This window comes from Styela clava, chromosome 11, assembly GCF_964204865.1.
Source record: "Styela clava chromosome 11, kaStyClav1.hap1.2, whole genome shotgun sequence".
Lineage (NCBI taxonomy): Eukaryota > Metazoa > Chordata > Ascidiacea > Stolidobranchia > Styelidae > Styela > Styela clava.
This window is the reverse complement of record NC_135260.1, coordinates 12576820-12648908: the sequence shown is the minus strand read 5'-3', so window position 1 is coordinate 12648908 and position 72089 is coordinate 12576820. Positions and strand designations below refer to the sequence as shown.

Genomic DNA, 72089 nt, shown 5'->3' with positions numbered 1-72089 from the left:
TTTTTTGCAACACAAACCGATTAGCAAGGCTCTTTTCTGGTGACTACAGCCGAAGATGGCCGAAAGGGAATAGAGCCTGTACCCAAATTTAATTGTTTAGCATAGTCAAATATTGGGACGGGTTTATCATTCAACCTATCTGAGCTTTTTCTAGACTTTCACTTCTTTTCTCTTCTTCACTTCACTTCCTTTTTTCTAAACTTCTAATTTTCTCTCGTTTTATTTCACATAGCATCGGCCATGCGAAGTTTGACACGCTATGATTATCTGGTCAAAAATCACATGACGCACATATGCTTTTACTTGCATGTGGAAATTTTTATGTTTTTTCCTGGATCAACTAGAAATGTTTCAGCTTTTTTTTAAATTCACGCACAACGTTTTTCAGTTCGACTGGTAGTTGTTAGTTACCACTATATGACTATACTATACTCATACTATATTATGCATCAGATTCTGATAAACTTAAGAATATTACATAAAATGGCATATCTAAAGTGACTTTATTCATAGCATGGTCATAAAATCGGTGTAAAAATTATGCATATCTGTGTTTAATGTAATTAAAAGTAAATTCACACCCGTTTTTTTTGTAATAAGTGACATCAATGTTAGAAAGCGACCTGATATAGCCTTCCAGGAGCTGGAGTAGTCACATTTCCAGGAATAGAAATACCTGGAATCGGGACTTTACTCTTAGTAGTTTCCTGCCTTGAAGTATGAATAGCACAAATTGCAGCGACATGAATATTCCAAAGTCTTTAAAGTAATCTTTCGAAAATTGTGCGACGCTCGGAAAATCTATTGAATTTTTACTGAGCACGATATTTCCGCTGCAATACTGTATTCTGCACACAGAATTGCAACTCAGAGATGATAACCGCGTCTGTTGTCTGCTGCAACCGTAAGCACCAATTTGTCGTATTCGTCTATTTCGGGGATCTGACAATATTATAAATAAAAGTAACACGGAAAGTTGGCCGTGGTGGAGAAAGAGAATCTTCACCTCGGAGACGCTGTAAATTGCATTTTGGCATACCCCCGTTTGATTAACGTGAAAACAATACTTAATAAGGGTTACAATAAACCCACACTTAATCACACACTTGCGTCAAATGAAATGAATAAAATTAAACAAACTTGTAATTCCTCGCATATCGGCCTTTAAACGGGTCACATGGGATCAATGACACGTTTTTATAAATATATATAATTCAATTCATCACGAACCGTGATGGCGTTACTATCAAACAGACAATTAAAATTTAAGTAAACGGATATAAGATAATGATTACTGAAACAGAACAGTATCCTATTTGAACGATGACTACGATTCTGTATATGTACAATAGGTTCTTAAATACATCAGAAAATGGTCTAGAATGCATTTGTTATTGGTCATTTTTGACACCAATAGCCCCAACAGAAGATGGAATTAGATTACTGGGATATATAATACTGAAACAAACAAACTCTCATCTGATGAAGTGGATAAATTTGGGTTAAGCACATACTCCACTTGCAAAACGCCAACACTGTTTGCACTACCCCAATTTGGAAACCAATCCAAGCGTAAAATATTATACGCAAATTCGCATCGTATTAGAAACCTTATCAGTCATTTAAAATCGAAAATTTTGCCGCAATCACCGAAGTGTATATATGTATATATACCCAAACACCTGACGTGGATTGTAGAACATCGCATAGATTAATTTTATGCTGTTTAAAAATCAGAAAATTCGACAATATCTCATGGAAAGACATAGATCATTAAACGTAGAATATGTTGACGATACTTTTGAACCGAACAATAAATAATACAACAAAAACCTGGTTTAAGATTTTAAATATATTTTTTATTTTCCGTTTAAATTTGAACATTGTCAAAATTAGGCTGGTTACAGATTGTTCAATTTTGTACGCAATTTTTTTGCAATAATACAAAACGTATTGTGCTGTTTCGACGGTAGCTTGCTTGCAGTGCGCGTGTGTGCTGAGCATTATTCTGAATATACGCGTGGTGACACCGGATGTGATGACACACAGGCAGATGACAGAGCGTGTTATGATAAGCATAGCTGCTTCTCTGCTCAGAGCAATAATAAAATATGCATATGCATCCCACTATGCATAAAATAAAAATAATATTATGCATCATTGCCACGCCAGGTGAATTGCGTTCTTCAAATTAGATATATTCTGCAAAGCTATCGTATAATATATAATTTGTCCTAGCCTGCCAAAGCCATAAAGATTTAACATTCACCATATTTCCCCATCACTTGAATTGATCAAAAATTAAAATATTCGACCCCATTCTGAGGATATCTGAAGCTTGCAAGGCGTGAATTCGACCAGTGTGCTACGTTGGGTGGTTTATATTTCATGTTTTAATCCGATAACGAGGCACTCGCTCATTTCTTGATATACAACCTATTTGAGGTCCGGTTGCCAAAAAAAATCAAAAAGATGGCTTACATTGAATCCGAGTAAGTGCTAAGTTTTAATGCCTTTTCTACTCAATTTGCATTATAAAAACTGAGGAGGAAAGTGCAGTCAATATCTTACCACTCAAAATAAGAAGTTGAAATCGAAGTTTCAAGCAAAAAAATATTTTTCGTGTAAAATCTTAAAATCGCTGCGGAATACGCTGTCAACGATATTTAAGACCTATGTAATTGATTCGGTGTTCTCGTATTTTAAGTATATATAGTAGTCCAAAGTTTTAGTAAAAAGTAAAAAATGGTTTATTCCGGGGTTCGGGATAAAGTTTCGAAAGTTGAAATTTATACATCCAGTTATCTGACGTAAAATATTCATTCGTTATCCCAAGGGTGACGGATATAATTGTGCTTACATATACGCAACGAGAAAAAATGTTATCCTCGGCATTCGATACCATAACTGAGGGTCTAAAATGAGTGAGGTCAACTCGGGCCACTTTCAGCTACGATTAATTCTTGGCGAAAAATAACGGTATGGAGTCAAATTCCGAACATGTCAGAAATCGACACAGGAGGCTATACTTTTGATCGTTTGTGATAACTTTGATTAATGATTCCTGGTAGCCTGGTAACCTGACGCCTTGTTAATTTTATGAAAATGTATTTCACATTAAGATAAATCTACTATATTCTATCAATGCCTAACTTAATCCTCATAGTTTGCGATAAATTCTGCTATTATTTAATTTATATTTATCAGAAGAAATTGTGATTATCATTACTACTAAATTCATATATTCACAATAAGACACAACGAAAATTAAACACAAAGATTGTCTTTGGAACAATTATTCCACTGTTTTACTGAACGCACGCGAGTATCAAGTGCAAATTGAGGCTTACAACTATATAATTACTATTTTTGCTGTGATTAAATGATTTTCTTGTCGCCGAGTGAGGAAAGCGCTAATGAATTTTTCATGAGGTTATTGGTTTCTGCGAAAGCCTGGGTAAATGAAAAGCTTTACACATCAAAGCTTTAATACTTGCTGTGCAAACTTATTTGCTTTTATTACAATATAACAATGATAGCAGTATTTAAATTTATGCAGTTGCAACTCCGTCAATACTGAACATTTTTATTCAAATCAACCACAAATTTGAACTACGAAAATAGTAAAATATTTTTGTTAGTTTAAAACAATTTTTGACGGAGTTCATCAGTCGTCTATTTACCTATTGATCAAGGCACTTTTATAAATCATTTTGTTCTAACGCTAGCATATCCCGTTTGCAGTGTCAAAAAGTTCACTGTAAACCTCTTCGAACTTTGCCATACCGAAAACTTTTATTCTCGTTGATGTTCGATTTTACGATACGATTTTTTGAACGGTTAGAATATGAAATATGTGGGGAAAGATTATTGTCATTGCCAGCCAAAATTTTAAAAGAGCACTCCGAGGCTGTACCTTCACATTGGGAAACTTTGCGTTAAATATATAGGATCTTTATATCACAATTTTTCTACTAGAGGCTTATGTGGATTCTTGGGAAAGGACATTTGTAAGTCTTTCAACGAGATATGTCGAGTTTTGCTAAATTACATTTAGGTTTCCTGCTTAGGAAGCTATAGAGTTTGCACGCGACATCACTGCACACCACGATTCCCTTGAAACCCCTGTTTTATGATGCTATATCTTCTAAATCACATTTGTATAATTTTTCCGTATTTTTCGTTTATTTTCTTAAAGAATTCGGGAATAAATACATAAAAGGCCATGGAAATATGAAGAAAAGATAATAAAGGAAATAAAAAAAGTAAAGCAATAAATAGAGATAATGAAATTGTAAATAATAATAATACGAAGAATAACAATAGAGATCACCAAAATAATTTGCACTTTATGTAGAAAAAGCGACAAAAAAGCAAGAAACGCGCAGAAAATAAAGATCAACGGCACAAACATACTTGATTAAGTATGAACAATAATAAATAGCATTCATTGGTTCATGCCTAACGAGTTTAAATCGGGCTCAAACGTTCTTTTTACATAGCGGAACAGTCGTAAATAAAAATTGATAGAATAACAAGGAAATTCGACTTGATTTACTGGACGTTTCTATCAGTGTAAAGATGATGTTTTTTGTTTGCAGCTTCAAATTTAAAAATGGAAAATAAAAATTTGTTGACAATGGTTGTAATCTTGGGAACAGCAGTACAAATCAAGAAATTCATGTGACATGTGACGCCGAATAGGAGAATATATTTTAGTGTGGCGCCAGTGTTACTTTTATTTGTGTTGTTCAAATTTCTACTATGGTGTTTTGCCAATATTAGGAAAAAAAAAAAACGTACTTTATTGGGCAAGTATCTTTCCATAATATACAGAAAAAATTGAGCGAACTTTTGCTCATTGTGCGTGCGATGCCAAAAATAAACAATAAATAAATTTACAAAAGTTAAGATTTTCAACGTTTGGTAGTAAATTGTGGCAAAAATCAGTGTGCATATAGGGGGAATTTAACACAAAAATGGCTACGATTTCCAAAATTTAATCTTATTCAACAAATATGTAACAGTGAGTCTATTGTTGAAGTATTCTGAGACCAATAATCCACATTTGTCATTATTCATATTAAAATTCAAAACTGATATCGAACAAGCAGATATTATCATTTATTGTAATATATATCTGGATGGCTTCAAAGGCATTTAATATCAGATAGCATATCGAGGCAGTTTGAGCTTACTATAGCAATTTAACCCGTTAGGAAAAATATAACGAAACAATATTCATAGCCAGATAAACAACAATATTGCACAAAACAATTTTCAAGATATTTCCTTTACGGAAAACTACGTTGGAATATACAATATTGTAGTGACGTGCTTTAGCGTATAGATCAGAATAACGATGTGAACACAACGAGGAACTACTGCTTAACGTTTCTGGGTTAAACTGAGTTAGAAGGAACTGCGGTTGCGCTTCCTGTATGTGCTACTCTATGCCTCGATAGACCAACAGCAGCCGCTTAGCGGCTGTTGTATAGTGTATAATATTTCACAAACGTGACTGCCCGCCAAACTCTTTTGAAGCCATATGCTTGGATTAATTTAATCAAGTTTCTAGATTTTGTATGCCCCAATATACTTGTGGAAGTTAAAATAAAATTATTAAATTGAATAACACATTGCATCGGGGTACGTCTCAAAATAGCGAATTGTAGAAAAGACTAAAAGTACATAATATAGCAATAGCACAGTAACCGTCACAGTAAATATTCATCCGTTTTTAGTATTCACTATTCTCTGCTCGCCGCAGCCTTCAACCAACTGAAACATTTTATCACAGCCAATTGTTGAAATTTGGGTAAGCGATACAAATTTATGTAAGTGTATTTTCTTGGATACCATGTGTGTAATATAGTGTTTTCAACTCACTGGTCCAACCTCCCACACCAGCATCCACCACTGGTCGCGCGATATCAGTTCGGCGACGTGGCATCCTCTGAAACCGACAAATCTTCACATGTCGCGATTCATGTTTCAATTTTTGAAATAAAATCAAAAATTGACTTGCTGTTGGCTCATCATAAGCTGACACCCAGAGTTAACATGAGCCATAACTTTTGACTTGAGATCGGCCACTTGTTGTCGCAAGATATTCGCATTTGTTGAAAGTTCCATGTTTTGGGTTTTAAGACTTTTTACTTTGTCTTCGAGTCTGGATATTCTTTCAAGCTTACGCTTTCTGCATTTGCTGGCAGCTACACGATTTCTCTGGCGTTTTCTTTCTGATTTCATCACTTCTTGGTTTACGAGGTCTATTGGTGACATAGGCGGTGTGTTTGACATGACAGGCACGATTTGAGAAGGCTCTTCTTTTAAATGGGCGAGAGCTGGATTGCTCATATGATGTATTGTTCCTCCAAGCACCTGATTTATTGCCATACCCGACGTTGCTGATGGATGTTGATAATACTGTTCTGACACGTATGGCTGAAGTTGCCTGACCATTTGCTGTTGACTTGCGCCGGTTGTTATCACAGAGCAAGGCGACGATTCAGCGCCTATACTGGCGGCAGACTGAATGCCCGAAGCCGGTATATCAGGATTACTGCCGCTTCGAGATTTGAGCCTTTCTAATTCTCTTTCAAATCCCTGAGCATACATTTCTTGTTCCTGAGTCACGCCCGACGTAATATGCTGTTTCTGCTGCATGTACTGCCCGTTGTTGTGAATGTGCGGGTTGTGTCCCATCAGCCGCTCAAGATCCGGTGAGCCGAGCTTTAACATATTAACGTCGGGCGATGCGAGAGTATAAGCCGATCCGAGAGTTCCGTATGCGTTGGTGATTACGCCGTGGTGTTGAGCAGCTTGTCCGTTGATTACGCTGCCGTTATTCAGCCTGTGATGCGTATTTCCGTTTTGATGATGAGTATTGTTCTGTTGAACAACACTAGAATGTGAAGCTATAACGGTATTTTCTATCGGCTTCAAATGTTGTTTCAGCTGTGTGTGTGGCCCGTCTAAATTTAAGTTCATATTCTTCAAAACTACGTCTTTATTAAATTCAACCCCTCCGTAGGGTGGACAAATAGCGGACACTACCCCGATGTCTGTACTGCCTGCGCTGCCGACCGAGCTTGGTGATGACTGTTGGTCGTAATTAACCAAGTTATCTTCGTGGTAGAACGAAGCAACTTCCATCGCTATAGAAGAACGCGGGAGAAGGTGTGGGATAATAGCAAGAGAATAAAATCACTCGACTGTAGAGAGGTACTAGTTGCTCTCACGCCTATGTCGGTCTATGACTCAGAGTCTGACTGACGATAGCAACTTTGTGGGCGATTGGGACGTTTGTGTGTGTCCACTCGGTAGTTTCAGTGATGTTCAACTTTCTCCTAACTGGATTGGTTGCTTCCGCTGTCTTAAGAAGCACTCCCTTCTATTGATCTTTTTTAAGATGACACGAGTCTGTTCTTATTGTAACAGCCGGAAGTAAAACGATTGATGCAATATAGCAGCTTCTGTACACGAACAAGTCTTTGTTCTATAATGTTAAAACTATTTTCAGATCCACTGGGTATATATCTTTGTAATACAAATCCTCGCAATCGTATTTAGACTTTGTAATATTATATCTATAAAAGAGATAAATAAACTATTAGTATTTCATACAATCCGAACGAATTTTGCAACATAGTTCACTGATCGCTCACATATCTGAAACATCACAGCTCGCTAACCTGAGTATATACCAAATTGTATAAAAATATTTAACGTTCGGAATAATCCACTCTTGAATACCTGCCACAGACCAAGCCCGTATTTTAAGCTGTTTCCAGCTCCTTACGAGACCATGGACAGCTACAGAATAACAACCGTGGATATGTGCCGATGGCTTTTAGCGCAGCTTAAGCAGATATATTTAACCCTGACGTATTTTCTTAGCTTTTCCATTGGCTTGCCATGACGTAAGGCTGTCAGTCGAATGAAGGCAAGAAAACGAGAGAAAATTTGGAAACTCTCGAAAGCCTTTTTTCCGTGCGTCAGCGCTTGCGTTTGTTTTGCGCAGGAGAAAGGGATATATTTGCCTCAGGTACTCCCTGTTTGCTTACGCGGCGCTCAGCCATAAACCAGTACCGATTGCAGTGACGAGATAATAAAAGTGTCTAAAGAACAAAGTCTCGTGATTTGGTTGGTAGGGAAAATACAAAGGCTAAACGAAAGACCAAGGTCCACTTATATAAGCAAAACGTTGAGAACGGATAGTTTGGGTTTGCGTGTTTTCTGGGATTACTACGATTGGGAAACTATTAATTTTATCACAAATCCTAATTCATGAACTCCAAACTTTCCGCACTTTCACAGTTTAATTGAAAAAAACAATTTCTGATTTAAAATATGATTCTAATTTATCGAATATAATAATGCGAGCTCATACAAAACATATTTTTCATACAAATTATAAAAAAAAATTTAAAACATCTAACTTCAAGCCCTTGCGAACGAAAACAAAGTAGCCAAAGACCACTGAAAGCGAAACATAAAATCGTGTATTGCAGTTTCATGTCCAGTTCACAGGAACCCGAAAAGGCCGAAAACTAAGAATCAATCGGACTCATTTGACTCGAAATTTTAATTTCTTAAAACGCGGAAGTAAAATCAATAAAATGTTAGACAGGAAAGGTAAATATTTTGATTTTTACTACTGTATTCAGTTACAAATTATGTAATGGAAACATGAAACTAATCATGGCCACCACACGCAGTTATTAATTATTATGCTTTTTTCAAATGGGTGGCATTAGTTCCACAGCTAATGCTGAATTTTTTACATTTTCAGCAATTTCCTCGGAATCAAGCCTGCATTGAATTTCAGCTATATAGCTTTGAGCAGCTACTGGCAAATTTTCTCTCACTAAAAGGCACTTTATAGTTGATGCAGGGAACCCCGGATGGAGAGTCAGGAATGGGGATGGATCAATTGTGGCCAGAGTTAGTATTTTTACTTTTTTATTCTGCTACACTGTCTCAATCAATCTTTCGTAGATATTCGGCCTAAACGTGACCTGATGGTTGCTTCTACAATCCAATATAAATCGCGGTTGAATGCGAGAAACATTGCTGCAAAGTTGTATGGTGTATTGATCTCCGTTCGACTTATTCAAAAAATTTTACCCCAAATTTACCCCCACAGTAAAGTACCGGAAAGGTCGTTTACTCGCTATTCTCATTGGCCTCGGTTATCCTTTTTTCTTCAAAATACCATAGTTGCCCCTCATCTTAGCTATCTAGGAAGATGTCGCTATGTTTGAATATAGTAGTACAGCACAATGTACATTTTAACGCATCTCTTTCACTGTTGAAAGGTTATACCACTCTGTGCCTGCTACATCAAACCACGTGCAACGCCATATCAGTCAGTCATATTAAATAAACTTAATGTTCGAGACATCTCTTCAGATCGCAAAAATTGTTTGACTGATACTTGTAAACACCATGAAACCATTCATATTAACAAAGTTTGCTGATAGCTGTGATAGACAGTGGAAATAGATTTTGGTGTCAATCTCATACAAAGTGACATATCGATTAAACAATGGACTGAATACACGGCATCAAATCTGTTCTATCGCCAGCATTGTTGTTATTATTCAAGCAAGTCAAATTCATAAGACTATATTTCCGCTTTAGGCTGCTTGCATTCTGCATGGAAGTCTACAGACCAATACCAAACAAAGACGAAAACTAACAGGCTGAAACCCGACTGCGTTGTTGTTTCGCAATCTAATTGAGACACTGGCGGGAATACAGTGTGCACTCATGAAATTATATTTTTTTTATAAATGTAGTAAACAAGTTCTATAAAACAGACGAAAGCGTACCATTCCTACATTTGCTGTAAGCGCATATTTTTCAAACGGTACGCGTAAATATTTATTTCTACAATTGTGACATAGAAAGGAAAATGATAACAAAGAGAACATTGGTTAACTTGTTTTTGCTGAAGCGCGGGGAATTCCAGTCTATCTTGCCGTGTGAAAAACAACCTCGTTTAACCGTCCGTCGAACAACGTGGACGATTTGTTTTTCACAATCGGTAGGCCGAAGTAGGAGGAAATTAGCCTTGCGTTGATCATGCTTGGGTTGACAATACCTGGCGAACTTGAGAACGAAGTTAGCTGTGGATCATGCATGAAAGAAAAACTATTTCGTACGTGTTCTTGAAGAGTATCAACTTGCGTGGTAACTTAGTAACTAAGAAATTGCTGTAAACAAACATACGATTTTTTGATATGCCGCTTTTTTTAATTACATTTGTAGGTGATCTTCCCGACAAGGATCAGTTCGAATGTGGATTGATCTAATTCTAGTCGGACACTGTAGTATGCATTAAAATATGTATGTTATATTCAATCAACAAAACGTCCACTCCTTTCCATAAAATCATTTTGATACCCTATTGAGGAGCGGAGAGATTTTAGAGTTGCTAATTCTTACCAATCAATAACAATTAGTAATGTACTTTAATCCTATCTATGCAGCATTTTAGGGAAGTTGAAATGACTCATTTGTCCTAATCCAAACATGGAATTTGTCATTTCGCCGCTCAAGTACAATGTCGAATGATTGAAATGTCATATCTAATTACATATCGCATTAAGTCCTTATGGATCGGTTAAATTTGCGACAATATCAGGAAATGTCCTAAACCAGGGCTACTCAGCTATTTTTACCGGATATCCACATACAAAACTTCAAAAATATTTGGGTCCGGTCTTTCCAAAAATTATATTTCGGCACCCCTAAACACGCACTTCCTCAGCCGCCTAATGATTATTAGCCAATCAAGATTGTTTATTATGGCATTATAGTTGTTTTCATATATATTTAAATCTATGGAATTGATTTTATTGAAGGAACTTCAAAAGTGGGGCTAATGATCCAAATTAACGAATTAGACGCGGTCCGTATCGAATACCTGAAAGGTTCGGACCGCGGTCCGCCAGTTGAGTATCAGTGTCCTAAACTTTGAAAACAGAACGCTATTGTGAAATAATTACACCGATCTGTCTTGGTTTATCCATTTTGTATTAAAATGATGATTATGGTGAGATGGAGCGGTATATAATCTAGCTAGGTGACTTAATATAATTTGAATCGATATTTATTTAATGCCACGAAAATTCTTTATTTCAAAATAGCCTATAGGCCGTTCAATGCATTTCCAATTATGTATTAATTACCTAATTTTATCGCTTTCAACAAATTTTATTGTAACAATCCATGACAATTGGTACCGAATTTCTGTTTAACTAATACGAGGGTAGGATTTTACAAGACTTTTAAGTGACTTTTAACCCAGATTGGAGCGAGGACGCCGATGTTAGCAACAAATACAATGGATACACAGTCGGTGGGGCAGTCATGGAATGGATTCTTTGTATGCTCGCGTATGGAGAATTTTCCTACTCTTGGAAGTTACCCATGTATTTATTGTACGTACCATTGATTCATGCTTGGTTGTCAATATGTTCTGATAGCTGTTTATAAGTTTTCGCGACAAAACTGTGATCCATTGTGAATACTGTTACAATACTACAGCAAACAATATACGGTAAACTATCATTGTCACAAAGTGGCTTTATATCTGAGCTCTGTTGTTTCAATTTCTCCCGAGTAGTATATTTCACACCAGTGTTGATTTGCAATGGGAACAGGGCTTTACAAAGAAATGTTGTAAGGAGAATCATTTGAGGAACCGGAACCCGACATCGGGGTCGCGACAGGAATGACACTCGGTATGTAATGGCATTGTCGTTCATAAAAAATGAAAAGTGGTTATAGTCAACTGATACAGTTCAAAAAATATTACAATTTAGCATCTAAAATATAACTGTGATGTCATACTACCGGTTTGTTGTTCATGGGATACGTCTGAAATATTTTCATTCTAATTCCAAACGACCCTAAATGCCACGTGACATGCTATAAATAACCTTCCTGGCCATCAAGTGATTGTAAATCGCTGTACACGGTGTTATAAAATTTGCACAAATAAGCCAACCAATTTTCATGTTGCAAACAGCACGTAAACGTGCTTATTCATACACGGAGGCAATAACCAATTTACAACCATAAACTCTGCGAGTGTTGACTTGGAATAATCTCAAAATATATTTCACTAGATGTGTTATATAAGTATGTCTCATTTGTACTATTCCAAATGACAGATCCCAAATAATTTGAAATATTATTACTTATGTTTTCAGGGTGTCCTTTTGGAGTTCTAATGGGTTCAACTTGTCAGGTTTGAGTTTGGCTCTGACACGAAATTTCAACCCCATACCGGTTCTAGGTCGAATTTTAAATAATCAAGAATTCTGAAAGGGCTCAATGGTGTAATACCGTTAAACCAGCTTTGACTGCACGTAATTATTCCTGCTCTATAAAATAAAAGATCTGTTTGCAAATACAAGATTTTGTGAAGAAGGTTTGTAGGTATTTTGATCCTTTTCCCGATAGGACAGTTTTCGAATAGTCTGTAAATTAGCTTTTGTTCATACCACGTTTGTTAGCCACGACTTGTTTATGCAAGTCATGTTTGATTTATACTGCTAGTTTATAAAAGCTTAAAATCGTGTCAACCTCAATCTATCCGGTCTATCCTATTTAAATCTATTTAAAGATCTTCGCCGTCACACGTGCCCCGATCGAGTTGAAAACATTGCTGATAAATGTTTCTGTCTTTAAATCTCGTACAATTATTACGTTCGTTCTGTTTATTTTTGGAATATTTTATAGCATTCACGTTTCTATTTGCCTATATATAAATAAATGTTATTTTCGACACCTGAGTTTTAGAATTCAATCTTTCAAATCATTAATTGGATATCCAGAGGAATCATTCGTATGAACTTTTACACTCTGTACTGTGACATTATTTCCGTCATAAATCGTATACTTTTTATGTTTTGTCCTCTAATATGCTTCTATGTTTGCTTAAACGCTTTTCTGCTGGAATAAGTTCAAATAGAACAAAGTTCTATCAGTTCTAATTAAACGAGACAAGATGGTAAAATCAAACGGGTCTGCTTGTATAATGTTACTTCTGCACCTGCACCCAAAGACATAGGAATCAGACCTAGTAATTCTATGTTCTTATAGCTTAACACAATTTTTGAGGAATACAATTTATCAATAAAAGCCCCAATCACCTTTGACAACGTATATGACATTTGTTTTCGAAACAATGGTGTGTGATAACGTTTTTTTCTCTTACAAATGCTTGGAATTGGTTCTGGTCACAATGCTAAAAATTCTTTGAAAATAATATTCGCCCCCGTATATTTCGTAAGAATACAAAAAGGTTAGTCGAGTTTACAACAATGGGGCATTTCACATGGTATTACATTTTACCGCATATTTATAGTTGTGCATTAAAATCACAAAACGTTCGGAATCAAAAAACTTTGCACCCGCGGCCTAGTATATTACCCAGAACAAATCCTTTATATTATAAAATCATAAAAGACCACGACATGCCTTGCCCGTGACCTATTTCTAGTAGAGATTTCACAATCGGAAAATCCCTTCCACGCCGTATCTTGCCACATATTATTACTATAAGTTGAGCAAAACACAATTATAACACGAATGGAATTCATTTGTAATGAAATCATCACTAGTTGTTTGTTTGATTTTCAAACGATCGAAATTTACTTCAATAAAATATGTAAAACTCACCAGTGATTTGCTAGTATTTTATCTTGATATTGGTGTGACCCACTGATAAATTGATATCAATTTGATGTTGGGTGGTCTTTGACTGAACATGTTGTGAGGTGATATATGGCCAAATTTGAACCAGCAATTCGTCGGTAGTATCCAGTTAAACTAAATATTTTTTTCAAAAACGGTACTTTTATTGGATCTCACAAACGAAGGCAATAAATAAACTTAAACCTAGAACCTCATTCATGCATGTTCCGAGGTAAATTACTAAGGTATGAAGAGCGTTCCGAAAATTCCGCGTCGCCACATTTTTCGGAACGTGAAAAGAGTATCACCAGTGTGGTTTAGATTGATGTCTATTCACTTGACAAGAAGATTGTCAATAATCGCACGCACGTAATCTATATATAATAAATACATTGCGTCTAATGGTACACATGGCCTTGTAAAAATACTTTTTATTCATAACAGCACAATTAGGACGATAGATATCGTGATAACAACATGCTTGAAATTGCTACTTTTGAGGTTTGCGAGTTCTAAGTTCATCCATGCCGACACGACTTCGACAAGAGTATTTACGTTCCACATTCTTTGGGTGTTAGATTATGCATGAAATAGAAAGGCCGGCATTGAAATAAATGAGCTTAGAGTTACGTAATGTTACCGGTGCCTGTAGGCTGTAGAGTTGTTCACAAACAACATCTTTAATTTTAGCATAAGTTACTTTTGCTTTCACGTTTTTAATTAAAATATTAACTGAAAAATAACCTTATTTTCGAACAAGGTTTTAACACCGCCTTAAAGTGAAAGTTGAAACTAACTTGTCCATGTTTCTCACAAATATACGCACATCTGATATGTTTTTCAAATGCACACAAACAATTTTTTACGGTAAGAAAAGATTACCTCGACTATACAGTTATAGTTATACCTTTTTAAGGGCCCGTACTTGCGTTTGAAACAAGAAATGGAGCTCCTGTCTACCGTTTAGTGAATTGGGTTATTTAATTTTTGTGGATATTTTTTCCGAGCTCGAGTCAAAGAAATTGCGATTCGTTAAAAGTCTCGCTGGTTAAAATGGGTTACTTCGAGCTAAGCGACTTTGTACATTAGGAAATAGTACTTACCATCGATGCTTTTATGTTCTCACGAGTGATTTTTCGAAATTGGAATATGGATTGTTATAACCTCTGTCCGTCAGAGGAAAATTCATCGCTGTTAGGACTTTGTGCTCAGATGTATACTTCCTCGGTTGTAAGAAATTCGGTGATATTTTATTGCTCGTTTCAAATGTACTTCCAAAAAAAAATAATTTGTGTACAGCGCGCGAACCTTTATTGCCTATATTGCACAACATTGGTACATTCGGCTCTATTGATCCTGCAGACCGACTTTGGTCTGCTTCGGCATATACGTGATGTTATTTCGATGCATACTGCACACACTTCGTTGCAGGCGTGAAAATAAGAAACATACGTGATGCATGGTTTAACAACAGGCCACCCACCCTTGATGAGACAAAGGTAATTTTGCCATTTAAAAAGATGTTGAATGAACTCTATAACAGCAGAGAGCGTGCCAAAAATTGTAGCCAATAAATAAAGCATCTCATTAAGGTCGCTTATGGCGAAATTTTTACCTTATTTGGACAAAATTGGCATTTCAGTCACGCGCATCGTACGTTCTGCTTGAAGTCCAACTCCTTCTGAAGATATTTTAGTTTGTTTATTATTTTTATTGTGCTTTGAGCCCAGACGATCTGAAAATATTTCGTAAAAAATGACGTATACCATACCACGGATTTCAATTCTGGCATGCATCGACTGGAACTATATTATGAGAGATACAATACTTTAAAAAATATTGAATAAGTTGCAGAAAATGGGTGTTTTAATAAGCATCAGCAAACGAATCGTTCTTATATTGCAACCACGCATAAATTGTATAATTTTGAAGCAATTGAAATGACAAATCAAAGTAAGGTTCCCAAAGAGAGAAACGTTAGTGAGGATCATATAGGCTAGCAATGTCACATCTTCTCAATATATGTTTCGAACGAATTTTTGCACAATAACCTCAAATTGTGCGCGGCAAAGAGTTTTGTACATCAGGTCGCACTTTAATTAGAAACCAACAAAACGTTTGAAACGCAACCGTGTATCAAGTTGTAGAACACTTTTTTTAAAAATAATAAACAATGTTTAATTAAATAAATTGCTTCAATTTTGCGGCCTTCTACATGACAACAAATTTGACCGGGGTTAGGCTGGTGTGAAACCATGATTTGAAATAATATATGATTTTTTTAAATACAACTCAAGTTTCCAATCCATAGAAATACAAACAATCATATCACGAGTTTGCATTAAATCCGGTAAAACATTTTCGAATTCAAACGAATCGAACCACCAAGTGAATCATTCGAAACGAAAATAGAATCGGAGTAATAAACTCATTGATTGTGGTTTGTACAGGCTGGTATTAGTTTATCAACAATAAGTTTCATTTTCATAAAATTCATGTCATAACCGCGACAAAAAGACAATGATTTCTTTGTATTGCTCAGCAATTGGGATCTCCAGAAATATGTGCACCAAGATGACGCACAACCTGAACATAGTGTGTGTACCAGGTTAGGGTTCAAGTTATGCGCCGTCTTGGTGCATGCACATACTTCGGGAGCGCCAGTAATTGTATATTGACACTTTGCGTATTTGTGTAGGGTTCTCTAATAATTAGTCTAATTCATTCTTATAACGCTATTACGTATGCGAATTCGACTCTCTCGTAAGAGTAGGTTTTTTTATGTGAAAATATAGCAAAAATCTAAATTGAGAAAAAAGTTGAATTTCATGAAAAGATGGCATCAGAATGTTTTTTCATCACCTATGTTGTAGGAAGTCGATTTGTCTATTTTGACAGCTATATATCAGAAGTTTGTTTGCTAAAATACATAAAAACTACTACACCCGAACAAGAAGATTGTCCTTAAACGTTGCGAAATAATAAAAAATAGTTCAGATATGGTATGTGGTGTAGACTGAAACTGAAAATATTGAACAAAAAATATTTCATTTTTGAAAAGTTTTTTTAAAATTAATAATTTAGGAGTTGGCAATCACGCAAAAGCGAGAATTGCAAGAAAGCCTTAATGTGACAAGAGTCACAAAGATTAATTAGTTGCGGGGATTTTTCATATTCGTCGTATTTCGATACTTGATTTTAGTTTCAATGCTATATAGATCACAGGCAAAAGACACGAGGTATAGCTGTTTTTAATTATAAACTGTCGATTATTAAAAGCGCCTTTATGCTACTGTAATTGTATTAAGTTTTTAGTACTGTTTTCTACTCGGTTCTAAATTTATCCTGTGACGAATGGATACAGAATTTATTACAACTATATGTGATTTAAGAGTTAGCTGATCGCTATAAAGTAGTAAAATATGATTAAAAAAGTTACAATAACAATTCTTATACTTCAAGTCCTTTCTGATCGTCGGTTTTCATCGTATCTAATTGTTGATATAATGATGCTACATTTGTTAGCACTTCATACTTTTAGTGTACATTTTCAAATTTAGAGTGATTTCCACCTATTTTAGACAGCCGTCGCGAATTTAAGAGCTCTTTCTAAAGTTTTTCACATCTTGGTAGACGCAAGCCAAAATCTCAATTATACTATACAACTATAATTTATTTTATATATTTTCTAAACAGAATAAATAATGGAGAATATCGATGGGAAAAACTAACAGAATCGTGTTATGTTAATCTTATAAGGCTTGAGGAAAGTTACAAAAATCCCAAATCTTCAACTCGCCTCTTGGCAGATGGCATTCAGCATTGTCTTCGACTGCCCACAATCTGTTGGCAGTGGTGAAATGATTCACTGCGAATGAGTCAAAAAGCAACCTAAAAGAGTGCGGTTTTGGATTAGATCAGTATTTCTGTGACAAACAAGAAAAGAACAAGTTTTGTACATCTGTGGCTGCTGTCAAATAAACTATAATTCGCCCAAACAGCAATTAATTAGAAAGGTGAATTTGCCAAACCGTCAGGTGTGTGTCGTGTCAAATTTAAAGTATAAATGTATACTGATAAAAAAATTGAAAAATATATTAAAACTGAAAATTGTTGAGACCCACAGCTGTGAAGTTAATTGATAAATAGAGGTAATATTCCTACAACATTATTGATGACTTGGAATTTTGAGAGCAAAATGTTTATTTGGTCATTTCAACTTAAGCTCAAACCAAACGAGGATGTCAACACAAATTTGGTGCAAAACATCACTTATGATACAGCCAATAACTTACAGTTTCAGAATAATAATTTAGTTTTCAGAAAGAATCATACTCTGTTTTTAAAATATACAACACACGAATCATGCACTCTTACAATTTAAAGTTTAGTGGTATGCTAGGTAGTTTCGGGTAAAATATATCTTTCCCAATATCGTATAGCTTGCTGTTACGTTCTGAGATTCAAACCGTTTTATTGGAGTCTTCTGACAGCCAGCGAAGATTACAATTTCTGATCGATTGAATCACTTTTGAGCGAGAGTGAAACTGTCAGTTATGCAAAATTGAATTGCATTGTGACGTCACACTATTTGTTGTACATGGTATGTTACAGCGCATTTGTTTATTATTTTCTTCACTGTAGATTTGATTACTTTCTTGACGTGTCGATAAAAATGCCAAAAATAGTCTTCTTGTTAGTCATACATTAATGTTTTTCTTTGCCAAAGTTTAAGTAAAAAGCATGCGACAAGGGTCAATTACCAAGCCATGAACCTGCTCGATTACGACACTCTTTACTTCTCTGTTGGTTTCAAGTTACATAGATAAGAATTCCGTGCGTAACACACAAACTTTGACAAACAAGACGAAAATTTCACAATCAATAAGTCTCAATTTAAAACCCAAATTGAAATACGTACCAATTGAATAATTTATTTATGTTGTGCAACGTCGAATAGATAACAGTCTCAAAATATACTTGGAGTCGGAGAAGAGATCGCATGAACGGTCAAGGTTTTTAATTTTGGGTGAACATGCCGTCTTTCAATTTAAAAAAAATGCTTGGACACACTACACAGCTGATTGAACTCGGCGTTCAAGTGTCGTTAATTTAACAATAATCACTAAAATTCTTAATAAACTAGGAAGTGTTTTGCTATAACTATGGAATGGTCAGTGTCATAGGCAGAAACCATTTCACTGTTTGCACTTCGCCGTGCGAACATATTGCCTACCAAGTGTCCAAACTATTATATCTGAGGCACTCAAATAATTGTTCACCGTTATTTGGTTGCAGAAGTGTAAAGTTATGATATTCATATTTTAATAGAACAAGTTTTCGAGGTCGCGGTTTCCACACTCATATTTTTCAATAAGAATCGTCATAAATTTTAATGTAATACACGGGAATTCATCAATATACTAGTTTTATATCTAACTACATATTGCTCATGTTTGGTAATTCTTATTTGTTCGCATGCATCGGTAATGATAATTAAATGCGCCGAGTTCACATCCATCGTTGACTCATGCAAACCCGGAAATGCAGGCAAGCAAAACCTTCACATAACCCTGAAGTATAAAAAACCAACTGGTCTTATCTGAACGAGAATCAAATTTGGGCGTAAAAATGATTTAAATTACTGAAGATATATCAAAACACATCTATATAGATTGTCGTTCTATATTGCCTCACATATTGATTTCAATTCCAAATTTCCAGTCAGTCAGAATCCCAGCTAGACAAATCAGATATAAATTCAGTCATGCATGACGGACATCTAGGTAGCAAAGAAAACAATTTTAGAATTCAGACGAAAGTCAAATATCGATCAGGAATTTTACTCGAGTTCGAGTCGCGGTTTTCCTGTTTTTCGACAACGACGCCGCGTCCTTAACCCTTTGCCGTCTAGTTTAATATTTAGTAATATATTTTTTCCAATTCTTAGGTGAAATGTAATAAAACCTGAAATAGTCAAAACAAAGTACGCTCAATTCAATTTAAAATATTTAACCCACTTTCTATGAATTCAAATGTTTTCCAAGCATGGCCATTGTTATCCTACGCAAAGATAGGTCATTTAACTAGGCTAGGCCATGCATCCCGACAAAGAATGAGCACAGCTTTGACGGTTCATAGCCATAAAAGTACGGTATGTTGAGAACAAAATATTAGAATATTCTTACCAAGCGTACTACGTGGGAATAATATAATCTCTTTCCACGAAATAGTAAGTTTATTTATGAACTTTCGTTAGATCATAGTCTAACTTCTTCAGATAAAACAAGATATGGCTTAATCAAATAGCGGATAGTCAAAATAAAGTACTATTATACTTTAATCTTTTAATTTGTTGTGAAGTACTGAAAACACTCATGTAATATGATGAAAGGCCTCGAATATTACGACTGTAAAATATGATTTATATATGAAAAAGTGTGACACAGTAATAGTTTTGTTAACAAGACAATGAATTACTTCCGCCACGGAAAAATTGCGATAGATTGGCAACATCACAAACCATTTGGCCTCGATGACCTCTGATAATATTTATGGCTTCAAAAGACCTTGTAATTATGTAATTATGTGATCAAATACCACAAAGAATACCCCGCTGCTAGGCAAAATACTGAAAATTAATTTTTCGAGCCACGCGTGAACGATAGATTAATTGAACAATTTTCAAGGCAGGCGTTGGTGCAATAAGGAAAAATCGTTTTCTTTATCCCCGCGTGGCCGACCTCCGTAGTTGTTACGGTACTTTCCTATCACGTGGTTCCATTGCGTCACACGGTCGAAATCCCATTCATAAAATTGTTTTTCTCGTCAAAAGAGGTACTACGAGTAGAGTGTTTGCTTATCCACTCGACGAGGTTAACCCTCATGTGATCTTTATTTGGTTATTATGACAACCTATTGTTAGCTAGCATAACAGGGTTAGCGCTGTCAAATGGCCGAAGGGTTAGAAAACAAACCCTGTGATATGGAGAAGGGTTTTGTGCGCGCCCTGGTTGCGCCTGAATGGGCCCTCAGTGTTGAAATACAATTTGTTTGATGAGAGGTTAAGGAGAAATAGTCTATAATTGCCACAGGCGGTTTTGTTGACCCAGCGTGGATCACAGAGTTACATGGAGACAATCGAATAACATTCTTTCCTCGAGGGCGGTGAAATTTTTTTTCACGACCATGCTACGAAATTTTCTGCGGTAGTGAATCTATATAGATGGCCCACGCACGTTTACATCTAAACGAAAAGGTCCTCCCCTTCATTGTTTAATAAAGTAAAAAGTTTCACATCTCTACTTGTTATTTACTGGAATTACTGACAATGGAATGTCATCCCAAGAATGTCAGGAATTCCTAATAGCCTTAAAATATGTAGGGAACTTCTTTCAAGCCTTGATACCTTGATAAAATCTAGATAAGCATGGCTCAAACACAAATTATCTTGAAACTTTTTAAAAATATGTTGCGATCATCAATATTGAAGTAAGTTAACAAACCATGACGTCACACAGTATAAGACAGTAAGACGCACTTACTTAGGTCCCGGCAAACGTCGTTACCTTGACTGACATGAAATCAATATAGTGAGACTACACTGCCGGCGAAAAACGAATAAACTTTATGTCAAAATCATATTGGGTATCACTATTTATCAGTTTTGCTGATTTTTTTTTGCACCTAGTTTTTCATCAAATTAAACGTGAGTTTTATCATTTTTTTTCCTATAGTGAACATGTTTCGGTCAAATTCGAAAAAAAATCTATAATCCAAGGAATTGCTTGCTTCCCCACCTTTTTTCTAAATTTTGTATAGCCGTCATATATACATACTAACATATTTAAGACGAATGGATATTAACAGAGAAACACTTTCGGAAAATCAAAAATGATAAGGAAATATCAATTTCTAAGATTTTGGTTTTCTCGTACTATATTACCAGAACAAATCGTCTTCAAGTAAAACGATATTACTTTAAATTAGAAATGATTCAATCACTATTTCCGTCCCCGTGGTAACGGGCGATTAAACTCCAGTGAGCGTGCAGTCTTGGAAATTTACTACCATAAATATTACTGCCCCACAAGAGTTTCAAATCAAGAAAAACAGGATATGTGGTTTGTGTTAGCATTCCATGCTGATGAGTAGTTAAGTAAACCCCAAACACGTCTTTGACTTGTAAATAAAAGCGTGGTGTGTTTTGATATAGTAGTGTCGGGGGCATAAATGAATAAATTGCCATTTTGAAAATAAATTTTAGGCGCGCCCTCACTCATCAATCCATTAGGTACTATTTCAAATCGGGCAACCATGAACGCGGCTTCAAGTTCTATGTCACACGACTATATTATATTTTTTATGTCATCAAATTTCACTACCTGCAATGACTTTGGTAGAAAAATAAATCAACTAAATTGAACGCACCAAAGAAACCAACGTATGCTTGTTTTTACCTATACCCCTTCTCCAAAAATGTAGGGGCAAAGCGAAAATCGTCTGCTTTTTTACAAATAATGTTACACTGGGCAATAAAATTCTTTCGTGATTTATATTAGTCCGAGAACGAGGGAGACGTAGAATTCACGCTTAAAAGTTCGTATCGACCAAATCATAATAAGTATAAGGCCATCGCATAATAATTTCCATATAAGGTAGTAAACAGTAAAATAAGTGAAACCCACTGCCGACGTTAGAAATTACAACGAATATCGATTAATCCTCACTCCAAGTACCTAACCTGGTTTGCACAGCCAGTGCATTTCAGTAATTGTGTAGTGAAAAATAATATAATTTTGCGCCAAAAGAGAGACGCTTTTTTGAAAATGTACCTGGAATACGTGTCAATACAAACACTTTCAAAAAAACAATAATTTTAGTAAAAAATAATTTCAGTAAATAAAATGAAAAAAAAAATTATTAAATCCAAAGTGTTATTCAATAATATAAACTGAGATCAGGGATGTCCGTATCCTAATATCTAGAATATTTCTAAAATCAATTATCGAATATCGATTATGAATATTTTTGATGCAAAACTTACATTAAAATTATGATATATAGTATGTTTTAGTTCGATATAAATCATGATTCCACTGCACAAATGAAACTTTCTGCAGAAATACAGTAATTTCAATTATCTTAATATCGCATTTAGATCTCTTCCGGATATCAATGATTTTGGATTTTGTTAACACCATCGACTAATTGTTTGGGATATTTTACACGATTTCAGGACTGAGAACAACGTCAAAAACAATGTTTTCATGAGATGGAAAAAATTTCCAGTAGGCCTTCCCCAACTTTTCTGTTATTCACTTTTTGGAAACAATTTTAACCCAAATTTGCACAAGCGAATTTTAGTATTTATTTATGCTAATAATTTCGGCGCCGTTTATGCCGCAATTATTGCTTTTTAAAATTGTTTTTCATATAAAAACTGTTGTTCAGATTTGCAGAGACACAGCCACAAACCAAACCGAGTTCAACCAAAACAGAAACCAAAAAAACATGTTTCAAGGCCGGACGTATTACGAAAAACATCGGATGTTATTTATCCAACGCAACCGTGGGCGAAATTTGAACCATAAAATTTTCAATTGGTTTCGATAAACTGAAAGGAAGCTAAGAACCATGAAAAATAATACTCAACATGTTTTTTCTCCTTAGTATAATATTAAAAACATGCTGAATTTACACCTTCTCAAAGTGCTTGTATATTGGTATCCTATCCGCCGTAAATATTTATTTAGCTTCGGGACTACACAGCTACCACTTATGTCTGTCTATTGCTTGTAATTTCCAATCCGAACGTCAAATGAGTTATTTGAAAATTTTACTAAATTATTCGAATTTTGTAATAGTATAGCTGAGGTGAAAACAACAACAATTGGAATCGTTAATTATCCAATCTATCGTTATTGTGAGTCATAATTGTTTAAACATTGATAATAATTTACAACATATTTTATCAACGATGGATCGTGGATAATCTCTGTCTTAAATAGATACTTATCCATCTAATGAACTTGGCCGATCGAGGCATAATGAACCTTGTAACAAGGTCGTATTATTACGTAATTCATGTCTTCAAGGACGGTAGATTCAAGTGTTTTTGAAACAATCATTTTTTCGGAAAATAATTTTAGTTTTCCAAGCTTCCGAAACAAAATTACAGAATCTTTTGGCATGCATAACAAATATCGGTCATTAGTTTGTTGATATGTTTTCCTATTATCACCTTGGCTCGAACATGATCGCAAGAAAAAGTTAATATAAAGTTAAATACGTCCCGATACAAGTATAGCTATTCGAAACGAAGTGTTCATATGAATCGTTTTGCTTAATTGTTGTTGTTGTTAGTCTTGTAGTTATTGCTTGGGGATTTTAAATGATAAATTAAAGTGATTGCTTTCTCCACAATCCTTACTGGACCAATCAAGTTTTCGATATTTGAATATGAAAAGGTCGCTGCAATATTACGTATTTTTTATATATACATATATATATTTTTTCTTTTATAGTCATTGAAAACCCGATATTACACGTAAAATTTTTACACGTTTCATTTGACATTTAACCCGTGTCCATATATATGAGCACTGCCATGTTGTTATATGTGTAATAATAGTTGATGTAGTAACAATTTGTAATTTTTTCTAGTGAATGGATTAATTTCAATTGTTAATAAAGGGCTCTGTCACATAATCTAAATTTTGCGGTTAAAATCGTTAAAATACTAATTATGTTAGTGACTCCGTATGGGTGGGTATTACGTGATGCGATAACATGGAATAAAAACGAAAGTCACAATATCCAATATTTGAAATGATTTTTTCCATAAGATTCCAGCGACTGTTTACTGCTAATCATTACAAATTTTATTGTCCTGATTTTGTTTTGACGCGACCTACCTACTGGACGACAAAAAACAACCCTTGTATTATTGCTGGTCTGTGTAAATATTTTGCTACGTGACGATGCGTCCTGGAGCAGTAACAAAATAGTTAAATCACTATCATTTTAAAGTAATTGTAATTATTACCGTTTGTAAGCTTTAAAAATTTGGATATCATATTATCGAACGTGCACCATAAAATTATGGATCATCTTAGCACAAGTCTGCACTTGGCAGAGGAAAAATCATATTAACTGTGTGACTCAGATGTTGTTTTGTGTTCACCAATTGGATACGGATACGTTTCTTCAAATGAACATGTGCGCGAAATTTGGCACGGAAAAAAAATTGACCAGACCATTGGAAGATCACAAACAATATGTTAATTTACCATTCGTCTATAATTAATTGCAGTGGTGATTATATTTATATATATATGATGTTTTTTCTGTTACATTAGAACTTTTTGAAAATTTCTTCCAAATCTAAGTGTAAATAATTAAGGTATTATTAAATCATTTCGATTATTCGATAATCTGATGAATTATTCGTAAAGCACAGAAATAACAATTCAACAAGTTTTGTCAATCGTGCGATAATTCAAGTGTAATGAGTGCCGTGGGGAATCCATACACAGAAAACCAGATTAATTTTCTATGAAACCATGTATATAAATTCTTAATTATGAATTTATTGGGCAACAGCCAATATTCGGTATGTCATGTTTCACCACAAAAACCTGCCATTTTGAAATTTGTGGAAAAAGGAATTTTTCTCGTTGTGGCTTATTCCATTTATCGCTTTTTCTAATACCAAATGTTAATTACCAAGTTAAAATTATGTCCAAATTCTGCAGCAGTCACCCAGTAGGTGGCACTTTCTTTCGTGCGGCATTACAAGTGGCCCATTTAACTTTCACTTCTATATACAAACTCGAAATTCAGCGAAACAGACGAACTAGTTCGTTGAAACAAATTCCGGGGGACTTTTACGTTGTCTAGTCGGCGAGAAATCAAACGCCTTGTTATTGATGAGATCATAGGGCGTGGGCGTAGATAGGTGTTGTCTAGCTAGAAAACAAGACATCTCTCGCTTGGTTAGTTTTATGCATACAATTTTTACACAAACCCAGGAAAAAACAACTTATTATGGCGCCGCATAGAAGAAGTGAAATAGGATATTTTTATTAGACCAATGACTGGTTACTGGAAACCGGAATGCCGCAAACAATATTTTAAAATATGCCAATGAATGATGATAAACTATCAAAAACTTCAGGCAAAGATGTACCAAAGGATTGCATAAATAATAAAAAATGTGTTTTGATATTATTTTGGAAGTAAATAAATTATTTATAAGAAATTGGAATCAAAGAACGAACATAAATTTTGTAATACTCCGCCTTCGTAATTATTTTCACGTATATTCCAAACCTGAATAGGTTTTTTGGAAACAGTAATTTACTAATGAAAATTTAGTAAAATATTAACAGTATTTTTCAACAGGTTACCACATCTTGGTGAATATGATTCTGTTCAATAGTTTTGACATCGTTCACTCTGTTAGGACCAAGCTTAAACATTTTGATGCCCGCAAGAATCATCCAATTAATCAGAAGTTACATAGAATTAGTTGTCTACTAATTCTCAGTAATCTTGATCCTTTTTTAATTTGGAATACACAGCATGTTTTTAGAATTTCTTTTCTACAGTAGTACTGTTTCCTATCTCGCAATTTCTTGTTACCCAGTCCTTAATTTCTCGTCCCCATTTTTTTGTTTTTTAATACCCATCTATTTTTACGATTCTCCTTCCTTGTGCAAAACTGAATAGCACAGTTCAGTTGGGTTCAAATGATTCTCCGAAACTAACAACAACAAATTTTTCATAATAGTCGATTGTATCTCGGTTTGTCGGCCAAAATTTTGACGACAAACAAAATTCTATCAGAAATATATTAAAAGCGCCGTCTTTCTATTTCGCAGTAATAAAATCTTTTTCAAGCTGAAAACAATGAGATCAAACACCGCCAATATCATTTTCATAATTTCGGGCAGAATATATCGTTTTCGGTCCTTTTGTCTTACCAATTTCTAATTGCGACATAGAAAACAATTTTCAGTAATTTTGACGTTATCTTTCTCATTTTCAAGATTATAGTTTCGCAATAACGTTGACGATCGTAGGAAAAAAAGGGATTTTTACATTGAAACGTTGTTTTTCTACATATCATCCAATAGGTAGGATAATTCAGTGCTTTTTCAGTTCTTCTATAAAAATCGCTTGTTTATACCTTGCGACATATCACAAGTTTTATGCATGAATCACCCTATATCAGAGACAATTACTCCCACATAACAAACGTTTATAAACGCTTAACTGATGCTAGATTTCAAACTTTGGAATACTTGATTGTGTTTGATAATCCAGTGTGTGGTAAACAGATATTATTGTATCATTGTGACGACGTTCGTAAAAAATGAGTGAGTTCAAATGGGTGTGAATTGCTGAGAGAATTCTGCGCTCATGACTTAATGTCATTAGATAATTTCAGGTTGACTTTGCAAATTGTAAAAACCATGATTCCGGATTTTATCACAAAAATGATCTTTTATATTCCTCCTCAGTACCTGATTGTTGTATTATTTTGGGAAAGAGGGTGATATTTTCAAATTTGATTCATTATGTGAATTCTACATTGCAAAAATATTTGAGAAATGCTCAAACAAATACGCGTTACATACCTTGTTACAGTTTAAGTCACTGCCAAAACGATGCTGTCGATTGATGATCTAACAACAACTTGACGGTTTCAAGTAGTCTCTCTCCCTCATTTGTTTAATAGTACAATCAGTTCCAGAAAACTTATCCAGTAATCGAATTCAGATCGATTGGGGAAATTGGGCATTGATCTTACACTCGTGTTTTTAGGTTAAAAATAAGAAAATCGAAAAGCTATTTTCACCAAGGTGATAAAATTAGCCAAAATCAAAAGATAAGCAACTTCGTACGAGACAGTCGCTCTCTCTTATGCAAAAACGTTGCCCATAAATGGTCGGACGCGAGACTTCCGAGCGATCGACGCGGGGTCGCGATTCGCGCGACTGCTCTCCTATTTGTGCCTTACCGTGTAGTAATATTACGTAATGTGTTTTAAAATAACTCCCGTTTGGAAAGTGATCGTATGGAACATTTCAACGTCTGTCTTTTGCAACTTTGTAATGCTGTTAACTTCACTAAGGAACATTTAGTCGTAATATATGTGCTTTCGGGTTCTACGCTGAGCATGTTTATTTGTTCACACCCCTGCGACTTATTATGCCCGTGTAGTCAATACACGGACCGGTAGGGTCTCGACATTAGTCTAACATAAACTCATTGAAAGATCTGACTTGGTCGAGCTAAGTATTAGAGAATGTATACATTTCCGACCAATTTATCCGTCTCGTCTACGACAGCGATCATAATTAATTCAAAAGCCGGCTTCGTAATGCGTTATTTTTGGAAAAAAACGTCATCAGGCCAGCAGAGCTCAAGTACATAAGTTCAATTAAAGTTAATTGCTTCTGTCACATTGAATCTATCAGTGCTTTTAAAAAAACATTTCACAGCTTGATAACGATTTAATTTCATCAAAGACGTAAAAGATAAACATCCACTTAGATAACTCTAAACCAAATTGCATGCTTTAAAGCACACAGCACTTCAATATATCGTCAACGATAACGACTAAAAATATATAAAAAAAATATTTCTTGATAGAGGACAACCCAAACTTCACTTTGAGCCAAGCTCAACCAATAGAAACATCGGTAATTTATGATTATAGAGCTTGACTAAGCTACGTAGAGAAGACAGATAATTATGGGCCAAATCGGGTCCAAACAATTAGAAACAGTTGCCCGTCGAGTGATAGATAATGGCTTACTATCGAAATTCATCAAAGCGCAGCGTAGAAAAATGTTTGTCTATGGATGTCTGGCATTGGTGAGACGTAACGTGACATAGTTAGTATGCACACTAATAGTTTTATTATATATTTACCAAAATATAGAACAAAAAGCGCACTCAACTAAACAGAACAACAGCGATGAATCGGTTTTATTCCCCGATATAAAAGATTGATTTATTCCTTGTTTTGTTTCCGCAGCATTTGTGTTTGTTTCCAAGCAATTTTTCTCTCGTCAATAGTGTGGGTCGGGGAAGTTCACGTCGCCAAAGCACGTAAGTAAATACGCTCTAGCTCCCGACGTTTTCTATCCTATTTCACAAATAGTTAAATTAATTAATCCAACTTCCCGATACTATTTTATAAAGAAACATGATTTTCAGGCTATCGCATTAATTTGTCGCCGTTTCTAAGAACTTGTGAAGCTCAATCTTCTCAAAGGTGTATCACATTAGCTGGAATCAGTATATGTGATGAAAAATGCAACGTAGTGTTTGCATTGAATTATAAAGGTTAAATTACCATGTTAGCTTCAGGTAATAGTACAATTATGATATTGTTACTGATCCATATTGGTTTATTGATAAAATATTATTGTCCTCCATATCTATGCTTCTTACAGTCCTTCATTTAAATATGTTATTATATATATAATAAGCCACATGTACTAAATTCTGTACAGTCCAATTTTCAATATTGGAGAAGCTTTACAAGGTGACGTAAAAATGAATTTCTTAATTACTTCTACGATAATAAAGACAGTTTTTTTGAAACTCTTGAACTGTTGTTTGAGTATGATTGTACGCAAAAGTTTCAATAATTTAGGACGCTTTGCACAGAAGTTATGTTTTTTTCAGAATATGTTCCAAAGGACCCGGGTCCTGCTTTATTCGGCCTCCCTGTGACAGGGAAAATCTCCTTCACAATGCGTCCGACAATTATATTTAAGATATCATATTAAATCGAGTCGATGATGGCTGGAATAATATATGTTTAAAATAGTATTTCTCCATAAAGTTTACAGTAAAACATTTTATGGTGTATTCAGGTTATGCAAAATAAATTACTTTTTTTAAAATCAACGCCAGTTATTACATAAGTAAACTGTTTAGGTGTTTTCGATGGTTAACTAAAATATTTTGAGTCTTATGTTATTTTTGGGTAGGTTTTTGGTCTTGGATTAACGTTGTTCAATATAATTATAATTTACAAGTGTGTATTTGCTGTGATGACGTCCGTGCAAGTGTCAGTGGATTCAGGACGTTTATTAAATCACCTCAAATGCATATTTTTAGAATTCTCCAATTAAGTTTAACCAACGAATATTTGCATTTTCATGCTAAATGTCAATTAAGCAAAATTAAAAATGGTAAAATAAGATTTCCTGACGTACTCAATGACCAGGTTAAACGGGTTTGAGAAAAAATGAAATAGAAAAGTCAGTTTCGATATTATATTTCACGTGTGTTCTATCACGATTAGTATTGATAGATTTCTCGTGAAAATCTTTGATTATTGCTTACAATTTACGTACACTACAGCAGCGGTTCCCAAACTATGGGTCGCGACCCACTGGTGTGTCGCAAAAGGAATCTTAGTGGGTCGTGAAAAGACGTAGAAAGCTTTGATTAATTATACTGGTTATTAGGATCGGTGGCGACTCGAATACGTAAATCTTCAAAAAAACAAAATAAACTAAATTGAATTTAAATTCTAATCTGTCAAAGTTTTCTTTTTACGATCTTCTCAAAGGAACAAAAATTTGCTACACAATAAATGACCATGTGGCTTTTTTACGCATAGCAGTTTTGTGCACTGTACAGCACTTCCTACCGTGTTTCCCCGAAATTTAGACAAGATTTAAATTTATTTTCTTTGAAGAATAACACTATTTTTTTTGGAAGGGGTTTTTTGAGTTCATTTATCAAAAATAAAATTACAATGTAGAAAATCACGAGATTTTTTAATAAACATTATATAAAAACCGACATTCATTGTTTTTACTTGTATTTCCTATACAAAAATCAAGTGGCAAATATCATAATTGTGATTGTGACATCACACAATCTTGAATAGTGGTGCTATCTTGACTTTACGTCAGGTCATTGAACATTTCCTCTCCCGCACATTTCAAATTCATTTTAAGGGAAGGGTTTAATTAAAATCATTTTTAAAAATCAAATTAGGTCTTATTTTCAGGCCAGGTCTTATTTTCGAGGAAACACGGTAGTTTTACGATGATTAGCCATTGCTGTGTTCTGTATTATGTCATAAAAAATTTAAATGGGTCGCCATAAGCTGTGGTAATAAATAGTGGGTCGCAACCCTAAAAAGTTTGGGAACCACTGCACTAAAGGGTCAGTATAAAATAACGAATGTTTTAGGTGAAACTAATTTTTCGATACCTTCGTGTTTTGCTCTGAACAAGGATGTAAATAAGATCTACACGAATAAAGTTCCCGGGCTCCGATTAATGACGAATCACATTATTTTCCAGATAAATTGCTACATTCAATCAATGTAGTGTTTCGCAATCGACGAATGTTGATTCTCTGGTATCTGGAAGGATGATTATTAGCAGATTTGTTGGCCATATTGCGATAAAACTATTCTGATATAACCAGCGGAATTATAAAGATTTTCACTTTCTTTCTATATTATTAAACACCAAAAATGTAAGTGAATTCCAAAATAGACCTTGATTTTCTATTTATGTAAAATTCTGTTTCCGAATATTCATGTAAAGACTACTTTTTCATTGTTGTTTTTCACAACATTCGAAAAATATTTTGAGTATTCCCAGTTTGACGTTATTTCGAATTTTTTATCGGGTTTAAATTAGAACTAGGCTTGTGTGGCAAAAATACCTCACATTTTTTAAAAAGCAAAACAAATTGATGTAACCTACGTCATTTGATGATAACAATCTTGTTTAGTAAATGAACGGGGAAGTATGCAATGGATGAAAGAAACTGTCGATCATAGATATTACCGAGTACTCCGATTTGTTGTTGGGAAACTAATATTTTATATTTCGGATGAAAATAGTGAAAATAAGTTAGCTACGAATAGATCGAAGCCGTATCTAAAAAGGGCAAACCTTTTCATCAAAATGACCTGCAATAGTAGTAAATTACCACGGAAATACTTGGAAATATAATACGTAATAATTAATAGGTATATTTTCTAAACAAAATAACGCCATGAAATAATGTTGGATGTTCTGAATTGAATTTGTTATATATACTCCAAATTTGCAGTACTTATAGTTAACACGGAATTAAATTTTAGTTTTAGATTTACTCAACTAAATATTTTTTAAAGAGAGGTGTGTTATTTATCCTACAGCACGAACAAATAACAACAAAAACAAATGACTGGAATCACAGTACTGAATGTTTCTAGCAATTGTATTCATCAGTGTTATGCATTCACAATAAAAACATTGGGATGATTTATTTTGTTAGAAATATTATATTATTTATTTATAATCATATGTTCAGATGTTAGATTCTACGAGGCACATCAAATACACGAACATGCAATGAGTATTTTATAATTATCATTTTTATTATTATTTTTAATAAGTATTTTGGGAGTATTGAGACTTGATATCTTCGAATATACCGCAGTTGTTCGAGACTTATTCATTTCAGTTGTTTCGGACCCAAAAATAACACAAAATGCACTCAAAATCACTACTGTGTTGGTTAACATCGGCTAAATTCAAAATCCACTGCGCATAAGAATAATTTACCCGGTTCATTCAGTCACACAAACTGGTTCAAATAATATTTATTGTTCCTGATGGGTACATTTTCAAAAACTGTTACATATATTCAATACTCCTTAAAAATTGATTCAAAGTCAAAAATAGGACAAGAGTTATATGCAAAAGGGCCTTTGGCATCACGTGCACAATCCAAATATAAAAGATCACATGATAAAGTTAAAATTAACTTTACTCTCACTCTGCTGCGACATGGGGAATACAACAAAATAATCGCAGCGACATTCGTTTAAGAGGATAACTAGTAAAAGTGCGCCCGGAGGGTAGGTTTAGTTACGTTACTCGATGAAGTTTTTTGAAATGTGACGTCAGAGCTGGAAGGACGATTACCTTATCACGGTTATCTGAGCTTTCGGCATAAAAGACACAGAGAGAAAACAAACGTAAAAAATGGGAAGTTCAGAGATTCGTATTGAAATTCAGATCACAACGCAACTGCAGTTGACATTATAAACAACTGACTATGAAGTTCGCGTCGAAAAAATACTATATTCATTTACATAGCCACAGGCAAAATAAATCTCGAATAACTTAGTTAAATAAAACTAATACTACGACTGATCATTTTAACTCACTAAATTTTTTGAAAACGACGCAATTACAATTAAATAAAATATTACCGCCCTGCGCTTTATGCGACGTTGTTTGTTCTGAAACACGTATACCTCGTGACGAAGTTTGTTACCCGACGGCATGCTAAAACTTTAAAGAATACAGAAATAAAAAAAAACAGCTATTTTTGTTCGGCTTCGATTCTAATTATAGCGTTTCAATTAAACTCAACGCTAAATTACTTTACGTAAATTATACCTGTGTTATTCAAGGTCTGTTTTTGTTAAACGTTTCAAATTAAGCTCTTCCAGTTTTATTTTTGTACTGTTGAAAGAATAGAAAATCATAACATCTGTATTTATAGTCACGTTTCGTTTTGAATAAAATGACTTTGGTGAAAATTTAATTTGTTTATGGGCATGATTGCATTTTTCTCCGTTTCTGTTCAAAAACGTGGTAGATAATTGCACGATAAGACACTTTATGAATTTAGCCGAATCATCCAAAAGATAAAATATTTAACAATGTAACGAATTCATCAAAACGGTGACCGTACATTTGAACCCATGTACATTTGAACCCATGTGTATATCCACGGGTTCAATCTATATGCGGGTGCTAAAACCCATGGGTTAGTGTTAGTGTGGGTTCAACTATCCGAAAAACAAAAAAAATTCCATAGGTGCAATAGCATACAGGTGCAATTGCCATGGGTTCAAATGTACGTGGGTTCAAATGTAATGGAACCTATCAAACTTATTCTTACCTACACTCAAAAGGAATCATAGTGCGATCACTCCCTCTCGGCACTCATGTACACTTTGGATTCGAATGCTCAATATTCCAATTCAGCGTAGCGTGGTTATTTTTATAAAGCAAAAACTAAGAATGGAGATGAATATATGGCTCTTAATCGCCACTATAATTGCCTCCGCCGCAAAAAACGTATACCAGTTTGCCAAACAGACAGCAATTTTGGTTTCAGGTCAGCTACACAATATGTATACTGTCCATGAAGTCAATAGTTTTGACGCGAGTGGGGTGGAGGATTCGGATTGCTAAGCCCCTCTGTTATTAACTCAAATCTCAACACAGCAAAATTATACCATGTTCCTTTAATGTGGTTTCAAGCAATTTTTTTTAGATTTACCTGATTGTGAAATGAATAACATAAATGTGAACATCAATGTGCACGATCTGCATCAGTTGAGTTATATATATATGATATCAATTAAACTGAAGGTGGTTTATAATGGGGATAAATGAGATGTACTTCAGATGTAGTGAATTCCAACTTCGGTTGAGCTAAATAAGGAACTTTCAGCGGCGATGCAATTAAACAGTATCACACTAGTTACATTCAATCACCTATCTGTGAATTCATGTCACATATCGTGAAAGAATTATTTTACGTTATCCATCAGAAGTTGAAGGGTGTGAGCACATATTGTAGGTAATCGTTTTCATCGAGTTTGAAACATTCTGTGCAAAACTGTTATGAACACGGCGCAGTCTAAGCAGAGTTGTGAGAGGATTGTCGCTTTCAACTTGGTCGAAAACAATTTCAAATACAATCCCGAAGTACTGTATGTACAATCTAATTTTCAGTTTTTACAAATATAATTCAGATAGATAGATTACAATGTGTGGTAAACAATATTCGAGTGGGAATTTACGCAATGCAGTCTCAAATTCGTACAAACATACGTATTAAAAACGAAAAGATCTTCCAAATGATCTTAGACATTCTTTAGTGTCGAAACCGATATTCGAAAAACTAAACAATATTTGTGGAAATTTTAGCATAGATAAATTTCAGAAAACCAAGAATTATTTTGTGGAAATTTTATTTATTTGTTGCAACGCAACTAAGATAGAAGGTTGTACATTGATATACGCAGCAATAGCCTCGGGTGCGATTTTCCTCGCTTCAGTACTCTCGTGCGTCAGAAAATTCCCCTTGTTGACGTGCGAACGTGACGCAAATACAACATTCGAGCGCATTCGAGAGACGTCTGAGAACGTGTACAATTCTCTCTTTATTCGGTTCAATGACCACAGGTTTCTGCGAATGACGATGGGTCCAATCGCGAAAGAAATCAATTTTAGAAAGTCATATATTGAGAATTACAATACTGAAATTCAATATTTTTACTTTTACGAACGACTAAATCGCGGGCAACATTGCCGATTAAAAAATTACGCCTTCATTGTGTAAATTTACACGTGAAGTATAAACATGGGGCTTTATTATTCAACAATCTTCCCGGCAGATGATCGGATCAACAAAAGTTTTTGCATTTTTCGAGCAATTTTGTAGATGGAGACATAATTTATATGGGTAATGACAGAAAAATACCCAGTAAATCATAATTTTTTATATGACAAAAGCTCTGTATTCCATGCAATAAAAAAGTTAGCTTGAAACGATAGATTACCGAAAAACAGTTGGATAATTTTAGTATAAAATACTGAATATAATCCCGTGTTATCCAACTTTGGCAACGCGATATGTATCACGAAATCATGTAGACATCGCCAGTTTCTAATGCAAACTCTGGTAACGAGCAATGCTACTACCCTCAATCGGAAAATTGTTGATTACCCGTGTTTCCTTCAGCCGATCACGCGTTTCGAAATTGGCGTAGCAGTAAACATCACGACGAGGAACGAGAATTCTGTGACGTATGGTAAAAGGTCGAATAACCACGATCAAGTTCAAAGAGTAGATCGAAACTTAGGATTTTCGGTGCCATAAGAATTGTCAATAAGCGTTGACATTTTTTAAAGATTAAGCTTAAAATTTTCTATCGTAGTGTCCGATTTCTGAAATGAAAATAAACCTTTCGATGAAACCGAAAAATATTTTCGTGTGTAGAATTAATTTTGTTTTACCATCCCAAATCTGGAAATTTCCAATAACGACACACAGTCAAAGTTTTGAAAGTTGGTCATCAACAAGAAATTGGGAAGTATTTCGAATTTCAAATGTTGTGCTGGTGGTTTCCAGCAATAATTTCTAATTGAATTTCTTCGTTTTTGAGCGGGTTGTTGTTACCTTGCTATAAGCAAAGTATTTTGCACTATATAGATCACCCCAATGTTACTCGAACTTTTATCTTCATTCTACTGTGATGTATTTTTGAAATAGCCGGAAATAGACGATTTCACTATATCACGATTTATAAGCACGTATCCCATTAAACCTCATGTATATGTTAAATTCGGGCTGCCGGTAGCGTACTTTATTAAAACTCCATGAACTTATATTGATAAGAAACAAATATTGCCAACAGCCCAGTCTTGTTCTGCTTACTATTACGAAATTTCATATTTGTACAAAAATATCAATTATTGTCGATATGAAAATGCTAATTTAATTTGGCAGGTATAGGTAGTCTTCTCTTCTTTGTTTCAAAATCATTCTATTTTTATTGTATGAAACCGGATGATGTGATTCATGCCAACAATCTAGCCCGGCTAATACCACGACCGGTTATCACATCACGGTACATTAAGTCGTTATTGTCTTCACATTAAATTCTTACAAAAGATGAAATTTTTATACAATAAAAGCATTTAATTTTCGTCCTATATTTTATTCAATTATAAAACATACGAAAAGATAATTAAGGACAATAGATATAGAGCCATAAAGAAGATTAATAATATATATATATACTATACCTGTATTATCTTAATAAAATATGTTGTGCACGCGGTATACATAAAATGTCAATGCCTTCGAAACTCAAGTATTAAATTTATAAGTATGTAGAGGCGACGTAGTACATACACTCATTTTCTTTTTTGTTATATCAGAACAAAAATACGTTTTAATTGTACCACCCAGGTTTGGATGTACTGTTACATCAAATTTTGTGTAGGCGATATCTTTCATTCGAGTTTTCTTTCACATTTTCGTTCAAGTTTTCAAAACCAGTTACTCAATAGTTGTTAAGCTAAATTTGGAAGGACCTGAACCATTCCGATTTTTCCATTCCATTCCGAAAGTTGTCCTTGGGTTCGCCAATAACTAGATTTTTTAGACTTATACTATATACCTGTATTATCTGAATATAATATGTTGTGAACGCGGTATACATAAAATGTCAATGCCTTCAAAACTCAAGTTTAGCATTAATTTTGTTACAATGTTATAATGAAAGATTTTATACTCGATAAAATACACGTTAAGATGTTTAAGAGTTATTTTCATCCTAAGTTGAATATTTATAAGCTTAACCTGTTTTATAGCTTATTTTATCGAAAATAGCCGTTTTCAAACTCCATGTCAACCGGCTAAATATACTTCTATTGGGAATTTATTAATAGATCCAATATATTTATTTATTTTTATTTAATGTCAATAAGATCAAGATATACATATTTTGGTATTTGATAAATTAAGAAAAAATGTCCTGCCCAATATATCTTTGTAATAGACGCCACAACAACTGCAACTAATATATTTAGTGAATAAATATATAGTGATGAATATTAGAATAAGGACTTATTCGATTATAAACTATCCAGCATTTAACCTCATTCGTCTCTTCGTCCACTGCTGGAGTGGAGACGTTGAACGTATTTTGTCAGTGATCAGACACGAAAACTGGAGATGTCCATGATAGTATTTTCGTATATAATTATATAATTACCTCCAAGAGAATCGAATGTGCGTCTCTTGCACTGATGGGTAATCAGCAATGCAAAGACACTAAATATATCTGATAAACAATATATCATATTGGATGATGAGATTTTTGAAGTGTTGGAAGATGTCATCAAATGTTTTGTATTTCGCCGTAACTAGAAAAATAAACAATAGTATAAAACTCTGAAATTAGAATCATGAATGCTGAAATCTTGTATGAACCAATGTAGTGTTTCAGCTACAACTTTTATCAACAAACATTAGATTACGAATATATTAAATTTCCAATTATTGAGTTCAGAAGTAGTGTCATCCGCGATTTAATATGTCGCACCGTTAAAAAACACTGATGTTCTGATGTTGAATTTGGTCGTAAATGCAACTGACGGAAATCACTTTTAAGATTGAATTTAACAAGTCTAGTCGGTCAAGCATCAAATTGCTTCTACTTACAATGAACAATAACTACACAGAAGTGTTTTTGTTTGCATTTTTGCTTCGAATTCCATTTGATGTCCAAGCGAAAATTACGTTTTCTTTGTCGTTATGATCCGAACTTCGGGGATTTTTAGTGAATCATCGATTCTTAGATTCTTAGAAACTGCAGAGGCTTAATATGATATTAAAATAAATTTTGAGATAAAAAACCACAATATTAGTGTAGCGGTTTCACATTTTAAGTTTAATTTGTTGTTTTTAGTAAATATTTTAAATAAATAAGGCCAGTCATGCTGATGTGATACATCTCAATTCCGGTTGGTCGAGTCCGCGGCGTTTCTTATTATGCTGCTGAGCAATACATCATACTTTATTTGAAGCCCGAGAATCAAGTGTGTTTTAAATTGAAGATTACAAAAATTATTATTGATATTTGGGTCAAATCGTCCATCTACTATAAGCCCTATGAACTGACAATTTTGGATTGCATGAATAAGGATTTTGCGTGATTTTATTCAGTCATATAACTTTTTTTCTGTGTCGAAGCAATACATTGATGAGTTTGACATTGTAGTAGATAATCGAAGTGTTATAATGAAGCATTTGTGTTGAAGAACGTTATATATTAGTCATTACTTTGATTCAGTTTTTCGATAAAATATCGTATTTTGAATTTCAAAAACTTTATTCGTTCAGAAATGTATCGCTATGGTTTAACGACCAACTGCTCCACGGAGAACTCGTATTTGACTGACGACTTTCAACAAAGTAAATTTATATACCGCGCCATAAATACGCTCTCTACGATCTCGCATGTCGGCTATAAATAGAGATCACATGATACCTTTTCGTCGTTTTGGAAGCGAGATAGTAAACAGATAGCAGTAGCCAGGCAAGCTATTCAATACGTCACAAATCTGGTCGTGTGACTTGTCATCCATCGGATCACGTGGTATAGGTAACCTTGCGACGAAATGCACAATAAACGTAGATACAACCGTGGTACCTATTTTACACCATTTTCGATCTAAAAATCCCAATTATAACATATTGTTACATTTATATACATGATTTGGTTGTCGCTACTATTGATTTTTAGTATGACAATTGACATTTCTAACTGAGAGTATCTCCCAAAAACAGTACAAACTGCTATCGGCTCTTTGGTAAATGCGATTCAACTCAAACGATCAAATAAAACGATTTCCTTACAACACTGATTGTCGTCAGGTTCCAGTTTTTACATAAAATTATTCAAACAGGAATTACATGAGAGGATTCTACAATCCAAGGTTACATCTTGAGAACATCGAGAAAATAAATGTGAACTAGAGCTGCGTGCAGCTTTAACAGGCTTCCCGCGTAAAAAAAAATTTGCATTTTATTGCTAGCTGAGAACTTCTGCACATTTGAGGTGAATTTCAAGTTTGTAGGACCAATTTGAAAAAATAATAATAATAAATAATAATAATAATAAAACACAGGAATACAATAGGTTCCCTGCTGACAAGCAGCGGGAAGCCTAACAATAGAGCTTTGGTGCCGATTATCTTAAAGTTGCTGGCTGTGTCAGGGTATTATCAACGTAATTATATAAAATTCACGAGTGTTCAATTAATTTGTGAACCTTGTTTGATTAAAGAACGAGGTACCAGTCATTTACCATTACGTAATGTGAGTAAAAATAATTTGCTCGTGTGATTAACTGCTTTACAAACAATTTGGTACTATGTCACTATTTGTACTACAATATATTACTGCGAACAGTTAGGACCTGTTTTTCATCTTTGTTTTATATCCCGTCACTATCAAAGTTTCCCATAGAAGCTTATTCAGCATTTTTCGACTTTACCTTTCTAATCATAGTGATTTGTTCTTAAGCTGAATTTGGTGTGATTTAAGTTATCTTGTCAGTTCGTATCTTATTTCTTTATTTATTTTTTCCTACATGTTTCTAATTTGTTCTTAGGGCAGTATTTAGTAGTTCTTTTATGCAACTTCGTTTTGCGGGTAAGAGATTTCTAAATTCAATTGCTTTAGATGTGAACTATTAGCATATGATTAATTTAGGTAAATGTATTAAGAAGACAACAGAGTATCATATTATAACGTTACAAATGAAACGCCTCAGACATAGGTGACAATCAAAGTGTCTGGTTCGTTCGATCTATCGAACTTGGATGAGAGGTGATAGCTCGATTGACAGCAATGAGACATAATGATAAATATGTCTCATTCGTCCAGTCTATCTTAGTCGCTATACACCTACTGAACACAATAAGATTTCCTTAAACTGTTGATAAAAAAAGTTTGTAATGTGATTAGCCGCTTGCCACTTTTCTTGTATCCCAACGTTCATCAAATTCTGCTGCAACTCGGCCCACCAAATCTATTGGCCAATGTTGACAAGCAAAAAAAAAACTTAATGTGTGAATAAGACGTCGTAAGATTTGCATAGTTGATTGTTAAAAAACCCATCTACAGGACCAGTATAAAAATTATGTAATCAGTGTAAAATTATATTGTTATGACCTAATCATTTTGGTCACTTCATAATTAAAACCAGGTCGTACTGACACCAAAAGTTCAACACTTTATAGAAAGTTGAAAAAACATAATTTTGAAGTTATTTATTTCTGAATTTAGATATTTGTGGTTGGTGATCACCAAACTATCATTGGCTGCCAAGTAAACCAAATAGATAAATTGCTTAATAAAGCGAGATCAGTTTATTCCCCATGTCTGGCCAAAGTCGTCATCAGCAACAAAACAAAATGATTAAGACACAAATTAATATTTTCATATTTAGTAGCATGCATCTCAATTCTAAAAATAGACTTGTATTTAGTGTGTAGTAAATATAACTTTGCATGATTTGGAACTACCGGAATGGTGACCTATACTAGAGACAGTTTGCGATTATGCAAATTCAGTATACCAGACAATATTGATATAAATGCTATAGTTCAATTGGTGGCAAAACAAATAAGCTAATATATGAACCATTCATTGGTGTAAGTATAATGTGATATAAAACAAACCCGGCTTCCTCATTTACCAACTTGTTTCGTGTTAGTCCATTAAATTTTTATCATTGATTGCAAAGGATTGTGTCATCCCTCAAAACAAAAATATTTTTTTCAATATCTTTGTACGCCAATTAGTATATGAATGTACAGAATATTTAACTGATTGTTTGAGGATCAAAGATCTTATTCTTTTTATATATCCATTGGCACCTTTCATCCGTATCATACACTTGCTCTAAAAAATACTCATTCTTGTCTATGCAGTGATTCCCAGTCGGAAGTTCACGAACCTACGGAAATATTTTGGCGACGTAACCTTTGTCAGAATAAAATAATAGCGGATGGAACGTAGCCATTGCGATCTACCTCACTTTATATTATCAAAAATGTAAGGCAGCTCCATAAACCAGGCTACAAAATAACACAGAATTTCGCATATACACGAATGGTTTTATTCGCCTCAAAATCATTCAATTAGTCACCAAGTTCAATGAAAGGTTTGAAACTGTCTGTGTTCAAGTATCCCTTCTATGCGAGAAGTGCCCGATAAAGTACGTGATATATATATATATATATAATTAAAAGCGTTTTCTAAGTTCAGTCTTTATGAGAAGGAGCGAACATTAAATTATTGACAACTTTCAAGTAAATACTGATAGAAAACATTAGCAACCAGTGGTCAATTATAACTGTTGCAGCATGACCTCTACAATACATTGATTGAACAGGTCTTTAATTTTCAATCCACATATTTGGACTTCGGGATAGATACTTTTCTATCTGAAAGTTGAAAACATGACTGGACAAAATATTTAGCACGCATTTCCACCTTACCCTATATACAGTATATTTAAATAACTTTTATTGAGTAATCAATCAATTTTATCAAAAATAGCGTTTAGATTTTGAAATTTTTAAAGAATAGAAAAGTCATTTAATGTCATTTTTACCTTAAAGTTAGTTTTGAACAAATAAATTTACCAATGTCACTTAAATTAGAAATACCGATTAAAATGCGTAAATTGTACGTCATAGTAAGTTTGACTTTCTTGGTATATTTAACGATAATGATATTTTGACATTACAACCTAATATATTACCTGTACTATGCATTGAAAAATTACATAACTTTAAAATCATTACCTGTATGTTATATATAGGTTTACTCTTGAAATAAATTTGTCATATTTCAGGACAAATCTCTCAAATATAGTTTCCGAACTATAGATAATGACCTCAAATGTTGATGAATGAAGTTTATTTTTTGAATCCTTTTGATTGATTTGACTTATTACAAATTGCTTTTTGTGTGGGTACTTTGTACTTCTCCACACCGCAGGTTACAGCCGTCGAACTCGGATTTTCATGTAACAAGAAAATATGCAGTGGGATATCGTTGAGGGGGGGGGGTCGGCATTTTAAAAATCGAAATTTGGGACTTCATATTAGTATGTTATATTTTGTATTCCACACAGTGAAAATGAACTGTGACGTCATATTTGATTTCCGTGATATGTTCTAAATTTCTGTAATATGTATTCTGACATCATAAACGGATTTTTAAAATCTTCGTAAACTACAAAATTACAGGAATTTAAAACAAGTTACGAACCTGAAAAATGTATTAAATCGTCACGATACCAAAAAACGTGACGTCATAATTCCCATTTCTTAGCACGAGTATGACGATTAGGCCCTAATACGCATGGGAAAGCTTTGCCGATACCAAATGTTAGTAGCTACCTACATGAATGAAAAACTCTTGTTTCCGCAATTAATATCAGAATCAAAATATTGTGGAGACAATTATCTCAATCATTCTCCAAATATTGACCATAACGTAATGTTACTTCAGCAGTCAAATGTGAAATTAGCGGTTTTTCGAGTTAGGAGATTTGACTTGATCGGCAGACTTTAAAGCAGTAATTTCTACAATTAACTTCTATTTGGTTTACCACAGTCACTTAACCAGCATTTATAATAGGCGTTGTCCGTTATATGTCCGCCCAAATATAAATCAAGTAAAACTTGATTATCCTTAAGCTTGAGTTTTGAACGAAAGTAAAATGATCGGGTATACACCATCGCCCATGCATCACGTCATTTTCAAATGTGACACAAAGTAACCCCTGGAGGCGAGAACTCCCTCGTCACGTGATGAGTTACGGCAATTAATTAGCTACTACATATCATCATCGTCAAGATTAGAAATATGTTGAGAGTAAGATTCCTTTTAAGTGAAAAAGTGTTTTATGAGGAAAAAGGGAAATTTTTGATTTGATTTCCATCACTTTTGAAATTATGAAAACCAATTTTATGAATGTATAACTTCCCCGTATAATCCAAAAATGTCCTTTTCAGCAGATTAATTATTAAAAATTGTCTTTTTATGCTTCATTCCGCATATACATGCAAACCAAACCTCCTGATTATTATGACCAGTGCTGAATATACTTGCATCGTAATCGGCCTATTTCGGAATTACTACTTGGTCGTATTTTGTCTGTAACCAAAAAAAACAATTAAATCTTTATTTCCAAGTATCAGTAGACAAGTGTGTTTAGTATTTATCGTTTGAATCAGGACAAAATTACCGGTTTTGCTAAGAGGACATTGATAAACTAATTTCTCTAGCCTGAAAATCAGCTTTTCAGGGTTTTACTAACGCAACCTATTCGCCTTACGCGAGTAGTGTCAATAACAAATAGCACTGTTTTGATTTTATCTTCAAAATTGAGGTAAATAAATTAATCTTCATGGCGATAATAGGATCACTATTACCGGTATAATGACGTCACAATATTATATGATGAACTGTCTCTCAATCATAATCCATTGATAAAAATACATTTTTGGTTATATTTTAGTAGTACTTGCATGGTCCATAAAATCACGACTCTTTGAATCCTTGTTTTGAGCCATCTTGAGATATGACGCGTGATTTGTTTATGGCGATACCAGTTCCGGGTCTTAGGAACTGTGTCTTAAAAACATAAATATTTTTTGTCGTTTGGAATTCAAGTTCATGCTGCAATGTCAGCGTCGGTTGAGGTCTCTTGCAAAAAAAGTTGCGACATGTGTTAATTGATATTGTTTGATATCAATGATATTGTTGAAAGACGAGGTCGCCACGACAGTTTCTCCGACTTCTTAGAATGGCCTCTTGGGGATAGGCGCAGTGAGACGGGTGCAGCCTTCCTGACAGCGAGATTCTACTGTTTGGCCCTATGTGTTATATGCGCAACATATAACAGAGTATCAAAGTGATATGTCGTATGTTTTTTGGGATTTGAGCCGATATCAAACTTAAAATGTATAAGCGTTTCATTTTAAATCCAAACAGTGTAAAGTATCATGAATGCTATCGCAAAATTAACAACTTTCTTATATATCCAAAAATACTTTTTCAATCCAATCCAATCAGAATCAGGTACTATCAAAATACATTATGCATACCCTACTTTTTATCTTTCAATATAGACATCATCCACTGGTGATTACCGTATCTACATAAAGGAGTATATTTGAATAATAAGAGTACCGTTGTGAACCGATGAAGCTTTAATATATATATCACAGCATCCACATTTATGTGGAATCAATGTAGTGACAGAGCAATGAACGAATGTATGTATATTCATTATTTAACTTTCAATTATCATCTCGGTCATAATACTATGTCTTTTATTTTCTCCGCAATGTTTTGGAATTTAAAAAAAATCGATAATTTTTTTATTATATCTGCACAATACATAAGCAGTAAACAGTTTTCTGTCGATCAGCATATTTTTAAACTAAAGATTCACATCATATTAGTATATGTGTACAGTTTCAACATAATGTGCAAGCGTAGCAAATCTCTCCAGGTGTTTTCAAGAACAATAGTGTACGGCGTAAGTAGAAAATGAAATTTATATTCAGCAGAAATCAAGTTGTAATATGCAAACTAAAATTTGCGCAACCCCCTATATTTGGAAGAGAATAGTTCGGTTTCGTGTGATGGTAAAGCGATTACGTGCGTATTCACAATTTTTAAGATGACTTTTACATCCACATATGCCTTATCACGCCAGATAACGGAACTCTATTCATAGCATTAGTACGTATACCTATAAAACGTTTACGCAAATAAAAAAGTATGAAGTACGTGAATTAGATTTACGCGTAGGAATTTTCCTACCAAAACGTCAAAAATAATATCACGCAAAAATTAGAAACTGTTAGATGTGAAAGGTAATGATTTTGAAAATCAGAATTTACGTCAAAGTCTGTCACGTTGGCAAACGCAAACATAAAATCAATTCAAATGAATTTGCTCAAATTATTTACGATTAAAATACGTATTTTATACTTACCATATGATAATAATTATTCGTTGAAACACAAACATCACCCAGGTGAAAATGAAACGTGGATTCGCGAAAACAGGTGTTGAATGCTTACTGTTACAATTACAAACTATATCGATAGCTAAAGGAATAAAACAGAAAGTAAATAACTTCTGAATCTGATGTTTCTTTAAGGAAATATTATCAAAAAACACATCAAACAAGGTTGCAAAACGTTTAAAGATTCTGAAAATTTGCTAATTTTGCAAAAAAAAAAAAATAGTGCGATAAAAGGCGATGACGTCATTACCGACGTCAATAATCTTTTCCAGTACGGAAACGTGACTAATAGAAGCTAAAAACGCCAAACATCGGATGATCAATGGTAATATACAGTAATTTTGTAGTAAACAGCGCACCACACTTTAGGGTTACAGCAATACGATATGTTTTTACTACAATATATACGTCAGTCAACTCACGTTCAGATCGATCAACAATTAAAAAAACGTTCAGCCCTTCTTCAATTTTATTGCTTCATTTGGCAATGTGTCTGTTCAAGGATGGCGTACGAGCAATAATATAACAACACAATATATATCATGGCCCTGTCGGAAAGTTAGTCCCAATATGATTTCGGCTACAAGGGTTGCAGCGACACCTAGTGCTCAGTCGAAGGTCGTTTTTTTTATAAGGAAATCTCTAATTTCTTGAGGTACTCCATACTCGAAATGAATGGATTTCGCCAATTACTGAAAATAAAATGTGAAAATACTAAGTCTTGCCACTGCAGTATTTATCAAAAACAATTTTCTCAAGACTTCGACCATAACTCTATTTTGCTTGTCTTGACATCGCCGACGAGAATGCATGTTCCCGTTTTTGACGTTTGCACTTCGTAAAATTCCTAATGCCACGTGTGGCGGTATAGCAGAGGCGAGTACGATAGTATCAAACTTGCCCAGGGTAAGCTACATGAACTTTCGGCCGTTTGGTGTTATATAACAGAATACGTTTTGCACGAGCAACTAGCTTCGCTGTACGAATTCCAATTCCTTCATACACTATGCGCTGAAGCATTACAAATACCAAAATCAATAGTATGTAATCAAATCCTCATTGGCAACCCCACCCACACACGAAAAACGAACAATGGAATACATTAATATATATTCAAAATAATCCTTTTATAACAAATTAAAAATGTACTTCATATACCAAGTGAATAATATGCTTCGACTAATGATAATGGACTTCTGATCTTCTGCTGGGTCTAATCAAAATTTCTCCAAAATACTAATTCAATAGTGAAATGAAATATATAAATTACCCGATTGCAAATGTAAATATTGCTCGTCTGCGTACGTAACAACTAGCAAGCGAATCAATGGTAGACGATAATAAGTATCCCATCACCCTAGCCAAAATATGCCACACAAACGATTTAAATTCGGAATAAGCATCGAGTACGATATAACCAATTTAAGGCGGTAAAATTACCCACAATGCAATATTGACGCAGCGAATACAACTTGTGAAAAACAATATTTTCCTTCTTATGAAACAGCACAAGTATGGCTTTTCGCGTTGACTCCGTATTGCCATTCTTAATAGTAGAATAATATAACAATACGATAAATACTGTATTCGTATGGATGCGATTTCCGTTACGAGCAAAACGTGGTCCAACGCTGATAATATGAGGAGGTTGAAATACCCCACACAATGATTTTCTCCAATAGATACAAAAACAAATACTTGAAAATTGCCTAGTTGATTAGATATGAAATGTACGATGATTCACAAATTAAAAATTACCTATCATAAGTTTCGACAATAATCGGGTGGGAAAATAGCAAAATTATCCATATATGTCTTGCGGCCATTTTAAGTGATTTTATCGTCCGATTACATTTGGCCACCAATAATTTAACGTAATACCTCTGACCGCGGCAAAAACCAAATTCTTGTTACGGGAAAATTTTCTCCTATAAAATGATAGGAAAATGTAATGACTAAGCAATAACAATATCATGACTCAAAAATATCGCTTAATGACGTCACCAGCCCCCCCAACAGGTCACGTAAAAAATTACCGAGTTCATATTTGGAAAATTGTTCAAAAGAGCGAACGAAAATAATATATGTTTGGGGACCATTGTACAACAGGTACTAAGACTATTATTATTAGTACTAAGACTATTATTATTACAGAATGATTAAAGAATCTGAAATTTTATTTATACAAACATTCATTCGGTTAGAATATCCCAAAAAATGGTATACGACCCAGAGGCTCGAAGATTGGCTGATTTCTTGCCGATGCCGAAAAAACACAATCCTGGTAACTACAAAACATGGGGAAACATTAGTGGCAAATATCCATTGAAAATATCGCACAAACGGTTCAGGGTCCAGAGGCGCGAAAACATCAATTTCTGACAGATTAGAAATTTAATAACGAAAAATACAGTCGCGTTACCAGAATCATTGGAAATAGATTTATAGGAAATATCTGGTAATTAATGACTAAAAATATGCCCCAAAATATCGATCGCGCAAAATGCTTCGGGGTCAGAGGTGCGAAAACGTTGATATCAGACAGACAATGCTTATTTTATATAATCGCGGTAACCACAATCATGGGAAAATAGTAACAAACATCGGTTGAACAAAACAAAAAAATTTCCCAAGTAGTACGTGAGAAAAACTAACCGGACAACAATCAGGTAATAATTTGAAATCGTCGAAAACAAGCAAATAAATGTAGTCGTGTTTGCAAAACAAACAGAAAAGTTATCTCTGTTTCATTGACACATTAGAATTCCCCACGAAACGTGACATCTTCCTGATCTGCCGCCATGTTGTTTGTTTGGAATCAAAATGGCGCCACTTCAGCTTTTGTTTAATGAGATATCGCGAGCGAAATTTGATCGACGAAGAAGTAAAAGCGTTTTCTTGTTTTGTATTCGATATAGGTAATCAAAAATTTTAATTCCCGCTAATGTCTACGGCAACAAGATAGCTTACAACTCAGATGGCCGAGTGTTACGCGGAATCAATATACAAACGGCACGCGTCGAATGGACCTCTTGAACGATCTTAAAATACTTTCAACTCAAAATTTCAAAACACCACTTTGGACTTTGGAGCATTCCTTGAGGAATCCAGATTCTTCGATTTTTATGTGAGATAGTATATGCTTCAGATTACCAACACATGAAAGAAAATTTTCAGGTATTTCTACTGTCAATGAAATAATATTGCTGAAAAATCAAACGAATCTCGGATATTAGAAAAACTTAATGAAAAAAAAACACTTCAATCAAATTGAATGATACATACTGTATATGAAAATACACATCCATTAAGTGGTGAATGGTGTGTTATAGTCACATATTAGTTATTCATCATGAAATTGCTATTACTTATCGCGTATATTTTCAAAAGAAGGTTGAAAAAAAATCCCACGCGACAAAAATAAGTGTTCCTTAAATTTATATTGGGTAGTACTATAGTAGTAATATATATTGTTCTGATAGATAAATGTAAGTTTAGACTTCAGACCCAATAATACAATGACCAAATTAGAAATAATACTGTTATGATACTAAATAATATTTTCTACAATTTTAGGGTAAACAAATTGAGACTGAATATAGAGATAAATTAAATAGAATTTGAAATACGAATTTATCTAATGAGATATCAGGCATTCACCCCGTGGACGAGAAGACCGGTTAGTAAATTCGCATCCAAAGGCAGAAGTAAAATATAAATTTAGATATGAAACGATTACAACATAAGGCAAAACGGCCTATAATTGGTTTTGTAACAATACTTTTGTCACGTGACATGGGTATACTTGTGATGATCCTAAAAACAGATCCTTCGGGGAAAAGTTCAGAACGATCAACAACCCCTTTGGCCTTCTTTTAGAAGCCTGAGTTTGGCATGAACAACTATTCAATAATGCGCCTTCATCTCAGGGCGACCAGGGCGTAAGTGTATGAGTAAAGGCGTTTTTCAGTTCGTGAAATTGAAGGTATAATATATATTCAATATTTTTCACAAATAAGTGCTTCGATCGGAATGTCGTTTTCGTCACCTGAAAATATATTAAATATTTGTAATAAAAATGTAGGTTTAGTTTTTATTCTATGAGTAAATTGTCTAAAAACCCCAGTTTTAACTCTAAAATATAAAAAAACATAAACCTTTCTCAGCGGTCATTATTATAATTATGTCTCATTTGAACGTAAATTATATTCAATGGCGGGTACTCCAGAAGTGTGTATGGAGGAAACTAATTTTGTTCGCCTACTTCACATCAAGTTGTGTAAAGGGACTGAAACCTATGAGCAATTGGCTAACAGACAGTCCCCGAGCTCGTAATAGAACTAAAATAAAGAAATTCGGATTAAAATTATGGCCTAACCCTAACCAGGTACACACACTACGGGAGTACCCAATGGCCATGTAGCTGGAGCAGATGTGAACTTATTACGGGATAACTTTTTAGGATGGCAATCGATTTGAGGCATATTAATCAGTGACTCAATGTATGTATGCTCTGTTTTATATTGTATACATACATACGACTGTAAAATAATCGTTGCCACTTGCCACAAACATCTTGAACACCACATATGGGCGAAGCTTTGAGTTACTGTATTCTTTAAAAATAGAGGTATTTACTTGCATTTGTTTTATTCTTTTTAACATTTCCTTTCCCAATTCAAAATCCTTATTTGAAGAAATTGTTTTATAATAAACGTATGCACACGCGAACCTACCGTTTTGCTTTCCTTTTACGCTTACGTTGAGAAGACGTCAACGAGACTTTCGAAATTTCCGTTTTCGACAAAGCGCCATCATTATCTACGTCATATCTGAAAAATCACGCATGAAAGCGCATGAGTAATTAAAAAAGATATTGGTTTGTTACCATATATGCAAATCTGTAATCCAAGTTTTTATTTGATTTTGGGTGAAGATGATTTAAACATAGACATAAATTACATTTTGGATAAATGTCAATATCAGATTTTCTAAACATTCAAACAGGGCCACATAATCAGATTAGAAATTTTATATTATCTGAATTGGCGGTCAAGACACGATTAGAAACCTTCGATTAAAAACTAATACCTAACAAATTGAACGATTTTTTGAATCTAGAATCAGATTCGAAATCTTACCCAATCAAAGTTTTTTTAATGACTAGAAGTTGTGAGTCTGAATCGGAAATTTTTTTCAAATTTTCTGTCGTACATTGTTTTAATGCATAAATCAAACCCACTATTTCTATGACAGTCAAATAGGCGTTTTGCAAAAGATTTTTACGTGACCAATGAAACTATATATAAGACACCTACTCCCAACTGAGTAGCGAACCCCACAGCACTTTTTCATAGGACTCTTTGAAGATGACCCATGTAAAGACGAAAGCGTTTAATAAACAGGCCGAGTACACAATAAGAGAGTTTTTTATCGGAGTCTGGTAATGTGCTACGAAACACCTGTCAAATACTGGTAATACGCCATTTTGATAAATTTTTCTAAAATGGAACAAAGTTGCACGAAAGATTAAAAAATGGTGCAAGGCCTATTAAGGAAAATAGCAGGAAATTGACGACTTTAACAATGTGCTACTCGGGGTCACATGAACAAGAAACTGGGAGGAAGTTGCACCACATTCACATGCGAAATCAGCATCATAAGACAAAACAATGGAAACACCTTTGAATCAGATTATTGTATTGTGTTAAAAAATACCCGTAATTTTTTTTATATCTTCTTGTTCAAAGTGTGACGATTATATGAAATTATTACGCTAAGAATGTTTGCAAAATCTAGTCCTTATAAAAACCCCTAGTGTAATTTTAGAAACGGCAAAAATCGCATGACCTACGCGTCTTAGTCAGCGATCTAAGTCTACATAATGCACTGAGTCAAATATATGATTCAAAATTCTTGCTTTGCAGTGTATGGGACACCATTAAATCAAGCGATAACCAAGCGAGAAGAGAATGATTGTATGAAATTTATTTTCATTTTAAGTCGCGGTGCTTTCGCGGTGCTGCAATCACCATTTCCTTTATGCAAAATAACGCAATGCAACGCATAGAAACGTGAGCTCGCGCGTCTAACGCGCCAAGTTTTGTTTAGGTCGCGAGACGTTACGTGGAAACGCAACGATCGGACGTCGCCGTATATGGCTTACGCAAAGTTTCCTTCCGCGAAATGGCTATAAATAGTCCCATAAATTACTTTAAATTGGTTATAATCGACATTATGTTATGTCTATCGATGGAATATAATACCACGATACTGCGCTGTAAAGTTCCAACCTAAATTAGACGGAAATTGCTTGATTGGACACGTTTCTTGCGTCAAATGCGTCTGCGTGATTCCAAAAATAGATTATTTATGAGCGGAGAGCAATTAAACAAATTTGAAAGCGGGTTATCGACACTTTCGATAGCTAAAATAGCGGCGACCGTGCTCCGAATCGGCGCGAAGAACGATTTATCACCGATTTTGGATTTTTCCGCGAACAACCTGGGGTCACGATTCGCCGAAAGGGAAAAATCTGACATTTAAAATTGACTATAAGAACAAATAATAACAACGATAAAATAAGAGTTCAAAAATTCAATATGCATATAAGGTATTACAAAAAGACGATAATTTATCACTTATTCTAAATATACCTTCAAAGCATCTAGACTACTTTGTGCACGAAGAACGCAGAAAAATGAATATTATGCAAGATGCAAATTTACAAGACATAGCCTATTCTATCGATATGGCAAGACATACTTTATCGAAGAAACTTGATGTTAATTTCGTATCGTTTTAGACTAAATAACGTGATTATTTTGGATAAGACTCACACAATCAGTTTTGTCACAAACAAGGGGCCAAAAGCCACGAACCCTTTTCATATTTGTATTTAAAATTACAACTTAGTTGAAGTAATAATATTCAAAATCAAAACGACAGAAGAGATTGCCTTTCTGTCGTTTAGCACAGTGGTTCCCAACCTGTGCTCCGTTTTATTCAAGTTTCATCTTTTTCATCGGGTTCATAATATTAATCCCTCTGCAGTTGACCGACGGCTCAAACGACATGAATTTACATTACAATGTCAAAGTCGTCGGTAACTTGACAAGTTGGCACCAGGATCAATCCTACTGTGTCTGCTCAAAATACTGGAAAAGATCTCAGCACGCCTGCCGATTTTTAGGTTTCTGAATCTTGCGAGATTTGATGAAGCACATTCGCGATAAATCGCAGCCAAAAAAGCGAAAAGTGTGATTACTCGGCGCCAATATGTCGCGAAAGACGTCGTCAAGATGTCGCAATATGACGACGGAAGAGAAATTGCGCAATAAACAAACGCAACCTCGTCTTCGGTAAAGCGATTGAGACGGCATAAAAACAACAAAACAACGAAATTTCTTGCGGACCGGCAAAAAAGCTTTGCGGACCGGCACCGGTCCGCGGACCGGCGGTTGGGAACCACTGGACTTTAGCACACCGAGTTCAAGGGTGAAACTATATGTGACTGCATAATCGTGAGATACAGTGAGGAAGCATGAAATGGCTGTCCCAAGAACACCCATATGCATGCTTCATTTAGGCTATAATTACAGTGAATTTTATAAAAAAAAAAATGTTCAATATCGGTGTTTTAATATTTGACGTTCAACAGCCGCTCGGGGTGTAACAATCAGGGCAGGCTACACCAAATCACCGTGTATATTTTAGAACAGTGGTTCAACCTCTTGGGTGCCATGGACCCCTTTGACGGATGTAGACACCTTGAATTACCACCACTTATTACCATTGGGTGAAAGTTGGGTTTACTGGGGAAAATTCTTTCATCGAAAAATGCACATAGACGGCCCAGGAGTTATGTTATTTTACTTTCAAATATCAGTTTGTATTATTATATGTATATTAGTTAAGTGCGGGCCTTTTTTCATTTTATTTTGCAAGCTAGATCACAATAACGAAAGCGCACATTTTGTTTTCAGCAATGATTATGTACGCCCCAAACTTATTTCCTTGTTTGGGGCCATTGATTGAGAATGGTATTTTGCAATGCAAAAATATATAAACATCAAACCTACATATCTAACGCGTATACAATTACTACGCCTTTGCTCATACCAATTGATCATTAAGACACTTGGCGTCGAGAGAAGCACTAATAATGTATGAATGATATTGAAGTCTATAATTGAGAAACACGATTATCTAATAATAGAGTTCACCGTGCGTGATTAATCAGTTGAAAGAGGCTAAATGAACGAACTGTCCAAATTCCGTGCTCGGGAATTTAAAGCAATATTCAAAGCAAGGTAATTTTCGGATGCGGTATTTGTTTATGATATATGCTGATCAAGTCCACAAAAATTTCCTAATTTCGCCCGAGACGACTTGTTTCGCCGTGCCGACCCGCTGCATATTCATTGTAAGGAACAAGACCTATATACTTTACATGTGTATTGGCGCACATATTTTTATCTTCATTTTTTTATTGGGACTTTAGACCTTCACAAACAATAAAAGAACATGAAACCTTACTTGATTGACAGTACGTATATTATTTAGCTGTCCCGGAAGTCAGTCCCGTTGTCTATTTCGCGGTCCATTAGGCCTCCTACGGAGAACGCCATTAGAGGAATATAGGGACCATACATACATTCCTAATCCTGTTAATATCCATGATGATTAAATACAACCATGCAGTTAAGCCAGAATAATTTTGCGCGCTACAAAGCCTTATGACCAGGTATTTTGTAAGTCTGAAACCAAAAAATACGCACGGCGGTAAAATCGAGTTGCTCCGACTAAATTTAAAAATATCATCTCCAACGATTTGTGGAAACATTTTCTTATTGTTTAAATTCCATTGCAATTTACAAGTGTGGTTTTGACGGTTCGGGACAAATAAGTAATCTAAGTAAAAGGGAAGTAAAGATTGGGCGCAGTAATGAACATGACATCCGCAACTCCTAGAAACTTGAATTCCTTGAAGAAATATATAGATTTAATTCCATCGTCAACTGCGCAATTTTTTTGAACGTAAACTTTGTATGTAGCTCGGTCGGTGGAAATAAAACAAAATAAGGACGCAAATACATGGACAGTCACAAGACGCCACAAAGCGTGATTAGCGTTGCATTGCGTTTGTTATTATCTTAATTGACGAATGCGTATTCTATGTGGGTTCGTCCTATAAAGAAAAACAGATGAGCAGGGCTGCGCTTAACCGTAGATGACCCACGCTTGATAAGATACTAACAATTGGAAAATAATCCAGATTTATTTGACGAATGCGTATTCTATGTGTGTTCCTTCTAAGTAGAAAAACAGAAGATCAGGGTCGATTCAGGGTTTAGTTTTATCTGAATAATTACAAAAAGAAGGTGCTCTTAACAAGTTGGTATCTGAATATAGTTTAAAGCAATAGTCATAAATGTGTTTCAATAAAGAGTTTGAAAATCCTCTTTTTTTGAAACAGCTTCGTGTCCTTTGGAGATTAAGCATTTAATATGCAAAATGCTATTGAAATAAAGTAATTTGTCATGCAGTATAGGCCACAGTTGTATTACAACTTCATAGAATCCTCCATGAATTGAAATGCCTCAGCACACGAGCGCATAAGAACGCAGACCAAATATTTGGAAAAATCTTAAATACAAAGATAAATATATAAGAAATTGACGGCATACAATTCCTGCATATTATCCGAACGTTTCAAAACGACGTTCGCAATAGAAATGAAATACTACCTAACCATAGGATTTGGGTAAAGCGGCAGGTTTACATGAAAACCATAACGATGGTTCGAAACTGTCTAGTCTAAGAGTGAAAAAGGTAGTAAGTGAGATTACGGTGAGATGTAATTCTGCAAGTCATGTCACGTCATAGTTCCGGACAGTTTAATACCAATCAAGAATGCCCCAGGCAAAATACAAAACTTCTACAGGCGTTTTCGACTGAAACATGTATAAAATCATGTCACGGCGTTAATGAAACGTGTCCTTACGATTTAAAAGTTATATTTTGAGTTCGACGCCATTTTATTGATGTAGCACTCTTGGTTCAGTACTCGGTTTGAATGTATTAATGAAATTGCGACCAAAAATATCTTAATCGCTGGCAATTGACAGCGCATACAAGCATGAACTGTCACGTGATTACTGAATTGTCGCATCACAGTCGACTCGACAATCACGTGACTAGGAGAAGGACGCAACTACTAACAAAGAAAACGAACGACCTTTAGTTCGAAAACCTCAACAGACAATAACGAGACACATTGCATAATAACCCATTATTATCTCAAAATACCAGATTAAAATCATAAAATCAGTTAAGTTTATAACATCTGAATAACTGAACATCATGTATTTGATACCACACTACACATTGTTGTATAATCATGCTTCGTCACTATTGGCTTATTATTTGAATGAATACAGACTACTTGTTGGCTGTGAGTGGGATTGTCGTAAAACGTATTATAAAAGTTGGCATAAAATAAACCAGGGCTCAACAATTATTTGAGAACTTCTGGACTATAAATTACTACACTTCTCTTAAATATGTCCTTTTCATAATGAAATAGCAATTTTAGGCAAAATAATATTTTATTATCGCACAATAGAATTTTTTCAAATCATGAGTACTGATTTTTTTTACAAATCTGCCTAAATCATAATGAAATCAATTTTTTATGAAACTATATCTGAAATTGATCAAATTCGGCACATTTAATGATATTGGGATGTTTGGGATGAGCCAAAAGTCCTGCACTGAACACATTTCAGACAATTTAATTTCAAAAAAGTCACAAACAAGAATGATTGTGTGATATGGACATTTGTAAGTATAGAAACTGAATTAGCCATTTCTTGTGAAGATATCACATCTTTGAATTTAGGTACTAAAAGGGACGTAACCAATGGTTATAGGGGATTAAATCGTGCATAAAAGCCATCGCGATCAATGCACGAGAGCATTAAATCAACATAACCTCAAACGATATTTTTTTCTCGACGTCTAGAATTATTCAGAATAAACGCTGCAATAGAAAAACATACACAATATGCAACGTAATCACGAATCCTGTTTCTTTTTTATCTTGAAAATGCGGCAGCGTCTCACTTCTTAAGCGTCTCTTTGTATCTTTTTTATAGAAATCAAAACATTGCGACAGTCACAAGACGCCACAAAGCGTGATTAGCGTTGCATTGCGTTTGTTATGGTCTTAATTGACGAATGCGTATTCTATGTGGGTGCCTTCTTTATAGAAAACAGATTTGCAGGACCGCGCTTAACCGTAGATGGCCCACGCTAAAAAAGATCGTATCAATTTGAAAGGAGTCCAGAGTTCAAAATTATATCCCAGTGGCCAGTGGGCATTCATAACACTATTAGTTGAATTGTGGGAATGTTGAAATTTCGAAAAGTTTTATCTGAAAATAATTACAAAAAGAAGGTGCTCTTTGCCAAGTTGGTATCTGAATATTATATGAATCAATAGTCACAAACGTGTTTCAATAAAGAGTCCAAAATTCTATTTTTTATGTTGTGTTTTTTTGGTTAAAGCATTCAATGTGCAAAATGCCATTGAAATAAAGTAATTTACTCATGTAGCATAGGCAAGAGTTGTATTACAACTCCATAGAATACTCTATGAATTGAAATGCCTCAGCACACGAGCCTCAACTTATTGAGGAAACGAGTCACTGTTAGAACGCAGGCGAAAGGAACTCCCTCCGTTATGAAACAATGTAAATTGGTCGTATACTGCTTTTACATATAATTTCCTGCGTTAGATGCATAGATACACAATTTTCATGAGCGGGGATTTTGAAAACGTCGCGTTCAGCATCGACATACTTTCCTTTTATTCATAGTTTCCTGTTGTTACAGTTGCGTTTCGGCGAATCTAGGGTAGATATGTGAATGCATCCCTAGTTTAAAATGCAAATTATCTATTATATAATGTAACTGAAGTTTGGTAGGGACTATGGAATGATGTGTAATACAAAATTTGAATTCGTTCCTAAGTCAAAACAAACGACTCGATCGATATCTGATACTCTATATAACCCGTATCATATTTCGAGTTTCATTGTTTTGAAAATTTGCAAGCTAGTTTCTTCGCAAACCCATCGTTGAGTATTACTGACGGCTGACGCTATTCTCTTATTTTCTATGCCAATTTATACAAAGTATAATCATTTTGGGAGCCAATTCAAAACCAAAAAAACAATGTCATTCTAGAACAACGAAGTGGTATAAGGCGAAGTGCTACATGTTTTTACAGTCTCCTACGAAGAGATAAAAAAGATGGAGGACTCAGAACATGGAAAATCAAATCAATAGCAACGTGAAAATTCGAAAGAGCTGTTTCATGGACATAAATAGATATAGATTGTTTGCTTCGAGATAAATTTGTTATTGAAATTTGAAAAATCCAAATGTTTTCAAAATACCATGGTTGATATGCCATATTGCCAGAAAAAAAAAGCGAAATCTTCAGAAAGTTGTTTTGGAAAAAAACGAGCAAAAATACTCTCGTAGCTTTCTCGATGTATACTTGGGGTGAATAGTGCTTCAAAGTGTGAAGAGGGATGAGGGTACCAGCTCAAAAAGCTCCTCATTTGTGATATTTTCAAATAAAATTTTTTCGAAATTTCAACATTAACCTCCATATATGGCACGATCCTGAACACTAAAACAGCAAGCATTCGGTTATATTCAGAGTATAAACTAAAAAATGCTCACTTTAACAGAGAAGGGATTAAATTCTCATCAATTGTTGCTATAAGTTCATCCTTTGTTAATTTTCCATCTGAATTTTTATCCAATTCAATAAATCTCTTTTGAATACCTAAAACATAACAGATGTCAATTATTATTGCTTCAACAACAATAAATATAATGTTATATCAGTATATCACACCAAAGCAGTGCATATTTGTCAAAGCGGTATCGTCTGCACAAGGGAACAAATTATCAATAATAACAACTCTCTGCCGCCAACTAGTGTTTCATGTATGATCTTATCGATCAGCTGTTAAAAACAATTTAATGGAAAACGTACAAATCAATGAACTTTTGCCCCACTTGGAAGATTTCGACATAGTTTAAAATTTAGGACTAAATAGCCAGGCAGGTTATAGTTGTGACCTCAAATTGCAAAAGGAAGAATGTCCACAAAGTTTCTTTTTTTCCAATTTACAATGATGACGTGCATAGTTCTTAATAGTTGAGCAAATGGCGTTTTGAAGTGTTGTTAATATGCAGTTAATAGGATTTTTATGAGGTATTTAATATTTATAGGTCCAAACGCTCCGAACAAGACCCTGCAAAAGCAGCCACAGCTGGGTAAGAAGGTACTACAGTTTTCAATTCAACAAATTTCCTTTCTGTCTGCATGCCATCAATGACAAAGGAAGGCTCGTGCGAAAAAGCGGGTGAGAGCAAGGAGTGCGGTTCTGATGCCCACCTTGCGTTTTTTCTATTTTGCAATGTATTAGCTCAAAAGTCAACCCAAACCTGTAAATATGTCGACCAAATTTTGCTGCTTCTGCTTAGGATTGGCATCTTCGATATTTGATGATTTTATATCTGCTTCATTACTTTCGCTTCCAAGCTCTCTGCCACCAGGATCAGGTTGTTTATTCTGGGGATTTTTGTTCGAAACTTCGCTTTTTATCGCAGGAGAATTGTTCTCTGCTCCAACTGTATGTTCAATTTCTGCTTGTTCATTTTTTACATTATCTTGTTGAGCGTGAGAAGCTCCAATATTTTTTGGTTTTTCTTGTTTAATAGTACTAGAACCAGTTAGTTTACTTTCTGAATCTTTTGAATTGGCATTGATTTCCTGGTCTGGTGGTCTATCAGAATTAATATCAATGTTTTCAGATGATGCGTGACCTATAAAATGCAAAGATATAGAATACAGTTAAGTAATAATACAGAAACTAGAATTCGGTTGGAAACCGAAGACTTATCGATCGAAGGTTAGGGGATCCCCCAAAACAGTGGTCTTACTCCATAGTGACACCGTGTTTCCCATCACTAATTGATTAATAACTCACTAATTATATGACATAATCCATCCAAAATCAATAGGCTTCTGATCCGAGCTATGATGAATGCACATGCAAAACTTGGAGCAGATCTTACCGATCTTAAGATCGATAAGTAAAAATCCTATATATAAAAAGGTGATGATTAAAGATTGACAGCCTTGCAGCTAAAATAGGTTCAAAACGACATAAAAAGGTCAGTTTTGAGAATTTCTGGGCTTAAAATGGTAGAAATTTAATATTGAACTTCTTTTTTTTATATAGTAAAGATAACTATGATTGATTTTAATGCTGGTACAAAAGTAAATTATGAATTGAATATACAGTGATACATTGGTAGTCTAACATGATTCATTCATGATTGGTGTTCGATTACTAATTTGTTTGAGTAGTGAATTTTTTTTGCCATTAGAAACCATGGTAATTCAATTAATTCATTCTTATGCTTTCCAAAATACCCAAAATATTAACAAAACATATTCCTGGACAATAATAAATATTCAAATGTGTACACTGTACATAATAAAGATGAAAATATAAAAAAAATTGTAATAGTTATTGTACATTTAAGTAAATTTTTGTGAGTTTTATGGGATTCATTTTTTTGTGTTCGATGACTTCATAAAAAATTGCACACCTTGTGGTAGTTCCGCTTTCGCGCTAGTCGTTAAGATTGCAGTACCGTTAGTGTGCTGTAACAGTACCGCAGCATTTTTGACTAGAATGTTTTGGTCGATTACCGAATTGTTCGAGTGTCGAGTCGTTCAACTACCGAGGTATCACTGTACAAGTGAACATTGGACATGAGCATAGTGGTGAAAACTTTAGACCTACGGTAACTATGATGGCATCGCAATTTAAAATTCCATGTCAAACCAGAATGATTTCGATCCTTCCAAGCTATAGTAGCTACTTACCTATCAGTGGCTTCTTGTGCAGAGCTTTGCTTGGAGCAAAAGACATATAAATATGTCATTAAAAAATATAAAAGACTATTACATAGTAGAAAAATGATGTGGAAATTAGCTGATCAAATGGCTTGATTATGGATTGGAAACTGGTTAGAAATACCTTGGTTGAACCCTCTTAGTTGTTGGTATCAAAAATGCCAATATTTTATGGTAGTCTTTGACGAAAACAAAAAACCTTCGACTGTAATTGATATGATATATTTATAATATAATCCCACCCATCTTTTTATTTTTCGTTTCTTCCACTGATGAAGCAATTTGAGACAAACGAGACTGAAGAGCTGATATCTCTCTTGTTATGCTGCCTAATGTTTCATCCTCTGACTGCTTTTCCTGTGAAAATATTGAATATGATTCCAATTTGAAAAAAGTACTAAATTTTAGGTTCTGAAGGCAACATAACAAAAATTGATTTTTTATGAAATTTTTGTCATTTTACAGTAAAACTATAATTTATGTTAAACTTGGCGCAGCGCAATCTAAAATTTTTTTGGATGTTAATTTATATGCAATTTCAGTATAGGTTATCCCAAAAAAACAGAACCAAATTGATTTTTTATGAAATTTTTGGCATTTTACAAGGAAAACTATAATTTATGTTGGACTTGACGCAGTACAATGCAAAATTCTTTATAAAGTAAATTTGCATGCAGTTTTTGTATAGGTTTTCCCAAAAAACAGAACCCAGGTCATTTGCAACATATTCTACATAACTTTTGTGCAAAGAATCCTAGATTATCAAAACTTATCATACACAGCCAAGAGGTTCATTTGTTAAATAAACTTTCTTCAATTTAGTAGAAGTCATTAAGAAATTTATGGGCTTTTGTTTTTTGGGTCACCCTGTGTAATATTATTCCAATAATTTGAGAAACTGGCTTGTTGTAGCATTGATCAAATATAACAGCAATAAAATTAATCACTTTAAACCATAAAATTTTAGGAAACTTGTTGGTCAGTTAACATTCCCTTGTCATAGACTCAATAGTAGATCAGATAAAAACATAGCAAGGAATGAATGAATACAGCTGATGTCACAATAAGTTATCTACCAAATAATATCAGATAATAAATTCTAAGCAGTCTAAAAAAGGTTATTTTTTTCACATAAACAAGTCATAGCGGTTAGCAGTGGTTCTCAACCTTTTTTCTTTCGTGGCCCATTTTCGTTGCACAAAAATTCTCGTGGCCCATTAACTTTTTATTGCAAGGGAAAAACTACAATAAAAATAAAAATGATTCTGCGAAAATGGACACTTTCTCTTAAATTATTAATCAGAATGAAAATTACCATTCAGTAGCAGAAAACAGCATCATCAATCATTGGTACTACAATCAAAATCAAGAATGGTGATACTTACTGATACATATAAAACTAGCAATTTTTAATAGTTCTGTGGTCCACCTCAGAATCTTTCCATGGCCCACTGATTGAGAACCAGTAGGTTAATGGAACTGTTTTAGTTGCGTCAAATGTACATAAATGCCAATATCAAACTGTCCTTCGGTTAAGGGCTCGACAACTTCCAGGCAATTCCTTAAAAGGGTCCATGGATGGCATTGAAAAGATTGAGAACCACTTGTACTAGGCAGTGCTGGTTTTTGACCGGAATTATATCATAATATATTATAGCATATCAATGGTTGAAAATCATCTTTACATGGGAATTTATACAAAAACAATATCTTTACATCAGATTATTTCAAACAAATATATGACTCGAAATATCTTTCGAATACACTTTAATTCAGTTCATTTGAATAACTGTAGATAATTTATGAGTAAATATGTATCTTCATTCCTCACCCCATAAGTACTCCACAAAATATCAATAAAATAACTATTAATTGACAACTTCAAATATAAAACATCAGGAAAAAAGAGTTTAACTAGATGATGATACCTTTTTCAAATTAGATATATCTTGTTGCAGACCGGATATACGAGGATTCAGACCTTCCCAAATTTGATCAGCTGATGTTTTTTGTTCAAGATCATTCACAGTGTGTTGCAACTATAAAAAAGCGAAGATGTATCATTTACTTAATAAATCCAAAGATGTTTTCAATATTTCTTGTTCAGGCTTGAAACTCCTGAAAATTATTATAGGAACAAATGATATATATCTGAATTTGAAGTAAAATGCAAAAAAAATTTTGTGTATAAACTAATGTCTTCATAGAATTCATACAGTCAAGAACGACCAAAGCCAACTAATTCACTATTCCAATATTTGAAATATAAAAATTTTGCATATATTGGCCTATATTGGGTCATGTGCAGCAAAGATTCAGAAATCAAACTCTTTGAAGACTTCAAATTTTTAAATCATGGGTGTGCAACCTGCGGCCAACAGAAAAGTGTCGATATTGAATGGTGTGCGCCTGCGATCAAGTTTTTATACGGTACGGAGTACGGTAATTTCAATTCCTTTGCGTAACAAAGCTTGCGAAGCAAACAACGCATGCCATAATATCGAAAACCAAAATTTTTGTTTTTGTAACTACTAGAAAGCTCATGTTAATTAAATAAAGGTGTGGCCCACGGTTTCATCCAGGTATTTGTATCTGGCCCTCCTGCATTAATGATTGCACACCCTGCTTCAAAACGATAATTTTTTCAATTAAGCTATCTCCCGTTATAACTAAATATCATAAATTTAAAATATTGAGTGGAAATAAATTGGGATTGATTCGAATATCACATTCACGTTGGACATCCCCACCACAGCTCATATAATGATTCAGAGTGATTCATATAATGTTCAGACTATTTCGTGTTCACTATTCTTTGGACACAAAGTGTATATATGGATCGTTTTGTCATTATGCTGTTGTTCTTGCTCGTATTTTTCTTCAATTTGTTACAGTAAAGAAAAATCGCTTTTTTTATTAACTACCTGATCAATTGTGAAATTCTAAGTGGTAAAAGATGTATTTCTCGCTAAGGCTTTAATACTTTTATTTATTTTAAAACTCTCTGTGGGCTCTATGGGATTTGTTTTTCACTTCCAAATTTCGTGACATGACCTTTTGAAAATTGATACAAATTATTTGTATCAGTTTTCTGAAAGTTGAGATTTTTTGATGGTACCGGTACTGTAAAAGGTGAGGTAGACTAACTAATGCTTCGCTTTGGTCTTAGTGTCCATATACATTCATTCGAGCATTTGAGCATTTCTCTCATGTTCCAATATGTAATAGTCTGAACTTAATTTGAAACCATCATGAGGCAAACACATGCAAGAATATTGTAATAAAATATTTTCGTTTCAAAACTTTGGTTATACAGTATGATGCTTACAGGCAACACCAAAAGTATTTTTATGCTCATATCGCCATAACCTCTTATACGCGAGCTAAAATGAGAGTAAAAGTCACATGCTATTGCAGTACATACGTGGTCTAAATAAATACCATGTGATTTGACCAAAGACAAATACAAAGCAAAAATGTGGTAGCATGTATGTGTAAACGTATCTTTTATGAAATAACTCAAATGGTGATATACTATTGTTTGCAAACATGTCCGTAACTCTGCTGGCAGGACCAAAACCGAATATTTTTGAATATGAAATATTTAATATATTATAGATTGGGCCATGTTCAACAAATAACAGATATGAGTCAGGCTGATCGCATCCCCCACATCAGGGGAAAATAAAAACAAATTCACCACATTCGGAACAAATTCCAGAGAGAAAAAGTTTTATGCAAACCGTTCTAGATTACTGAAACATTTGGGTAAGATCATCCACATACATAAGTTCAAGTGCTAAATAAATTTTCTTTATTTTCAAATGAAACTATTTCGAATTATATCTAGAATTATAATTTTAAAATATGGAGTATATTTAATTTTTTTTATTGCATTCGGTTTTCCTGTCTACTCATAGTTGGTCCAGAGTGGAAATAATCTTCTAATCTCTACCACTTACCATAGTAAGATTGGCAGCAATTTCTTGTAAAGTAGTGTTAATTTTAATTATTCCATCCTCAGTATTCTGTTTAGATGATGACACAAGATCAGTCAATTGCTTCACATTTGAATCTGATGCCTAAATAACAATGAAAGATATTGTTAGTATATTGCTTGTATAATATTCAAACTATTGGATGAATCCATATCCCCTGAACAAATATTCGGTAAAACATCTCAACCAGGGTGTAATAAATTGGGTAGATAATAATGGGCCGAAGATATTCTGACACTTTTTTTTGTAAAATATTGGTTCCAAACATATGGTCGAATAAAAAAAGATAATTAATGTTTCAGTTGGCAACATGTGATATCTGAAAAAATTTTAAAAAAATATGAAGGTTTACCTAAATTATAATGAATTTAAAAAATCAAAGACAGGAATGCCTAATATGGCTTTATTTCAAGTGTTTCCTGACATAAAGAATGATCTACTATTTATAATGTTAACACTCTATGCAATGACAATTATCAACACAGAAAATTAAAGTATTAAATTTGTTATAAGCAGTGACTTGAAAGAAATAAAATAAACTATTTTGGATGATTTCTCCATAATAGGCCTCTTTACCTTCCATTCCCCATCACAAAAATGATTGTAATGATTGTATATAGTAATGATTTAAAATCATGATTTTCTAATTCTATAATCTAGTTCAAATTATGATTTATTGAAATTTATTAAATTCAAGCAAATAGGTTTTGAATGATATGTTGAGAATTGATATCACTAATTTGTTTTATTGGTAAGAAGATACCGGTAAATACCATTTTATCTAGATTTTCAATTTAATGACACATTGTATATTATAATTATTTGATAAGAATTTGTTGTCAACACGTTAAGTACCTAATGAATATTAGATTACTAATGTTATTCTTGATAAAAATTATTCTTGATTTATTTATTATCATAGAACAGTGTTTCTCAAACTTTTTTGCCCTGGAACATCTACGCTTTTTATCCCGCCTCGCGGATAAAAATTAGAAGGTAAAATTGACGGTGGTTTACGAAAAATTTAGCATATGATATATTTGAAAAGTTTGCTGTAAACTTGACGAATGAAAAATTAAACCAGCGGTTAATAACAATATCGAACGGTTAACAAAAACGCTATGCTTTCCAGCCTGGCAAGAAGCATGTCCAGCTGCTTTTTGTCAGTTGACTTGAGGGGGAAATATTTATGACCCAGAGTCATTCAAGTACGACTGAGATCGCCATGGTGACCAATTTAGTCGCATTTTTTATCCCTGTTCCGCGTAACGCTCCGAAAATAAGAAATGCTGTCCTAGAACTTCTCTAGTTTAATTCACCAATTTTATTGAATTCACTTTGTCAAAATTGGAAGACAGCTATTCGAATTCCTGAAAAATCGAGTATTGACATTTTGCTCAAGGCAAATCCCCAATCTGAACTACCAGATAACACTGATGGAAGACAAAGGTTTTCGAACAAAATCCATTGGATGATTACAGATCAATTAAACACGATATTCTATGGGAAACTTACTTCTGCTTTTATATCATCTATTGACTTCAATATTGTATTATATGAAGCAGTTAATATATTTTGTGAAGTATTTATTTCTTCAACTGACGTTCCCATATTTTTCATTGAAGACTTTATCTCTTCGATTGTCTGCAAAACATAGATACAAATTCTTGTCTTTCAGTTAACTAAATTTACTTGAAAAAAAAGTTGTAAATGCCTTGAAAGGTTAATTTAAAGAAAATAATGTGCCACCTCAATGGATAGCTCACTCGGAAGTCAATAGCAAATTTCTTTCATCGGCTTACACTAATGTGAATCTAGTACATGGAGTGCAGGTTCAAATCAATGTTGAATGCTTATGTGCAGGACAATTGCTTTGTTCATCACGATTTTATGATGGTTTCCAAATCACATACAACGGTATACTGAGGCCAGTGAGGCACCAAACTAATTTAGTAATTCAGATAGACATACGGCTATAATAAACAGACAAAATCTATTTTTTGTCAATTTTTGCTAATAATTCGCCACTGAATGGGATTGTGTTAGTTGACCAATTGGGACTGGTTGTAGTCTCTTAGTTCTAAATAGAGAATTGCAACATTATCTTACCATGTATATTGTTTCAATATCAATCATTGCATAACACTTGATGGAAAAATTGTTTTAGGTTGAATGAATGTGACTCAGCATTTAATGACTATTCGATGGATATTTTGTTCAAAAAACAATTACAGGTAGTTCAAATGCAGTCACTCACGAACCTTTTGAGTGAAGTTGTGATCAACTTAATGAAGTGCGGAAGAAGAGCTACAAAAACTGTTTACAATTATGGTGGTACATTATGTTTTAGTGAGTACAGACTGACAAGAGACTTGGAAAAAATCAAGGCAATAAAAATCAGAAAACCAGCTATAAAGTAGTGTGTGCATATTCAATGATACTCCCGTAGTATATGTAGCAGGGCAAATACGGATTAGTGTTAGGACATAATTTTATTACAATTTTCCTCAAGCTTTCCGGTTGAACTGAGAATATTTTAGTTCTATTACGAGTTCAGGGACTGTCTGCATTAGCCAAGTGAATATAGCCATGTCAGTCCCTTTATACAACTTGATGTTAAGTAGGCGAACGAAATAAGTTACCTCCATATTGATACACACACCTCTGGCCTATTCAGTAACTACATCATTTCAAATGAAGGCCTAGAATTGCCGAAGATTTGTCCACCTGTATTAAATGCTAATAAAATGATTACCTTTTTAACATCCTGAGCTTGAGTTTGCAATTGATCTAACCTCTTGTTTGGAACAACGACTTGATCCTCAAACTGTAAAAAAAAAGGATTCAGGTGTAAGGATGATTAAGCGATTCCATTGTAAAGTGCCAAGTCATCAATATCGAGAGATTTATAATAATAAAATCACTTATACCTCCTTAGGTATTCTGATGCAAACGTATCAAATTACAACAGCTAACAACCAGAATTAGACCATATGCTCTTTGCAATTTTTTTTTGGCATACTAAGAAAGGTTTATTCTCATAACCATCAAAAATCAGTGTAATTATTCATGTGGAATTGTTGGGACTTACAATGTACCAAATAATTTTTTCAGATTCATGTTGCATGGCAATCGAGAATATTACTATTTCTCTAAATATTCCTGATAGTTGAATTGAATCATATTTCAAATGGTCGTTCTAGTTTTTTTGTAGCAGTAATCATCTCGTTCAAAAGTATTAAAATTTATTTTACAATATTGTTAGCGTCTTTCACTTCAAACAAGGCTCTGGGATTATGGAAGGAACAGTTGAGCATTGATGCCCTACATAACATTCAGAGTATACTGCTAGGCAAACAACTTGGCAAATAGAAGTATTGCAATTTGCAAACATGCAAGTGTGTTTATTTACTTCAAAACGAGGTCAAACAAGAAAACTGAGACTGAGATGGAAGATTAAATAGATATATACTATGCAGTACATTACCTTTTGAGTCAATGTAGCAAGTTTCTCTGCAAGAATTTTTACACCATTTTCACCATCATTCATGCTCGTCATATCTTTCTGCATGTCAGTCATGGTTTTCTTCATATCTTCAAGGGCTGATGGTTGATTACTTTGCCATGTTTCAACTGAAATAGGAAAATTCCTATTATTAAAAAGGTTAATTTAGAATTTAGTATTTTAAGTCTGATTTGCAATTCATATAAATTTAAATATTCTAACGCAATGGACTGTGAATAAAGCAAATGCAAATCGGGAAGGGAAGCAATATACCATAATTTTAACAGAAGCAAATTTCCATAGATATCGGATTAGAAATGTAATCAGCGAAGATTGGAACCAAATAATGCAATGCTTTTTAAGCGATGATACGAGTTCTTTTTTTGCGCATTATGTAAACTTTGAATCAGGGAAACTATATGACATGAAAAATATGTTGGATATTTTGTACAAGTCTCCTTCAGAGAAAAAAAACACCCCCGCCATCGCTGGAAATAAAAAATTACCGGTAGTAATTATCCAGTTACAATGAAATCGAGGGATAAAAATGCTAGTAATTCAAATTTTCAAATCATTCTTAACCCGAACCCTAACTGGATAATTATTGATTTGTTATTCTAAAACATGACAGTTTTTTTTTTTCAAATCTCACATTTTTGCATTAGTGGCGGGGGCTTCGTACAAAAGATCCAATATCTTTCACGGTCAATAAAAAATGCTGCTGCATTGACTTAGTCTACCGTATAATATGCTTAAAAACTTTAGGCTTCGTAATCTAAATGGAAACACCTTCACTTCAAACATGGAAGAGCAAACAAAAGATATTTGCTATGGTATTGTGACAGAAGTAAACGAAAACATAGATTTGGTATGACAACTGACTAAAAAGCACTGAATTTATGTCACCACCAATGTACAATCATTGTAAAAACAATGCTCAGTCATCAATATTTTTGCATCACCAGCAAACATCCAATTGTAAGGTAGTTAAATCATGACAAATATATGGTAGATGGTCATACACATTATATTATGTCTCTTTTGAATAATTTTTGTTCAGTATACATGACACTGACAGAATCTATAAATTTGCCATGTACAGTTAAACTTCATTTTCGACTAAGATCAAGGGCATATCCAGGGGGAGGGAGGTTGGGGGTCGGAACCCCTCGTTTTGAAACCCCAAAAAAAAAAAAAAAAAGCATACGTAGCAATTTTACGTAGCTTGAAATGTTTCAGACCCTCAAAACTTTTGAAAACCCTTGTTTATGCCAAATTACAGAAAGTATAGTATAAGTAAAATATGTGTATCCATATCAAATAGTTCTCTTGCCAACTTTCCTAGCTAAATAACTATAATTTCAAGCATTTAAACATTTAAAAAGCTAATTAACCAAGAAAGCGAAATTTAATGACTTGAACATTGCTGTCTTGCCGAAAAAAATTCAACTTACCCACAAGACAAAAATAACTATTTTCAGTTCCAATAGGAGTTTTATAATTATAGAAAGAGATCCCAATTCCAACAGAGTTTCAAAAGTAAGAAATCACATATAAAATAAAATACCAAAAAATAAATGGAAATTACGTTTTGCAACTTTATCTCTCAATTTTTCTACATCAGTCTTCAATTGCACTTGCATCCATACAATACCAATACATGCAGTAATGCAGGCTGCAACAAGTGAGAGGAAACAAGCAGGTAAACAAATTCTAATCATTCGACGCACAGTACAACCACAACCTCTCCCAGATGTCCTGCTCACACTGTACAAAAGATTTTATATACTATGAGCAAAAAATCTTAATTCCATTTATTTTGTGGGCCATTGCTAGGATGTATGAACGGGGCTGTTGAGAGGGGTGAAATTCACCACCGACTCTTGACTTCAGGTTGGAAAAAAATTTTGAATTCTATATTAGACTGTTAAAAACGCTTGGTCAACTAAATATATTTTTTAATTTCTGTACCATATGTTGACTTCGATCATTACTATATAAATAATATAAATTGCATGTCATGCTGCATATTTAACTTTACAGATCATATGAAGGTCTACATGAGGTTCCTCATATGAAGAAGCCTGAGTGGGAGGATCTCATCTGACCGGAATAATGTTTCATTATTTAATCCTCATGTTTGGGGGGTTATGACCCAACTTTACTAAGTCCTGCATCACAAAGATTTGAGAAAACAAATTGTAGAATAACTATCAATAAAGATAACAAATACAGTATGCATTTTTTTGCCATCCGTGCTAAGAAATTGAGATAATAACCATTAACTACGGAGTTTGCCATGATGTCAAGTAAATATTGAAGAAATGAGAAGAGGCAGTAGTGAGTACTGTGAGTTTCACAAAAAAACTCAATAAATCTATTAATAGGTATGCAACAATATTATACATATAATTTTCATCTCTGTGTATTGATATATCATTGGTAACGTTGATAGAAATGCGATTAACGAAAACCAAATTTTGGATAAATCTAGCAAAAGGTCAGAAGCAAAAATCTGGAATTTTAATAACAATTCACTAACCGTTTTGACGGAACATTAAAATAGTTTCCACTTGGTGCCATATATGTGTCTGCTGTTGGTGATGACAAACTAGACAAGGAATCATACTCCAATCGTCCGTTCTCAGGAATGCCACTATCTCGCTTGGCTCTGTTACCTGCATTATATATTTGAAGGTAAATAATATAAGCTATTGTGTCCTGACGCTGGCTATGGGATGCATTTGAAAAATCACTTCAGTTTATAGCCAACACCTGTACTCTCGTTAGCAAAAAATATAACTCAGATTCCCTTAGCAGTGTTGCAAAAAAAAGGCAGATTAATCTCTGCGCTAAATCCTGATTTTGTTTCAAACAAAAAATTCAGACATCGAAATCAAACAAATTTGAAATGCAACTCTATAATGAATAGTTGAATAATACATTAAATAAAAATGATACAAACTCCATGAGCATAATATGCATCACAACTGTACAAGCGCGAGAGAGCTGAAGAGTACACTGTGGAGAAAATAATTATAAATGCATTTTACCTATTAATGCATCGAGTTCCCTTCTCTTTTTCATTCTTTTCTGAGATGGTATCGATCCACCCAAATTTACTCGGAGAGTTGGATAGTCCAGCTTGGATGATTTAGTGCTGCCAGGATGCTAATATTTTATCAAACATTACCAGGCATCTTTCAGTCTTTTAATATAAATATTTAAACATAAAAAGAGAGATCAGAAGATACATTGATATACCGCGTCTAGCGAAGTAAACGCTGTTACTGCTTAAATAATGTCAAACAAAACTGTGATATGAAAATGATGTAACTGCTTAAATAATGAAATAATAGCAACAGAGTAACGCCCAAAAATGGGAAGTGAATTTTTTGTTTTTGTGTGAAAAACTCTGTTTGGCGCGAAATGAAATTCTAGCAGTCTTGACAGACACCTATCACTGTATCAGTTAAAATCAAATTAATTCAATATTTAACTAAGCAGCTAACGGCACCCTATTTTGCATGTTATGGTACAGTCAGCAATCTGTCACTGTCTGACTGTAAAGCAGAATTTCTCAAACTGCTGAAGTGTATGCCGGAGCTTTTTGAAATTTTAGAAATTGGATTAAGCTATTCGTATTACACATAAGTATGCATGGGCAATCTTGTGAGTACGCATTATTCATTATTAGACTGATAATATTATAGCAGTTGCCTTATCGTTGTGGTATGTGCAGAATGGTGATTGTTATTTTATAATTGTATTGTTATAACATAGACTATTTGTAAACAGACGCCCATCTTCCAACAAGTTGACTTGCGCGGTTAGTTAGGCAAACAGAGTTCTGACTATCTGCTTACAAATTTTATTCAATCATCGGTACAAAATCCATCAAAATAATGATGGTCATTTGCATTTCAATGGCTCTGTAAACACGATTTTCCGACTAAAATTGAAAGCAAAAAAGGGAGCGACGGAACATCGTTTCAGTTGTTTTTTAAAGCAGGCACACACATCGCATTAACATTTGCTGGATAAATTTGTTTGAAGCTACGGTAACTTTATTTTTTTACAAGTGTGCCGCAAAATTATATTCCTTCTTCATTCATAGTGCGCCGCGAGCAAAAAAAGTTTGAGAACCACCGCTGT

General features: G+C 34.1%; 2 protein-coding genes across 2 annotated transcripts; both read right to left on the bottom strand.

Moving 5' to 3' along the window:
• Positions 1-4163: 4163 nt before the first annotated feature.
• Positions 4164-7788, bottom strand: LOC120347297 (transcription factor Jun-like). The gene has a single exon (XM_039417210.2). The coding sequence runs from the start codon at positions 7156-7158 to the stop codon at positions 6013-6015; it is 1146 nt and encodes a 381-aa protein (XP_039273144.1). The 5' UTR covers positions 7159-7788; the 3' UTR covers positions 4164-6012.
• Positions 7789-46511: 38723 nt separating this feature from the next.
• Positions 46512-71286, bottom strand: LOC120347063 (uncharacterized). Its single transcript, XM_039416881.2, has 13 exons — positions 70988-71286; positions 70477-70612; positions 69523-69701; positions 67917-68062; positions 67185-67256; positions 65945-66073; positions 64394-64513; positions 62360-62470; positions 60674-60788; positions 58949-59329; positions 58175-58280; positions 50155-50250; positions 46512-49466 (listed from the first exon to the last, which is right to left on the bottom strand). Exons 1-13 carry the CDS (start codon positions 71019-71021, stop codon positions 49463-49465), a joined length of 1629 nt encoding a protein of 542 aa, XP_039272815.2. The 5' UTR covers positions 71022-71286; the 3' UTR covers positions 46512-49462.
• Between the last annotated feature and the right edge of the window lie 803 nt (positions 71287-72089).

Excerpts from the sequence above, each read along its gene's own strand:
- LOC120347297 (XM_039417210.2), bottom strand. The coding sequence starts at position 7,158 with ATGGAAGTTGCTTCGTTCTACCACGAAGATAACTTGGTTAATTACGAC.
- LOC120347063 (XM_039416881.2), bottom strand. The coding sequence starts at position 71,021 with ATGAAAAAGAGAAGGGAACTCGATGCATTAATAG. Across the intron at positions 67,257-67,916 it reads TTGCTACATTGACTCAAAAG|TTTGAGGATCAAGTCGTTGT; the intron begins GTAATGTACTGC and ends TTTTTTTTACAG. Across the intron at positions 62,471-64,393 it reads TTGCTGCCAATCTTACTATG|TTGCAACACACTGTGAATGA; the intron begins GTAAGTGGTAGA and ends GCTTTTTTATAG.